General features: G+C 37.0%; 2 protein-coding genes across 2 annotated transcripts in view; one reads left to right on the forward strand and one right to left on the reverse strand.

The window, feature by feature from the left end:
- Positions 1 to 22,400: 22,400 nt before the first annotated feature.
- On the reverse strand, positions 22,401 to 40,737 carry LOC145780227 (uncharacterized). Its single transcript, XM_082591933.1, has 3 exons — positions 40,583 to 40,737; positions 37,432 to 37,558; positions 22,401 to 23,417 (listed from the first exon to the last, which is right to left on the reverse strand). The coding sequence occupies exons 1-3, from the start codon at positions 40,683 to 40,685 to the stop codon at positions 23,294 to 23,296; spliced, it is 354 nt and encodes a 117-aa protein (XP_082448059.1). The 5' UTR covers positions 40,686 to 40,737; the 3' UTR covers positions 22,401 to 23,293.
- A 27,314-nt stretch (positions 40,738 to 68,051) lies between these two features.
- The window catches only part of LOC145770622 (solute carrier family 35 member F4-like), a 16,124-nt gene continuing 12,086 nt past the window's right edge, over positions 68,052 to 72,089 (forward strand). Inside the window, exons 1-2 of the mRNA XM_082582316.1 lie at positions 68,052 to 68,173; positions 70,947 to 71,036. Of these exons, the coding sequence (XP_082438442.1) occupies positions 68,092 to 68,173; positions 70,947 to 71,036 (172 nt within the window). The 5' untranslated portion in view covers positions 68,052 to 68,091. The remainder of the gene's footprint in view (positions 68,174 to 70,946; positions 71,037 to 72,089) is intronic.

The following is a 72,089-nucleotide window of genomic DNA, read 5'->3' on the forward strand; positions in this document are numbered from 1 at the left end:
CAGTGCTGCTGTTGCAAGACTGCTCTCCCTTGGAAAGGATATTTTGGAGCCAAAGCAAGCTGGACTTAGCGATCAACATTAATTTTGAAAAAGATCTTTCTGAAAAGAAATTGATGTTGTGACTCTTCGTTCATTTTAGATACCCGTATAAAAATATTGACACGCTCTATTGCTTATCACGGAGTGTCCTGTGCATGTCGTTTTTTTCAATTTTTTATTGTTTTCAATTCGGTTGACGGACGTTTTGGTTTTAGATTATGGATTCTTAGAAGCATTATAGTATGTGGACAGCTAGCAGAGTGGTCGCTGTTTTGCAGTTAGGCAACAGCTACGAACAAAGTATCATCTTGCCCTTTATCATGTATTTTTTATCTTGTACTTCATAGAAAGAAGAATAGTTCTAGATCAGTACTCATATACATCCATTTTCTTTGAAAAGTAACTGTAACTAGTAACTGTAACTAGTTACTTTTTAAAAAACGGTAACTGTAACTGAAACTAGTTACTTTTTGAGCGAAGTAACTGTAACTGTAACTCAGTTACTTTCAAAGTAACTAGTGCCCACCACTGTGCAGCACCTACAAAAGAAATATTTTTTGTGCCAGAAAATACTAAAAGTATGCTAAAGTTAAAGTATCGTATTTGAAGTGTGGTTGTTTATGTCTTTTGAATTACATGAAAAATGGAATAAGAATTTGATCTCCAATAAAATGAGGATCCATTTGTTCCACAACACGTTTTAACTTACCAAGTTGAAGATAATATTGTTTGAAAAGACCTAACCCTAACCGTACACTTCTGCAACGCCATTGTTGCATCATGACGTATCCATCAAGTTTGTTGACATGTGGCTAATTAGATGAGCTTTACAGAATGCCGACGTTGAATCAATGTAAAAGTGATAGATTTTGCTGTCTGATGAAAAAGATTTTACTAAGGAAGATTGTGTGTTTTTTTTTTTTTTTTGCCAGATTGTGTGATAGACGAACATGCACGCCACAGATTAAATTTACCTCAGTTATAGAGTTTGGCTAAGATCAGAGCCTTGTGAAAACCCTAATGCAATGAAACAAGGTTCATGAAAATACAGGCAACCTCAAAACAAATGTCTGGAACTGGCAGTCTTCAAAGGATTCGTTTAGAACTTTAGATTCTAATATTTCTTGTTGGTATTGTTTCTTCATGTCTTTACTACGTACAATGGTTAGCTACTTCAGAGTCTATGCATGGACTTCTAAATAATAGCATCTGGACTGGAAACTCAGTGGGCAACATGAGGCCAAACAGTTGGTACAACAGTTGGCCAACAGTGGGCCAACTGTTGTACCAACTGTTTGGCCTCATGTTGCCCACTGAGTTTCCAGTCCAGATGCTACTATTTAGAAGTCCATGGTCTATGACACGGTTCTGTTCTCGGAAACAATGTTTAATTAACGCAATACCGCGGGCCTCTCTTAAATATTAGCTTGAAAAATCACCATAAAAGTAACTTTGGATGTTACCAAGTACAACAATTTTTAAACAGTACAATATGAAATCGTCAATTCGAAAGGGATCTTGTAGCCTACTTTTGATATAAACAGTGTACAAGAAGGGTATGCACATTGCACAGAAAATAAGCTGCCACTGTAAAACAACAAGTTATTCTTCAACAGAATGAGACAGAGTGTAGCCTGGTGCCGATTTGAGCCATTTTCAGTGATATTCTTTTTGTACAGAGAGCACTAGCACATTGTGATTGATGGGGACTTGGAGGTAAAATAAAATTTGCGATCGTTTATGACTAAAACTTCTCAATAGTTTTCCGATCGTGGAAATGGTTATGCGATTGCATTAGCATAGATTAGAACTTCTACTGAGACAAAACATGACATGTCTGCTGTGCGCGTGAGTTCACTGACCAGTCACCAGTGATTGTCGGTTTCATCAAATCAAGAGCAGACAACACAATTCATGTTTAAAATGTTTGCATACTGCCCCGCCCAAATATGGATTGATTCACCAGTGTGGAGAACATTTGGATGCGAAAGAGAAGTCATTGTGGTATGGCATGATTTGCTTATAAATATAAATGTGCAATTAAATCGATCATTTGGTGATGCAATTTTGTAAATAATTGTATGCTAGGCTAAAATGTAAAAAAAGGTCAGTGGTCATACGTCATTAGCATAGAAAATAATGAATTCATCAACCTTAATTACGTCACAAACGTGCACCTCGAAACAAAGACTCTGTTTGAAAGCGAATTGTCAACGGTTTGATTCTGTATCCAACTACCAGCAGGTAGAACGTTGACGGTACGCATATCAGACATCAAGCTTTGAGAGCCATCACTAAGACAAACCAACGACCTTAGCGAAAGAATAACCTAACCAAGAAATGTAACGAAAAATGATGGTTTAATGATTAATCTTTAATACTCACTTTAGCCTACACTCAACTCATCTCACAAACTCAATTTATTGTCTAAAAAGAGGTAGAGATAGCAAAACACCTTCTTCGAGAAAAACGATCGCAACTTGTAAAAGTTTCTCGTGAATGAAAATCGATATTCGTGTCCATTGTAAGTGCCCTGCCAAAGGCTCAGCCGCATGCTCTCGAGGCGCCCTTTCTAGTGCCGAACCAGGCTTCTTACTACTCGGCTATGCAGCCGACACTCATCACAGTTAAAGTTGTAGCAAGTTTAGCAAACAAACTTACCCAGACAGCAAAATTAGTCGTTTTTACATTGATTCAACGTCTATGACTGATTTTGCTGTCTGAGTAGTGCTTGCGGGAAGGATCACGTGGAGAAACTATTTTCATTTTTAGTTCAAGTTATGCTAGTCCCTAAACACTTTACCCATAATCGCCCGAAAAGATCACTTTCATGCTCCACCGCGCAAAATCAACCCAATTCATCAAATTAAATTGATGAACTATTTTAAACGTGTGTTTATTAATATAGTCTGTGTATTGTGAGTTCATACCAATTGAAAATAATTGCTTTTGTGTGACTGCAGTTAATGTTGCACGACTGCAGTAGTTGTCTAATCTGCAGTGTGTATTTGCTTGCTTTCGACATCTGGAGTAATAAACAAAAGCAAAATATAAAATACAACTTGCAAGTCAACAAATGTTTGAGTTTGTTGAATTTACAAAAATTTAAATGGTAATCTCTCTGAAACCAACGTTGAATACAAATAAACAAAATACCAAACAAGTAATCATGAATTATTTAATACTGATTGATTCATGAACATAATTTGCAATGCTCATGGCAGAGAAAAAAAAATTATTTTCCAGTTTGTGTATGTTTATTTTAATTTTTAGGTCCAGGTTACAAAGAATTGCCTATTTCCTGCACAATTCTTCTCACCAGAGTGATATAGTTAGAAGAACTGAACCGATTATCTTGTTTGTGGATTATTTTTGTTATGCGGACTCAGTAGAAATGACAGACCAACCGCAACAAGGAAAATGTGTTGTTTTCCAAGTATTGATATCCAGCTACCAACAACTCAGTCGATTGTGAAGAAGGAAGCGTTCTTCCTGGCTATCAGCACAAGGCTGAAAACCAAGAAGCCAACAAAACCAACAAGCGCCATGGAAGAAGTTCCCTTCTTTAAAATGTCTTCCCCTGGCGCTTGCTGATTTTGTTGGCTCTTTTCTTTTCATAAAGATAAGAGTTAAGGTGAGTCCCATACTTGAATCTAAGAACCGGGGTATGAGAAGATAATGTTCTCATTATACTAAGCCATCCGCACTAACGAGAGTAGGGTGGCCAGTTCCTTTCTCTCTGCCGTCTTTACTTCAGCAACTACGCCCACCCAATTTATTACACCCTGGGTAGAGGTGGGCGGTGTGTTGTCAACAACCAGCATAAGCTGGGAGTCGAACCAGGATTGCATGATTGGAAAGCCAGCGCCTTACCCGCTGCGCCATCCCACCGCGTTAAACATTACAGAGTTAAACCGACGTCATTCATTCATAGCTTGCCACGCCAGTGTCGGAGCCAGATAAGAGCATTGTTTGTGATGTTTTTGAGGTCGTTGTCATCACAAGAAGGGCTGAGGGGGCAGTTGGTGAGGATGTGCTTCATCGTCTGATTGTCTAGGCCGCAATCACACGTTGGGTCAGGAGTCATCTTCCATCGGAAAAGATTGCTTTTATTTCTCCCGACTCCGCAGCGGGTTCTGACTGGTAAAACCGACGGTCGAATATTCTTGTGGCATGAATTAATGGTGTGATACTGACGAGCCCAGCCTCATGGGCAAAACACTTGCCAGTCATTCTTCTGTACAGCAAGAAATTAGGCATTGTACCTACGTATGGAGAATGTGTTCCGTCGATACGTGATGCAGATACTTGGTTGCTTTGCACATTCTAATTTGGGGTTATAAGAACTAAGAAGTTTCATTGCCCTCTAGCGCTGGAAACTCTAACTACATCACTGTCCGCATGGAATCAAAACGTGACAAAGCCACAAAAGATTTAAAATGTGAATATTTATTTTCCTTTAACCAAAATTCGTTTTTACAAAATCTTCGGTTAGTTCCTATTATAATTAATTGGTGTGGTATGAAAACGTTTTTTTCTTGATGGAAACAAATGTTTTCACTAATATTTTAATTCGAAATAAAACAAAACCGAGTCAACAAACTTGTGTCGAAATGAACTAAGCAATCAACTCACCTCACCTAATCAACTTTGCTGCACATATTTATCTTTGTTGTATGAATATTGTGCAAATAGATTGTCTTTTACCCATTATAACTATTTAGCCGCTGTTTTGGGAAAACACGTTATTACAATGAGCGCTAACATCCAAAATGTGAACTCGAGTTAGATATAGTCAGGCTCGTTGAGAAGATAATTTGGGCAATGTATAATTTGGGCAATGCATAATTTGGGCAATGTGATAAGATGTGATAAGACGGGCAATGTGACAATGTGAGAAGATAATTTGGGCCCTGTGACAATGGGATTCTCGGGACCACAAATAAAGACACTTCAGTTATAATATAGTGTTTAGGGACTAGCATAACTTGAACTAAAAATGAAAATAGTTTCTCCACGTGATCCTTCCCGCAAGCACTACTCAGACAGCAAAATCAGTCATAGACGTTGAATCAATGTAAAAACGACTAATTTTGCTGTCTGGGTAAGTTTGTTTGCTAAACTTGCTACAACTTTAACTGTGATGAGTGTCGGCTGCATAGCCGAGTAGAGTAGTAAGTAAATGTTAGTTTCAACAAGTAAATGTAGTGACGCTAAGTAGTGACACCACAAGCACATTTGATTTTGTACCACATTTATATAGTTATGAATATGAATGGACTTGTAAATGTAATAACCTAAAGTAGTGACGCACATTTGATTTTATGTGAGAAAGGTGAATCGCAAAAGTGCAAAGTCCGAAAGTGCTAAGTCCGAATTATGTGCAACAAGCAGCGATATAATTGTGAACCAGCTTCATAATTCTCACGATAGGATATTGATAAAAAGGCATTATGAAATAATGAATTGAAAAATGAATCTTTCCTAGCAAAAACATAAGATGCAATCAACAGACATACGTCATCCAAGCATCAAAAAGTGGTAACGCTAAGTGGTGACGCTATATCAAATGTAGTGACGCTAAATGGTGACGGTTAACTCCTCACTAATTTTCTAAATTATAAAACAAAAATGTCTTATAACGAGCCTAAAATAATGCATAGGCTACATAAGATTCACTTACATAACCTACACAGAATTACATTGCTAAACCTGATTGTAACCATTTTTTTTGTAAACCTTTATTACATCATTTTTTTAAACGCTTTACCAGGGAAACAACCTACAGTATGTTTGCGGTTATTTAACGTTACAGGATTGCTTTGTGTCATCGCTTTTGTTTCATGATGCTGCGCATTGAATGTATTAATTGCGAAATCGTTTTAATTTCGTAGGCTTTCATAATTACCTTGCTTTAATTTCTTTCATTACAATTACACTACATACATTACATAAAGAGCTTGTAAATGATGTGATTTTAACTATTTTTTATCTTCGCTTCGAAGTACTGCCATAATTGTTATTACAATACAATGCCTAAACACACCTAAAGCATATACTTGAAGATCATAAAAGTTTATTAACGTTATTTGTATAATGTTTCTTGCTCAACCAACATAAAAATAGCAATCTCACAAAATAACTAATGTAGTGTTGTTGATTTAAATTGTAGATCTTTTGGTTCTAGGCATATAGAACATCACGATTTGAAATACCAACGCAAAATATATCAAAATCATGAACACAGTTATATTGCCAACATTAACAGACGGAGCAGAAACATAGTCATTCACAAAACAACAAACAAGAAACCTGGCCGCGGCGCAAAGGAACATGGAAAGAATAATATTAAACATAAATAGGAAAGACAAGATTAGAAATGAAGTCATCACAAACAAAACTTGTATTAAAGATGTTATAGAAACAACAACAAACCTAAAGTGGCAACCACAGAATGGACACGAAGATATGCAAGAAGAGCTAGAGGGAGACCAAAAAGAAGATGGCGAGATGCCATGGAAGAAAAGGTTGGCATCACCTGGATGAGAACAGCAAAAGACAGAATGGTGTGGAAACATATGTGGAGGCCATCTGCCAGCAGTGGCATGACCGGTTGATGTTGATGATATATCAACGCATGTTTGTTCTTCTTCCCGTACAACACGTAGTGCGGGCCGATCGCGTTGAAGTTAGCAAACTGTCTGTATGCGTATGGACCTAAAAATTATAGATCGGTTAATATGTAGGATTTAATTAAGATGATTTCATAAAAGTTTTGTTAACTTTTTATCGGTTTGGTTGTAGCCATGTTTTTTCGTAAAGTTGTTTGCTTGCAGGAATAGAGTTTTCACTGTTGATTTTGATGGATAGATCTATTGGTTCGATTCCAGAGCTTTCCAAATGCTGGGTTTTGTTCTTGCTGAATGTGTTATTTTGGTAAATCAATGAGGTTTCACTATTTTTTGGCTTGTATGGGTTAGTTAATTTCGTTATACTTTAATTCTTTTATTCAGTGGTTTGCTTTTAGTTTAATGTAAAGTAATTAGTCAAAGGGGTGCTTAGTCGCTTATTAGTTAGTTATATGTATTATAATCTATGACTGGTCCAAAAGCTTAATAATAATAATGCATTTTTGCATCTCCATTTCGATTAATCTTCGTTTCGCTTTATGTTGGTTTCGTTAAACCTTTATTTCTTTAGGTCTACGTTTCGCTAAAACAGTGGTTTCAGCTAAACCTTCATATAGTAACGTTTGAAAAATCTAACTAACCTGGAAATTAAAGTTGTTGGTATGATGTCACTTAAAGCTTATAAGAATAATAGCTTTTTCAAAACAACGTTACTCTAACATTGTTATTGTTTTTTTGTACGAATAAATTTTTATTTTAGATGATGCTAATTCCAGCTAAACAATCAACATTCCTTTTATGCATTAAGAACACCCAAATGAACAGCTATAGAACAAATTGTTGCAACATATACTTCTGCAATCTGACAACTAGAAAAAAAAAATCAACATCACAAATTGTTACCTTAACTTAAGACAAGCATGAAAAAATACAAAGCTCTAACAGAATGCGAGCACAAATTTTGCAACACGTAATGACACCTGATGATAAAAACACACAAACAAATCTTCAAACACAAATTTTAACGTTACAAATTATGCAAAAGAAACTTGTGATATTTTATTGTATTTTCTTAAGCTTGTAAAAATAAAATTGCAATTTGTTGAAAATATTTTTTAAGTTTGTAAAAGAAAATTTAAGTTTGTAACTTAAAATAATTTTTCATGTGTATGTTTTCAGAGATAAACTTTCAGATTACAATTTGTTGAAACTACTTTTTTTATTTTCAGTTTGTAAGTTATGGAACTTAAAAGGTTGCAGCTGGTCAGTTAATTTTTGTTTTGATTTGTCAATCATACAACTTAAAAGTTTATAGTTTGTTAAAAAAAAATATTTTTAGTTGTTGGTTTTTACAAGGAAAGCTTTGTGATTTATTAAAATTATTTATTTTCATTTTTGCAAGTAACAGAACTAACATTTTCAATTTCTTAAAATAATTTTAGAGTAAAAACTTTCAGTTTACAGTTTGTTGAAATAATTCTTTTATTTCTTTCAAGGATAATACATCTGCTTATTTATTTATTTGTTTAATTTTTATATGTTACACAATTCAGTTTGTAATGTTTTAGCATAGAAAATCAAGATGAGGTATTTCCAGCAACTTAAAGCACGCTTATGATTTTATATATTTATGAATATGAATGGACTTGTAAATGTATTAATCCTAAGTGATGAAGCACATTTGATTTTATGTGAGAAAGGTAAATCGCAAAGTACAAAGTCCGAATTAAGTGAAGCGACATAATTGTGTAACCGGGTTCGCTTCATAATTCTCACGATAGGATATTGATGAAAAGGCACCTTATTATGAAATAATTAAAAAATGCTCATAACATATATAAAGTATAAAAAGAGTGGAATGAATGTTTTTTTTTATGTGATAGTTTGGAAAACATGGAGAAACAAATCTCACCAATCTATGCGCCACAACCGTATGAATATAAACCATTGTATGAGGCTGAACAAGGCTTAGCTAACGAATCAAAACTTAAACGTGCTTCAGAAAAAGTTGTTGACATCGCCAGTACTTTCAATGTGAAGCATGAAATTGAATTTAATCCTCACTTAAGACGAGCTTCATTATCTGTTTGCGTCGGAAGAAAAGCGTTTCATCTTGAACAACTTTGCAAAGTCGCGAAAAAGCTAATTGTGAAACAACCGTTTTTTGCTTTTCCCTCCACGAAAAATATCTTACCAATTTTATACTGGAGCAAAGAAGAAGATTTAAATTATTGTTCTCATAGTCAGCATATCCAGCGTGTGAAAGAGGAGCTCCTACCTCAACAAATTGATTTGAATTTTACCAATGGGAAAGTTTACGCGCCAGCTGCCTATCTCTCGTATATTATCGATGGGAAAGTGAATGTGAAGGTTTATCATGAAGCGTGTCCCTTGCCAACTCCAGAAGATCAACACCAATTACAAGAAATCCTCAAATATTTAAAAGTCCTAAAGGATCAAACACCCAGCGCTTTTCGACCTCAAAAACGTATTAAATTAGATTCGATTCTGTGATTGTTTTGAACCATTTGTCAATAAAATATGATTGAAACTGTGCTGTCTTGTTTCTTTTGTCAGTCAGCACATAAGTTTTATTAAACAACAAGATTTCCAATAAAAAACACAGCAAAAATTAGTCGTAAAGCACATAGACACATACACAAATTATATTGATAATGGCAAAGTAGTGACAGCATCAGAACAGACGATACGTTTCACATAAAAATACGCCAATCCTTTTTTAGTTTGATGATATGTGTAAATTTTGTTTCTACATTCTGACAATTAGAAAAAAAATCAAAAAACCTAACGCAAACTACATCACTAATTGTTGCCTAAACTTAAGACAAGCATGAAAAAATACAAATTCTAGCAGAATGCGAGCACAAATTTTGCAACACGTAATGACACCTGATGATAAAAACACACAAACAAATCTCCAAACACAGATTTTAACGTTAGAAATTATGCAACAGAAACTTGCGATATTTTGTTGTAGTTTCTTAAGCTTGTAAAAATAAAATTGTAATTTGCTGAAAATATTTTTAGTTCGTAAAAGAAAATTTAAGTTTGTGACTTGAAATAATTTTTCATGTGCATGTTTTCAGAGCTAAACTTTCAGATTAAAATTTGTTGAAACTATTTTTTTTTTATTTTCAGTTTGTAAGTTATGGAACTTATCAGTTTGTTAAATATTTTAGTTTTTGGTTTTTGCAATGAAAACTTTGTGATTTGTTAAAATTATTGTTCAGTATGTAAACGAAAATTTAAGTTGTGATTTAAAATAATTTTTCGTGTGTATGCTATTAGAATATTTTTTTTTAGTTTTCAATTTGTCAAAACTACTTTATTAGTTTGTACTGTAAAACAAAACTTAACTATTCTTTTTATTTAAAATAATTTTTCGTGTGTATTTTCTTTGAGCAAAACTTTCATCATGTTTCCTTATTTCACATTTATTAACTTTACAAAATTAAATGTGAATAATTATATATAATGTAAACTTGATATTTGATTTAACTTATAAATTAATTAAGATAATAATAACTCAAATTGATAGTTTTCTTGTACATAGTTTTGTTTGAAGCAAAAAATATTATGATAATGTTTAGTTTACAATAACTTATTACTACTTATTGCGAATTAATGTGAGTTACTCTTAGATTGATATTTTGTTTTCTTATTTCTAAAAAAAATAATACATCGGCTTATCTATTTTTTATATGTTACACAATTCAGTTTGTAAAGTTTTTAGAGTAAAAAAAATCAAGATAAAGTACTCCAGCAACCATATCGGGGTGCTTGAACGCATAAGATGTGGCTACTCAAAGTGCACTTATAATTTGCAAACTCTTCAAACACTTTCGATGTGTCACATTAAACTTTTAAATGGCAACACCATGTACTTAAGGTTTCACCTCCATTCTGTTCTGAAGTTTTTATTATTGAGCTGTTGATTCTCTGATCGATCCCATGCTTCCATTTGTAAGAAGTATTAGTTGTCTTGTTAATACTGGGGTCACAAGTGTTTTTTTTTCACATTTTCAACCCTCCTGTTAGTTTTGTTAAAAACAAGCATGGTTTACTTTGTAAATACTAAAACTTTTATGCTGGTAGTTTTATCAAGCATATTAGGATATATTACAATTCATCTGGAAAGATAATGATTACCTAAAACTTGTTGTTTTAAAGTAACAACAAAATATTCCATCTGACTCTTCCTTGTTTCTTCTCCATCTAAATTTGTTGTCTTATTATAAATCTCATGTACAAAATCGTGCCCAATAGACATCTATCAATGTCATCATACTTCTTCCACTAAATTTGTTCTATTGGCATGTATATCGTACTTGTGATTGATGTTACACAAGCGACAATTTATCAATCACCAAGCCAAGGTAGTCAACAAACCGGTAGTCAACAACAAAATTTTCATTTTTAGTTCAAGTTATGCTAGTCCCTAAACACTTTACCCATAATCGCCCGAAAAGATCACTTTCATGCTCCACCGCGCAAAATCAACCCAATTCATCAAATTAAATTGATGAACTATTTTAAACGTGTGTTTATTAATATAGTCTGTGTATTGTGAGTTCATACCAATTGAAAATAATTGCTTTTGTGTGACTGCAGTTAATGTTGCACGACTGCAGTAGTTGTCTAATCTGCAGTGTGTATTTGCTTGCTTTCGACATCTGGAGTAATAAACAAAAGCAAAATATAAAATACAACTTGCAAGTCAACAAATGTTTGAGTTTGTTGAATTTACAAAAATTTAAATGGTAATCTCTCTGAAACCAACGTTGAATACAAATAAACAAAATACCAAACAAGTAATCATGAATTATTTAATACTGATTGATTCATGAACATAATTTGCAATGCTCATGGCAGAGAAAAAAAAATTATTTTCCAGTTTGTGTATGTTTATTTTAATTTTTAGGTCCAGGTTACAAAGAATTGCCTATTTCCTGCACAATTCTTCTCACCAGAGTGATATAGTTAGAAGAACTGAACCGATTATCTTGTTTGTGGATTATTTTTGTTATGCGGACTCAGTAGAAATGACAGACCAACCGCAACAAGGAAAATGTGTTGTTTTCCAAGTATTGATATCCAGCTACCAACAACTCAGTCGATTGTGAAGAAGGAAGCGTTCTTCCTGGCTATCAGCACAAGGCTGAAAACCAAGAAGCCAACAAAACCAACAAGCGCCATGGAAGAAGTTCCCTTCTTTAAAATGTCTTCCCCTGGCGCTTGCTGATTTTGTTGGCTCTTTTCTTTTCATAAAGATAAGAGTTAAGGTGAGTCCCATACTTGAATCTAAGAACCGGGGTATGAGAAGATAATGTTCTCATTATACTAAGCCATCCGCACTAACGAGAGTAGGGTGGCCAGTTCCTTTCTCTCTGCCGTCTTTACTTCAGCAACTACGCCCACCCAATTTATTACACCCTGGGTAGAGGTGGGCGGTGTGTTGTCAACAACCAGCATAAGCTGGGAGTCGAACCAGGATTGCATGATTGGAAAGCCAGCGCCTTACCCGCTGCGCCATCCCACCGCGTTAAACATTACAGAGTTAAACCGACGTCATTCATTCATAGCTTGCCACGCCAGTGTCGGAGCCAGATAAGAGCATTGTTTGTGATGTTTTTGAGGTCGTTGTCATCACAAGAAGGGCTGAGGGGGCAGTTGGTGAGGATGTGCTTCATCGTCTGGTTGTCTAGGCCGCAATCACACGTTGGGTCAGGAGTCATCTTCCATCGGAAAAGATTGCTTTTATTTCTCCCGACTCCGCAGCGGGTTCTGACTGGTAAAACCGACGGTCGAATATTCTTGTGGCATGAATTAATGGTGTGATACTGACGAGCCCAGCCTCATGGGCAAAACACTTGCCAGTCATTCTTCTGTACAGCAAGAAATTAGGCATTGTACCTACGTATGGAGAATGTGTTCCGTCGATACGTGATGCAGATACTTGGTTGCTTTGCACATTCTAATTTGGGGTTATAAGAACTAAGAAGTTTCATTGCCCTCTAGCGCTGGAAACTCTAACTACATCACTGTCCGCATGGAATCAAAACGTGACAAAGCCACAAAAGATTTAAAATGTGAATATTTATTTTCCTTTAACCAAAATTCGTTTTTACAAAATCTTCGGTTAGTTCCTATTATAATTAATTGGTGTGGTATGAAAACGTTTTTTTCTTGATGGAAACAAATGTTTTCACTAATATTTTAATTCGAAATAAAACAAAACCGAGTCAACAAACTTGTGTCGAAATGAACTAAGCAATCAACTCACCTCACCTAATCAACTTTGCTGCACATATTTATCTTTGTTGTATGAATATTGTGCAAATAGATTGTCTTTTACCCATTATAACTATTTAGCCGCTGTTTTGGGAAAACACGTTATTACAATGAGCGCTAACATCCAAAATGTGAACTCGAGTTAGATATAGTCAGGCTCGTTGAGAAGATAATTTGGGCAATGTATAATTTGGGCAATGCATAATTTGGGCAATGTGATAAGATGTGATAAGACGGGCAATGTGACAATGTGAGAAGATAATTTGGGCCCTGTGACAATGGGATTCTCGGGACCACAAATAAAGACACTTCATAGAAACAAGCGCTATATTCAAAGAGTACGAGGTGTTTTTTTTTTCAAGTTTCCCCGCCCCTTGAAAAGATTGCTCCCTAAAATCATCTCCGGCGGGTATAAACGTAGCCTCTGGAGCCCCTTGTATACGCTACTGGATATAGTAGCAGAATTCTAATGTATAACTGCAAAAAACATCGACTCAAATGCAGCACCGGAAATTGTGTTGTGACTTTTTATTTTTGAACAATTGCTAACAAATCTGGTTTTCAAAAAAGAACCTGATTACGTTGGTTCAACATCCGCAAGCACAAAGTCAATGTAGAATGTTATGATTCTGTAAGTATGCGATCGTAGAATGTTTCAGCAAGGCTGAAGAAAATGAGGACACAGTCAGAAAATCAGCTTTTTGAATTAGTTCAACGTCTGCAGATGTTGAATTAATGTAAAAAGAGATTCATTTTCTGTGGAAGAAAAATGGCTGCAAAATTTTATTCACTCAGGGCTTGCCGCACCCGCGTGACAAGCAACCGCAGAGAGGTAAGTAGAAATGAAATTTTAAACAAAACAATTTTAACTTTGAAAACTTAATATTTCTTGGTGCAAATTTCACCAAATCTGAAAAGATTATTTCATCAACAAAATGAAACTTCCAACTTCTATCTTGGACCACCGGCCTGTATTAGCGGTTCTAAACCGTAATTAGAGGATGAGTGTTAGTTTTATCAATCGTTTGACTTACTTAGTAGTTTTGAACAGTAGATATCTGCACGCGGCGAGTCTTGTTCGAACGATATACCGTAGTTGTTATTGTCAATCGTAGGTATATGATTAACTTAAATGATTGGACCAAGTCTTACATTGAAAGAGTTTCGAAAACAAAGTGAGAGTTTCCAATTGTTTATAAACATTGGATGAGCCTTTAAACTTACATGGATTTTTTCATAGATATTTGTGACATAGATGACTCGCTTAACATTTCACAATTTTTCCTCGTCAATTGATTTATATTTCAAATCTAACTACAGTTTACGGTTAGTTTTCACAACTTTTACTAACATTGAAGCGATTAATATCACAAGTGGAAGTTCCCTTTGCTTTGGCGCCTGAAAAGTTCTCGAAAAAATTATTATTCTGTATTTTTGCAAAAGTTTGAGGAACATTTCCAGTTTCTTCCTAAAACTTGGCTACTAAAGCTTCACCAAGATGAAACAATGGTTATATGTTTTAGCCGTTAAAAAACTAAAAGAACAAATTTGCTAAGCTTGCAATTTTTTTCATTTGTTAATCACCACGTGAGAAAACAGTTTTGTTAAAGATATTACAATAACAATTCAGTGCTTTATGCTGAAAGGATTGCTCGAAAAAAACATTGTTTGCGTAATAGGCCTATGATGAATTTGTTTATGCTCAACAGAGTTGTTCGCATAAGAAATATGCGTGGGATACAAAATCACCATCATATATGACACATTTTATTTGGCGCTGTTATGAAAAAAGTAAAATAAATAAATAAATAAAACGAAATTGTAGCAGGCTACATCTCATATACAATATAAAACTAGAGATATAACACTGTATAATGTATAATTAACAATAGGCTACAATACGATGATGCATTATCAAGGGAGTTTTTTAATATATGTTCAATCTGTATTTTATACTTTTTAAACATTACATTCTAAATTAATATTTTTTCGAGTTTGAAAAAGTTGTTTGCTTTTAAGTTTTTTTAAACTCTTTTCAAGGTTTTTTTAAACCTATTCGTGAAATATTCTATATATCAACTAACTAAGGTAAGAATTATTCCTGTTTTTAACAAAAAAAAAAATTGCGTAGGCCTATTATAAGAAGCGGGAGATTGTGAACTACATTATTCTCCTCGTGGTGTTCGAACATTTTTAACTCCAATTTTTCTTCACGTATGAAGCTAACAGTTAGTAGGCTACATTCATCAAACACGGCGAATATAGTAGGCTATAAGTAGGCCATTTTGATTTCGCCTCTACGAAAGTTGATGTTTCAGCGACAGTGAGCCCGGCCGTTTCTAAGTTGCATTATATTATTTTAGTTTAGATTTTAAGTTTGATATAGATTTTACATTTCAAACAAAATACACTAAAATCACAAAAAGTGAGAAAATAAATGGAATTACAGCAAACTATGAGGGTTCTCTGAGCTCTAGAGTGGGAACATCTTTCAATAAGTTAGTGATTGCGCAAGCCAGTAGTCTCTCCCTGTACATTGGTCGTTCTATATCAGACTGTCTATAGCAGCAAAACCATTTTAAAACCTACTCGTGGCGACAATTACTACCCCGGACAATTACAGTACAACAAATTATTGAGGAATGTGTTGTTAGCAAAGTACAAAAAGAAGTAAGGATTGATAATGCAAGAACAGGAAGGCGCGTTTAAGTGTTGGTTAAAATTAAATAACTATATAAAATGGAAGCGTTACTGCAAAAAAAATGAACTACCCTAATTATTAGGGGATAATGTCCAGACCCTTGCCGGCAAATGGAACGAAGAAATAAATTGAACGAGCGTTGCAGTTTTTACAGTCATATTCCAAACTTTGCAAGAAAAATCTAATTGGTAAGAAAAAGTACGTAGGCTACAGCTATTCTCTACATATTATATTCTAAAATTTAAACTGTTGAGTAGAAAACTAATTTATTTACCAAACGTTTATTCAACAAGGAATGTAAACAAATTTTCTCTACGAAAATTATTTGTTTGGATGTATAATAATGTCAGAGAGAAAATAAACATGTACCAACTAGGAATGTAGATCATATGTAAACAACAACAAAGTGCACATTTTATCGTATAGCCATCAAACAAAACCAGTTTAAGTTACCAGACGGCTTCCAGTGATATTTTTACTATTTTTTTACCAGACGGCTCTGGGCTCTCCTCTTAAAAAATTGTCTTCAATGAAGACGATTAATAACAATATGCTATATTATGTGAACCTTGGGTGACTTACGCAAAGGCAATTAGCAAATAGATTTGTTAAAGTATTTTTTTGTCATTTTGAGTACAGCTTATCAAGTAGGGAACAGCCTTGATATTATTATTTTGATAAGGAAGAACTCATTAGTTATTGTAAACGATGGCCCACTTTAACAAAATTACAAAGACCACTGTAAGGTGGCAAAAAAATGTGAATTAAATAATTGGACTTGCTTTCATCCGACAATTCAACCATTCTGCTATATCTTAAACTGTTCTTTTTTTTTGTACACTACAAGTTACTTCTTGGACACCCTGGAAAAACAAACGCAAACGAGGGAAGACAAAAATGAGATGGAGAGACGAGATTGACAAAGAATGTGGAACAGTAAACTGGTACATCTTAACACACGATCGACTGGATTGGCAAGAAAAGGGGAAGACCATCGCTCAGCAGTGGACCACCACAGACTAAAAATGATGATGGTGATAGGCTACTTCTACGAATCTACGTTATAGGCCTCCCTCTATTTTTTGTACCCTCTAGGCTACTTCTATGCTTCTACGCTATAGACCTACTTCTATATTTTTTACGCTAAAATAAGTCCTGAATGCAAAATCAAAATATGGAATGTACCTGTCTCTTGTAAGGTCTCTGTAACTTCCATCAGGGTTGTTGGGAGGATAATTTGGGACCGGTATCAATGAGATCCTCGGACCTCAAATTAAGACACTTCTGAGAAAAACGCACTAATCCAAAAAATACGCGGCGTTTCTTCGTTACCGGGCGCCTAAAATCACCCCGGACCTGGGTCCACAGGTACCCCTGGACTCCTTTTGTCAACGCTATTGGGTTCCATAGACCCTTCGAATGGCCGATGATGGGGTGATGTTAGATCAAGTCAAATCATAATAGCGCAATCTAAGGAAGTCTTCATAAAATTAACCAGCCACTCATAATGCTGAATAAACAGCTTCTAAAATATCGAAACCAATCAACAAAGCAAAAATGCGACAGCACAGAAACAACGACAAAATTGGATATAAAAATGAAGAGAGTATTATTATAAACTAAAGCTTGATATAGTTTTCAGTTTGCTGTAGTTTACTGTAGGCTAATCCAATATTAATGAATGCTTAATATTTAAAAGCGCTTTCAAATAACTGCAAAGTTGTTTGCAGTTATTTTATTATTTCTCTTTTGTCAACTTACAATATCTTTTGCGAAAAAGGTTTTTTGTTATCGAAACACATGCCTTAAAATTACCACAACAACCTAAACATCAAAATTATTTTCAAGCTAATTTGAATTTCAGACCACCAATATCTTATGGTTAGGAAAAAATCAAATGCTGAAGTTTGTTGACAGTATAAGATACTGGATAACTGTTTTGTGCGGTTTGCGTTGATCATTTCACCTCTTGAACTTTTAATTTCTTAACTAAATCTTGTTTCTTTTTTACAGTGAAGTAGCGCTAGATTACGCTTCAACACTGCGGTGAAGTCATAAAGATACTGTTTACACGTAGCCTACATACAATAAAATTTACAGTACATGTCTGCATGGTTGAACCAGGCACAATTCCATGAGGAATGTGTTATTTAGTTTTCACCTAATTAGCATTTAATAATATTTCGTAGATTTTTAGTCATTCGGTTTTCGATTTCTGTTTCAAGAAATTTAATTAAACAGAAAACTATTTTCGAAAAATACGCGTGGACATCTTTAAGCTTAACCACAGTTTAACACCATGAAAAAAAACACAACCCGTGTGCTGCAAGAACTGCTCATTGAAGTGAATGCACTTGAAAGCTTAGGAAAACTGCTACTCATTTAGGCTATAACATATTTCACACTGAACCACAACCTTTAAGTGTCTTTTGCTTTCAATCAGTGTAAGTCATTTTTTTAAAAATATTTAATGTAAAAATAAATTTAGCAAAAAAAATGTTTTTTGTGTTAAATATTCTTATTAGAAAAAACACAATAAAATTATTTGGTACTTGCAAAATGCACCAAAAAGTTGCGACAATGTTTGAGGTAAGATTTTGAAATAAAAACTTATAAATTAATATCAGCCACAACTAATACATGACAAATTCACCTTGCTTGTACTCTGCAGATTATGTTTTTTTTTCGGTTTACAAGAAGAAAGCGGATCGATTGAGTTTGATTTAGCTCATCACAGACAACACTGTATACAGTGATGTACGCGCATACAAAAAATATTGACGCCGTCAGCGTAAACGCAAACGTTTGAAAAACCATACGCCGTATGCGTCAACGTAACTTGTAAAAAAAGTTGGCGGCGTCAGTGCATACACTAGCGTAAACTCATTTTGTTTGCTAGGTGACAAACATTCACACGGTACAAACCACTCGAAACAAACAAGTTTTATTTTGAATTTTCACGAAGAAACAGAAGCATTTGAAAGTGTTCATCTTACATTTTGCTGTGTTTTGGTTCCAATACGTCTTTGCCAATTGAAAACATTCTTTCAACTGCAGCGCTGGAAAGTATTGGCGCAGTAGCGTAACCAGGAATTTTGAAAGGGGGGGGGGTTTTGACCACCCAACGGCGGGGGGTCTGGGGGGCCTCCCCCAGAAAATTTTGAAAAATTACTTTGAATTTAGTGCATTCTGAGAGCATTTTCAACAAAAATGTGGGTACGAATATTCCTGCAAAATGGTGCTGTCCGGTAGCATAGCAAAAGGATAAGATCATGTTTTCTTCGGCACTTTTCGGAAATAAAGCTAAGTCTCTGTGTTTTCTTGTTGCTAATTCCTGGCTGAGATGTTTGAATGTTTGGTATTGGCAAAACTCGCTCTTTTAATGCAATTTTGTTTAAAACTAGGCAATTTTTTTTTAGACTGAAAGCATCATTCTCAATATCGTGACGTCACACACGTGCCAAAGGGGGGGTTGTGACCCCCAAAATCCCCCCCTTGGCTACGCCACTGTATTGGCGTGTTGTAGCGAAAAAAATACATTAAAAAGTATGCGTTGACGCTATGCGCTGAAAAACCGCGAACGGTGTAGCCTCAAGCGACAACTATCCAAAAAAAATGTGGCCGCAAGCGTTAGCGTAAACAAAAAGTCTACGCCGCATGTCTGCGGCGTATACGTACATCTCTGACTGTATAGGCCACATGGTTTAGTGAATTTCAAAACCTTGATTGTTCTCGTACATTTGTAGATCCCTGCATTTAGTTTTAAAACGAAAAAGTTATAGACCTGCCGTGCCAGTTATTCAATGCGATATTTTATATTAGGAGTTGATTCATTTTTCTATTTTTGCTTCCCGACCATCAAATTAATCCTTTATTACAGATGTTGAATGAATACAAAAAAAAGGACTGGTTTGCTCGTTGGATTGTGGCTTATTCTCGCCATCAAATAAGCTCCGAAAAACTTTGTGTTACAAAGAAACAACAAACTGGTTCAATGTTAGCCTACCTGAAGTATTCTATTAGGATTTACTCTTTTATCTTTCCGGATCATGAATTGCAATTGGACTGGTGACTGGACGAGGTCGCAAAAACAGTCATTTTGCTTGCGTTCGATTGCAAGAAGCGTTTGTGTTAAAAGTTAACAAGCTACCTTTGAGTTGAAAATCAAAAGCATGATTAGTTGATTACTCAACACTGTAGCTAGCAATAACAAAGTAGTCATTCATGGATAGCGCAAGTTTGACGTCATCAACTGATCACCAATAAGAGGTTTAACTTTTTACAAATTAATGAGGAGGTTTCAAATTTAACATGGATAACAAATCAAAAGTAACTAAAAGTTGCCATAGGTAAATGTCCAGACCTAAGAATACCTTTTGTTATGTACAGGTTGTACACGCTTTTTAAACATTTCATACTAAAGATTTAAGCAAACATAAAAGAAAAAACCATTCCAATGTCCCACGTCGGTCATAAAGTCTGACCAAAAACACCAGAGTCAGTATCCAACATGTTACAAAAACTGAATCCGACAAAATTCTTCCTACTCCACAGGCAAACTCTTGTCTAATTTTTTATTTTCAGATTAGAATTCATGCTTATTCCTCCTATTCTTAAACTTAAAAGCTTAAACGCTTTGCTATGTTGATGTTAATTCGTGAAAAACTCACTTTGTTGGTTGGAATAAAGGATTGAAGGGTCGTAGCCTACATTTCGGAAATCAGATAGCCTAATTAGTTCAGCACGGTATTTTAGAGCATCCGATTCCGGGATATGCACCAGATAATAAAACAATAGCAAACATAATACCTCATTTTCTACGCTTTTATGTCTCTTAAAATCACTACCCGAGTAGGCAATGCAACTAGAAACATAAACCAACTTATTGTTTGAGGTACGGTAGCCTTAGCCTTTAGGCCTATTACATAGAAAACTAGTTAGGCACATCATAGATAGGCTATATGCTATCTGACATCCGGGCAACAAATAATATTCATACAGTAAACCTATAACATAAAGCCTTAAAGGCTAGCTTTAGTTTCAGTAGCGTAGCCAGGAATTTTGAAAGGGGGGGTTTTGACTACCCAGCGGCGGGGGGTCTGGGGGGCCTCCCCCAGAGAATTTTGAAAAATTACTTTGAATTTGGTGCATTCTGAGAGCATTTTCAACAAAAATATGGGTACGAATATTCCTGTAAAATGGTGCTGTCTGGTAGCATAGCAAAAGGATAAGATCATGTTTTCTTCGGCATTTTTCGGAAATAAAGCTAAGTCTCTGTGTTTTCTTGTTGCTAATTCCTGGCTGAGATGTTTGAATGTTTGGTATGGGCAAAACTCGCTCTTTTAATGCAATTTTGTTTAAAACTAGGCAATTTTTTATTAGACTGAAAGCATCATTCTCAATATCGTGACGTCACACGCGTGCCAAAGGGGGGGTTGTAACCCCCCCCTCCCCCCCTTGGCTACGCCACTGCTCGTAATTAACATGGGAATGACGGAAAGTTAACCCGATGCAATTCGTTTAGTACTTTTCAAGGGTTCATAACTTGATTCAACGAGTTTCTCTTTCATTTGCCCGTTCTGACAGACTTCATTTAACTACCGTACCGCTAGGTAACTAGGCAATCGTCGGCTAACTACCGCCTCCAACTTTTGTGATCGAAGATACCATCCGCACCAAATGAATGTGTTGGACTAATTCATAAGCAACAACACTTGAGCAAATAGAAACTTCGCTCCAAAGTGAAAACTCTTTTTTTCTTCCTTTGCACGTATCTAAAACTATCAACATAAAGCTTCCAATGACCAAAGGAGCCTTCTCATTCAGTATTCAGATTTCCACAATTGAACATGAGTTGCAGTGGCGCTACGATGTCGTGGACAAGTTAAGCTAAACTTTCCGCCAAGGTGCGCTGCGAAGGCGTTTAGTTGAGTGCAACGACTGTTTGGCGGATAAGACTTCATTCTGTCGGATTGTTTCAAAGCAAGGTGGCAGCAATAGGCCTACCAACAAAATCATGTGCACTTGCGGTTGGTTCAAGTTCTTACAAATTTCTTTTTTTACATGCAAAAATAAAAATTATCTTAAAAATGCAACAATTTCGGAACAACTGGCCATGTTTATATTGTGAGCTATCCTGTCAATGCTTTCGGTTTCTTATATTAAAAACCTCAGGGTAAATTTTAATTTTGAATTGTTTAGTACCGTACTACGTTCTACGTCACGTTGTTTAACTGTTAAAATAGATCAAATTAAACAATGCAACCATGCTGTACCGATGTGGCAGACACTTCATATTTCCTTAAAATGTCATTTTTCATAAACCAACGGAGAAGGGAAAACTGCTTAGCTACTCGCCCAGTAAATAATAACTTATTGGTGGATAATGCTGATTGCGTCGATGAAAATGTCACCCAACATTTATACTTACAGTACCCTAGGCTACCCATTGACAATGTTGGCAAATGTTTGTATTAAAAACTCAAAATGATCAAGGCCATGAAGACCCCATCAAATATTTTTCAAAGCTGTTTAGAAATATTATCGAATATTAATAGTATTAATAAATATTAAATAAAGGTTTTGACAAGATAGGAAATCAATATTTCTAAAGTCGACTTTTTTTAGTAGTCCACGGATATGCTGCCGTTGCTGCGTAGCCTCAAACCATGAGTAAACTAGTTAAGTAAGCATCACTACATACATACTGCCTACACCGCAAACCAAGAAATTTTATTACGGCAACAGTAACGTGTTGATAAACATAAAGATTAAAAAAAAGTTTTTGAAAGCAAATGCAATCGATTGACGTTTTTGTTGGCACATAGCTCACCTTATCGCGGCAAAGTTTCACCGTTAGATGCCGCAAAAGATCTACAGTCCGTTTTAAAGCCTAAAAGTTCAGTTCAGTTTGTTTTTATTTCTGTCCATCACAACAAAAAACAATATATGACAAACATAGCAGAGGTCTAGAAAAAGGTAGAAGCGACAAAACGCGTACGTTATAGCGTGCATGATACCAAAGCAGGACAAACAGTTTAAAATATGGCACGGTCGCAACACCTTAGCTATCAGCTAAAAGCTGTCACGGTGAGATGTGAAGCTAAATTCTCGCAACACAAATCACTGCGATCTCTTTCAATCATCCGCTGCAACGTTCATACGCAAAAGCAAAGACTGGTACAAAAGGTAAAAAAAGCAGCGCAAAGAGTTTGGCGCAATGTAATGGTAAAAAACAAATGTGGAATCAAATATGTCAATGCCAGTTGAAAATGGGTGCAGGCTGCGGAGAAATACAACAACAATATTTTTAAATTTCCGTTAAATAGCATATAGCCTTACAGTCATCTTAATTGTCACACCTTCAAATGATGAAGCAAATTTCTGCTATCAAGCTATCTGAGTTATGATATACTTTTTATGATACTTGGTTTGATAAAACTTATAAACTTAATGAAGATACTTTTTTATGAAAAAAGTAGTTTCCTTGTAATCATAGATTTCACAACTCAGAAGTAGGCTAGCTGCTGACTGCTGTCTTTCCTCGCAATGTCTCGACACATCAAGTTTATCTTCATAACTAAAAAATGGATCATTGTCAAAGTGAACCGACTCAAGATTCGCACGATACAACACAATACAACTTTCCGTCCGTATTAACTGTACTTTCTGTGAGTGGTGATCCGGGACAATATTGGTGATTTGACATGAACAGTTTTCTCCGGCTCTGTTTTAATCTAAAAAAGCAACATCAGCAATTTATTACTTTTATAAATTTTTATGCAGCTGCTAAAATTAGTTTTGACTGGTATGTGCAAACAAAGCGTGGTTAAACAAAGGTATATGATAAAATAAATTAATCAGCTTAAATATAACCTAATAGAGAGAAGGCATTGTATGCGCCCTAAATGTTTAAACAGTTTGGTTTACCAGAATCCACCATTGTCTTTCCGTAGTACCTTCTGTTTAAATAACAGAAGAATCAGTGGTAAAACTAAACCACCTTATATGGACGTATTTTAAAATCCGCTGCGATATCAAGCTGAGCTGGATGCACCATTGGTGGATCTTGTAAGCAGCCGACCAAACTATTTGTCTAATAAGATAATCTACGATCAGTTGAGTTTTTCGATAAGTGTCGAAGTGACGTCAATTTGAGCATTGTGCAGGAATGGAGGTTCTCACACCACTCGGCCATGTAGCCGATGGGTGAGTGTTTGATTGACAAATGAAGTGTAATCATATAAAGCCTTATAGGCAGAGTTGCCATACCGTCCTTATTTCTAAGATTTGTCCTTATTTTAAAGGGCAACGTCTTAGAAAAAATTAATTGTCCTTTTTTCTAAGAAATGTCCTTGTTTTTGACTTGAATCCTTATTTTTTCTTATTTTTAGCAATTACAAATCTTCTATCTATTTTTGAGAATATATCAATTAATGGTATCACTTTGTCTGACTTTGATAAGCATCCAACATTCCAACACACATCAACTGGACCCTGCTAAGAGATCAAACAATTGAGTATGAGAAAGTTAAGAGGTAAGCGAAGCAAATTGCTCCACCAATGGTAATGAAGCATGAGTTGTTCGGTGAGGTCTCGGCTGTCATTGCTCTGCTCAAGAATATTCCAGATGTTGTGTTCCGTAAGAATGAACCTGAGGACAAGTGGATAAAGATCTTTACTAGAGACAAATCTTTGCCGTTGCTCTACAAGCTGGTTAGCGTCATCGTCTCTCTCCCGGTCAGTAATGCGTTTGTGGAGCAGGTGTTCTCCCTTGTTTCGGCTCAGTGAACCAAAAAAAGAAACATACTTAGTGAAATCTCTGCTACAAGTAAAGGTAAGCCTAGATGCACGCGAGCTGTCATGAGATGCAGGAAGTATTTTCTACGAAGAAGAAATGGATGGAACAGATTGTTTTTGGCAAAAACTATGGCATACAGTGGCGTATCCTGGTGGGTTGAGCAAGGGAAGCAATAAAACTCGTGGGGGAATAGAGCGTGCCGAAGGCACGTGTTTTCTAGGGGGTCCGGGGGCATGCTCCCCCGGAAAATTTTTGCAAAATTACACTCAAATAATGAATTATACTGCTTTCTGGAAACACTTTTAGGGTAATTTTTGTATGAAATTTATTAGCAGATAAACAGCTATTAACTTATTAAAGGTAGCTCTTACACACGAACGGGCAAAGGGCAGAAATGCGACTATAATTAGAGAACACCAAAAACTCAGCTACAAAGTCAAGTATAGCTTAGACCTCACATATCCTGTCTTATTCCAAAGTCTATCCAGCCAGGATAACAGTGTAAAGCCAACATTTGGCTCCCCGGCAACAAGACTTCAACAATCGGAAACTTCACTCCGTCAATCTCGGTGACCGGACCTGCGTCAGTGATTCAAAGCCTCTACAAGTATGCGAAACTGCCAGGATTAAGCTCTGCAAGAAGCTTTCCCAGTCCGAGGATAAAGATTCAATCAACCAATCTTACAAGGCCGATATTATAACCATAACAGTGCCCTAGATTTTCTCATTACATAGCTCACTGGCACAACATCCAACAGAGCAGAGTTGCCAGACTATGAAAAAGTCTTAAAGCCAAAATAATACAAAGAAAAGGCCAAAACAAGGAAAATATCAGACAAAAAAGGCCAAATGGATATATTTACCTGTTTCTATTAAAAATAATAAAATTTACATATATATTTTATAACTTGTAGTGAATTTTAACAAATTGTAGCAAAAATAATTCTGAAGGTAGCCCAAAAAATAGCAAGTTAGCCTATAAAAGTAGCGGATGAGTTTTGATCCGCCACATTACGAGTATTTGGTCACAGCGGTAAACCATAATCTTTTCGTGGGAAAATTTTAACATAAAGTTCCCGAATCCGTTCGTCTGTATATAATGACCGAAGAAACACACACTTGAACTTCTTTTCAAACAGTGTATTTCTGTAAAATTAGCCCGCGGCTATCGAAATGGGGTGCAACGCGATACACCTCTAAAACTGTCACTACGATACAGATTACTTGGATAAAAGACGGAGAATTTGTCCAGCTAGCAAGCACCAAATAAACCAGTTAAATGTGCGACCGACTTCCAACAAACAACTTCGAGAATGAATCAGAAAAATTTGTGATAACTCAAAGGCACGCCAGCAGTAGCGCGACGCAACATTTCATGTCCAAACAGGTTTCAACTGAAACAGGTTTAAACAGGCATGACACGAGTCTTACGGACGATGGTGCAATTTTGGCTTATGTTTTAGGAATTTCCATGACGTAAGATTCAGTAGACTTGAACGGTTTTTATATGACGTTTGACCAGGCGAACAACCGTCTGGAACATAGCGACCCCTAGTTATGACAGTCTGACATGGCATAACTAAAAAAGAATTGACGACAATTGTGAGCCAATGAATAAAAACACATGATACACAAATTGTTTGAATCACTCACGTTTAAGTTAATACGCAAATACAAAGGGCATGCAAAGAATGAACAGCAATAAGAATAAACACGACGATACATGACCATAGGTAGTAGGTACACGCAAAAAATGACGCTATCTACAATGGTTGCGATAATAACCGACTGTTCTGGGCTCAGACAAGTGTCGGCCACCGCAGACAAAACCAGGCTCAAACCCTAACACTTAGGTGTTCTTTACGGGGGCGAGGCACGAAATATCCCTCAACACATAGTCTACTTTCACTTTCCCCGTACTCTCATCATAGTTGCAGACGGCAACTTTAGCTCTACGAACCACAGGCTTCCCTTTCCTAATTTGTGGAACTACCTCATGCACCCTCCCAAGTTGATACTTCCCACGTTTACCAATGTCCTGGAGAGAACCTACCACTACAAGTTGACCAGGCTCCATATTTTCGGCCATTTTTTCCGGCCCTGAAGACCTGGCAAGTAAAAATCGATCCATTTACTCCAAAACTGCTGAGAAAGTGACAAATTGAACCGATAATCCCTTCTTAGTTGGTCACGATCATGTGGTTGCCCAACAGCACAGTATGGGTCTAAGTATGGGGTCAAAAGTGAGGCAGGGGTGATGACAGTAAAATCCCTAGGGTCGTCACTCAAAGGTACCAAAGGGCGTTCGTTCACGATCCGAACGGCACTACTGGTGTACGTAAGCAGTTCAATAAAATTGGACTTACGAATTGAAGAGTCCAAAATGTGAAAAAATGCGATTTTAAATTGTTTTACCATTGCCTCCCAGGCGCCACCTTGATTCGAAGCATCACTAAACCCATGCAATTGATATGAAACAATAGCATCCGGACTGCACACACCAGAGTTTGCAAAATACCATCTCGGTAACGAAAAATCCTTAAGCAGGTCCAAAGAGCGAAGCCACGACTCCCACTCTTTAACAAAGCTATCAGGGACCTCGGTGTCCCAATCAAACTTGTCTATCGCCAATTGCTGAAGTATAAGGCGTGCTTTTAGAAAAAATGGCGCTCCAAAGCCTAGCGGATCAAAATTTTGTCCAAGCTGACTGAGCATACTTCGGCGCGTGTGTTTAGCTAAGGGCTTTAAGGAACATGCGATACGCATCTCGTCAGACTCGGTTTGCCACACACAACCCAATGTCTTCGCTGATGGCAAAGTCATATTTTCAGTCTGAAAGTCAATGTCACGAATCAAAGGTGAAAGCATCTCATTATCCAAATTTGACAAGACAATCATAGCCTCCTTGTTAGCACTCCACTTACCAAGTTTAAACCCACGGCTATCAAACAAAGCAATTGATTCATGAGTGATTTGCTGAGCTTCCTCTAAGCTATCAGCCGAAAATATAAAATCATCCATGTACATATTAGTTGCAATATTGCAGAGAGTCAATTCACCAGCACTGCTGGGATTCTGCTCGATCATTTTCTTTATAGCCAAGCAAGCGATATACGGGCTACTCTTTATTCCCCAAGGGTGTACACAAAAACGAAATGGTACCATCCTACCATTTTCAAGGTCATCATCTTCAAACCACAATATACGAAACAAATCCCTTTGCGACTCAGGTAACTTTATTTGAAAGAAGCATTTAGTCACATCAGCCATGAGACCAAATCTACCAAGCCGAAATCTAGCCAAGACATCTACCAGAGGGTTTAACAAGTCAGGACCCGAAAACATTACATCATTAACACAAGTTCCTCGAAATTCAGACTTGCCATCGTAAACAATGCGCTTTTTTAATTGTGACGTAACAAAGTATGGTAAATACCATTCAAATCCCTTGACATTTCCTGCTTCACCAGTACGCTCAATATAGCCATTTGATTTAAGATCTTTCATGGTGTCAGTAAGGAAATCACGAAGTTCAGGTTGTTTTAAAGCCTTCTTCCTTAAAGCAGCAACTCTATCTGACGCCAACACAAAATTGTTAGGTAGATCAATATCTTCCTTCAACGGAACAGGTATCTCAAATCGACCATCTTTCAACTCAATATTCGGTTCAACAAGTTCTCTAGCCAACTTATCATTGCGAGACAATTCACAGGTTTCATTTTGCAACGTCAAATCCTGAATGACTTTATTCAGGTCTGCTATTTCCATATCACGAGACTCAATTTTACGCTGAAAGCCAGAGATGACATCCGACTCTGAAGACGTCTGCACTCTGCACACTTTAGCAACGCTTTCTTCTAAGGGTGACTTACCACCACAAGCCAACCAACCGAGAGGAGTGAGTAAAGCATGCGGTTCACTACGATTTTCACCAACACGTTCTTCTTTTGCCCACATCAAATAAGCGTTGTCGTTGCCAATCAGTACATCTACAGTACTACAATCAAGCCCGCAACCAGGGGGGGGCATTGGGGGCATTTGCCCCCCCGAAATTTTTTGAAAAAATTTTCAGCGTTCTATGCAGTATGAAATGTAGCCTACTATGAATAGACGTACGTCGTACACGTACAGCCATACTGTAGAGTGTAGACCATAGGTGTAGCCAGGGGGGGGCGAAAGGGGCCATGGCCCCCCCAAAATTTTTAAAGCTTGAATTCCGAAGTTGAGCGCTTTGTTGAAAATATAACAAAATTTGTAGAAATTTATAACGTTTTTCAAGACATCTGGCTATGAACACCACAAGGACTTGTTTTAGACCAGTGGTTCTCAACCTTTTTTCTTTCGTGGCCCATTTTTGTTTGCATAAAAGTTCTGTGGCCCATTCAGTTTTTATGTAAGAAAAAAATTACAAAACAGGTTTATAAACAAAAGCAGCAGAACATTGCCTTTAGAATGTTGCTGGAATCCCCTTGTTGAATCCAGGCGCTGACGCTTCACAGTATCTTCTTTTCATTAAAAAAAATTCACATCTTCATCCTTCTCCTTGTAATTTGGATGACTAAGAACCTTACAACATAATACGCATTGTCCTTTTTCTTCCCTGTTATCAAAAATTGATGTAGGCTGCATACTGAATGTAATTTTTATCAAACTTAAAGCTTCAAATACTGTATTGTCAATTTCTCCCCAAAATAATCCACAAAACAAAATGCTGCACGTACTAAAAACGCGGATCTGCAGAAGTTCAACAAGGCTACCGCTTATAAAGATGGCTTAATTGTAACCACAAAGTAGTAGTCTATTACATCATACAGTGTTGTAAAAACTGAGTTGATGTAAAACTGTACTGTATGTTGCAATAATTAGATAGAATGATGATTGCCACTTTGTAGCTAAAAACAGCAGCATCATTCATTGTAACTAAACAAACACACAAGTGTAAAATTGACTATAATGACAAAATGAAACAAAATGTTTCAATAAATCTTTCAATTTTTAAAATATGTCTGTGGCCCACATCAAAATGCTTCTATGGCCCACCAGTGAGCCATGGCCCACTGGTTGAGAACCGCTGTTTTAGACACACAGAAAGACACCAATAAATTTTGCAAATCGTAAATCGCGCAAAATTTACTCGATTTACGTTTCTTTTAACTAATTTGTGGAAGCAATTTCAGAATGGCTTACTCTGTTGGGTTTTTGTGTAGCTAAGTTTTTGGTGTTCTCTAATTTTATCCGCAGATTTTGCCCGTTCGTGTGTAAGAGCTACCTTTAATAAGTTAATAGCTGTTTATCTGCTAATAAATTTCATACAAATATTATCCTAAAAGTGTTTCCAGAAAGCGCTATATTACATTATTTGAGTGTAATTTTGCAAAAAATTTCCGTGGGAGCATGCCCCCGGACGCCCCTAGAATACGCGTGCGTTCGGCACGCTCTCACCCCCACCAGTTTCATTGCTTCCCCTTGCTTAACCCACCAGGATACGCCACTGCACATCAGGTGGCGATGTCTTAAATCAAACACTTTGTCGTTCTCTTCAATTCATCAAATATTTGGCCCCTCCAATTTTTTTTTCCTGGCTACGCCACTGGTGTAGACTATCGAAACCGAAAGTAGGCTACGCTGGTTGGAAGCCATGCTAACGATTTTGTTTGTGGACATTAACATAAAAATGTCACAATGCATCATTTTAATGTTTGTTCTTTGATAAAAATTAAATGCCCCCCCCGAAAATATTTGCTGGTTGCGGGCCTGACTACAATCATTCAAATGAAACATATTCACGTCATGAAAATGACGGAAACCATTTAAATCTTGTTTATGCGGTAAAGTTTTAACATCGTCAGCCCAAGCTGGGTTAACCACCGAAGTTATATCACAAAACAGTTCATCTGTCTCTAACGACTGGATGTTGAGTTTGACAAGGTCAGCACAAGTAGCTTTCTGACCAGCCAGGGTATCCATTTTAAACGACGCTTTATCGTACGGTTTAAGATCAAGTTCACACACCAAATCACTCGAAACAAACGTCAACTGCGAACCAGGATCATGCTGACAATACACCAACTTCGATTTGCCAGTCATTGGATTCAAAACACGAGCAGCAGTAACGCGGTTAAAAGCTGCTTTAACATTTCCAATCTTAACATTACGCACAGGAACTCTGGCACGAGCATCATCTTTCCCAACAGAATCCAGAGAATCATGTGACGTCACATAAAAATCATGCAGAAGAAAATAGTGTTTCCTATCGTTGTTAGGCCCACACTTACGACAGTTATTTGCATGAAGGCAATCCTTAACCATATGCTGGCGCAAACAATTCAAGCATTTGCCAGCTTTCACAATGACATCTCTCCGATCTTTAGGTGTCAAGCGCAAAAATTCTTTACAATTAGACAAAAAATGATATTCAACTTGACCACGTGACGAACAACAAATGCATGCCGGTAGGTTTTTACGTCTGGCTTCACCACCGCGCGGTGCGCCAACAACAGTCGAGTACTGCGAACTCCCTGACATCACATCATCATGGGGTTTTACGGACGTCTGCCTAACCGGACATGAAGGCAATTTTCCTTTGCCAAACTTTTTAAATTGCTGCGACTCACCAGAATCGCCCATTAGCATAATGCTAAAATCAGTCGACTTACGCGTTTCCTCCCGTACTACAAATTCAAACAAACTCTGAAAAGTAGGCTCATCAGTGCCACCATACTGATCACATAAAAAGTCAAGATAACGCTGCTTAGCGTCAAACGGGAGTCGCTTAGCCAAATCCAAAACAAAACGTCCTTCCAATTTGTCACGCTGACCATAAGCTTGCGCGTAAAGCAAACACTGCGATAATTCATCTTTAAACTCTTTCAGATCACTGGAAGAGGTCGAAGTCAATTTGCTACCATAGCGATACTTTCTAATTTCTGGTTCTGCGAAAAGACCTCCACGAACCCCAAAACGCTGGGACAAGCGAGCTAACGACATTTCTATCTTGGTTCCTCTGACAAGCCAGGGGTGTCAGAAACCAAACTAGCAATCGTTTGCGCAGCTGTCCTAACACAAGCTGCTTGTAACAAAGTCAAACGAGTCCCCTTAAAGGGCGAAGCTGCCATCAAGGCCGTAACACGATTTTTGAAGAAGATAAATGGCATATTATTACTATCGTAACCAATCAAGGCCGCCTTATCGAAAAACGTCCTACTATTTTGGTATTCAAAAAAGCAATCCTGCTGTTGAGAACTCGATTTAGCGGGAGAAGACAAGCTATATCCCTTAAGGGGCTGAGTGGGCTCAGTCACGTGCACAGCCCGATCACGATCCTCACACACGTTAAAATCAGGAGACACGATAGGCTACGCCTCTCACAACCACCCAAATTACGTGTAGCTGGGCAATCAAAACCTAGCGGCGCAGAAAACTGTGAAGGGGGCAAAGCATTACTACTAATGGCGGCCCCGTGACCTGTACGCTCTGGGGGAGGAGTTCGGTTGTAATTCGCAGACCTTGGCTCTACAACATTCGGAAGACCCTTAGCCGCGGCCCCGAGACCTCCTGAAACAGCTGGAAAACATGTGGATTGCCCTGGTCCACTCACAGGTTGAACGGGCGTTTGGAAAAGGTTAGGTAAATTAAACTGCGATTGATGTTCATTTCTGGAATGCCTAGAAGAGCCCTTCTTAGAGCTACGCCGAGAGCCCACCTCTGATCGATATTCAGCTAAAACTACCTCTTTACGTTGTTCAGCCCTCAACTGAGCGTCTTTGAGTGCGAACTCAGCAGCTCTCGCTTCGGCTCTCGCGGCGGCCTCAGCTGCTCTCGCTTCGGCCTCAGCTCTCGCGGCAGCCTCAGCTCGAATGGCCTCAGCAGCTCTCGCGGCAGCCTCAGCAGCTCTCGCTTCGGCCTCAGCTTGTATCTGGAGCTCCTCTCGTCTTAGCTGCAGGTTAATTTGTGCCACTATCCGAGACGAAGTCCTAGACATCCTAGTGCTTACATTTGAGGCGCTATCCTCAGGATGTATGTCAGCATCCAACATATCTGAGAACTCACTTTCTTTTTGTTCAAAGTTATTTTTTAACGAGTTAAATTCGGGATCTACCCTATCACGAAGTTCTGCCAAGATTGCAGAGTTAAAGATTTTAGTCAAAAGAGCATGGAAATGCCGTAATTCCTCTTTTAAAGTAGATAACTTAGATCTAAAAATTAACAGTTCCTGCTTATCACTCAAAGAACCTAGGGCTACAGAAAGTTCCCCAATTTCAGTCAAAATATCCCTTCTGACATGCCGGGCCTCTCGAACTGACTTAGCCTCATCGTTACTGGGCCCCTCCCCAGAATGGCCTGCCCGACCGCAAAGAACATCATCAGGCTTAAACTCAGTCGAGTCTACGGCGGTCGAGTCCTTGTCGCCACCGAGTGTAGACATATTAAATGTTGGGGCTAAATTTACCAATTAAAAAAATTACGTTACACAAGCACACAAAATTATTAGGCTACAGTAGTTATAAAAAACTTAACTGCAAAGACCGTAAAAATACAAAAAAGAATTTAAATGCACGATACCGTAGCTGTACGAGTATGAAGTCCTAAAGTCCACAAAACTTGCTTGGATTCTTCCACTTGAATCTACAAGCACAGATGGATTGTCTTTTAATCTTCTTTCTTGCCAATGAATGTCAAAGTTATTTTTCTTCAGTACCAAACTGAGAAGAAATGTCTTTACTTTTCTTTGCTTCTGTAAGAGTGTAGACTACCAACCAACAAATCTTCTTTTATTATTTCTTGTACTTCTAAGTAGTTCTTCTGCACTAGCTGACAACAAACACATCGTTTATTTTTATGCCTTCAAGTGCTTCTTGGCCTACCAGCTAACAAGAACTCGCCTTTTATTTTTATTTTTTTGCTTTAATTTCTTCTTGACCTACCAACTGACAAGAACTCGTCTTTTATTTTTTATGGTCACAGCGGTAAACCATAATCTCTTCGTGGGAAAATTTTAACATAAAGTTCCCGAATCCGTTCGTCTGTATATAATGACCGAAGAAACACACACTTGAACTTCTTTTCAAACAGTGTATTTCTGTAAAATTAGCTCGCGGCTATCGAAATGGGGTGCAACGCGATACACCTCTAAAACTGTCACTACGATACAGATTACTTGGATAAAAGACGGAGAATTTGTCCAGCTAGCAAGCACCAAATAAACCAGTTAAATGTGCGACCGACTTCCAACAAACAACTTCGAGAATGAATCAGAAAAATTTGTGATAACTCAAAGGCACGCCAGCAGTAGCGCGACGCAACATTTCATGTCCAAACAGGTTTCAACTGAAACAGGTTTAAACAGGTTTGACACGAGTCTTACGGACGATGGTGCAATTTTGGCTCATGTTTTAGGAATTTCCATGACGTAAGATTCAGTAGACTTGAACGGTTTTTATATGACGTTTGACCAGGCGAACAATCGTCTGGAACAGTATTAAACAAGTATAGAACATGTATTGAACAATGTTGAATATGGTTTCATCTGGTAAGGTTACAATATTAGAGAAATATTGATTATTATGCATTTTGAAAAGTTATTTTAAAAAAAACTAATTCGCGGAATTTGGCTAATCTGGCAACCCCGCGACTGGAAGCAATTTTTAAATCGCTTCCAGCGATTAGTTAAAAGAAACGTAAATTGCGAAAACTTTGCGCTGCTTTTTTCCTTTCTTTCAAACTTGTTTCTTCTTATTGCAAAAACGAGAGCAACGGATGCAATACGAATCTTCGCTTCCGTTGGCTTCCAACTTTTTGAAAATTAAAACCGAGTTCAAAATCATACGGGGGGCATGAGTTAAAAACCGTTCTAAATCGCATTTAGGTAAAGAAATTACGAAATCGTTTTACTGAAAAATATCAGCTTCTCTTTTTTTCAATTTTGACAGGGGAAGCAATGCTTCCCTTGCTTCCATTGAGGATACGCCCCTGGCATATGATATATCATAGCTCGTATAAGTGCAAAGATTTGCTCAAAAACGTTTGTTTCGTTTCGTATGAAAATTTTAATTTTTGGGTCGTCCTTATTTTGGGCTCCATGTCGATGGCAATCCTGCTTATAGGCCTTAGGCAAGGTTGCCATATCGTCCTTATTTCTAAGATTTGTCCTTATTTTAAAGACAATATCTTAGAAAAATTAATTGTCCTTATTTCTAAGAAATGTCCTTGTTTTTGACTTGAGCCCTTATTTTGTCTTATTTTTAACAATTACAAATCTTCTATATTTTTTTGGGAATATATCAATGAATGGTATCGATTTGAGAAGCATCCAACATTCCAACACACACCAACTGGACCCTGCTAAGAGATCAAACAATTGAGTATGAGAAAGTTCAGAGGTTAGCGAAACAAATTGATCCGCCAATGGCAATGAAGCTTGAGTTCTTTGATGGGGTCTCGGCTGTCATTGCTCTGTTCAAGAAGACTCCAGATGTTGTGTTCCGCAAGGATGAACCTGAGGACAAGTGGATGAAGATCTTCTCTAGAGAAGAATTTTTTCTGTTGCTCTACATTCTACAAGCTGGTTAGCGTCATCTTCTCTCTTCCGGTCAGTAATGCGTTTGTGGAGCAGGTGTTCTCCCTTGTTTCGGCTCAGTGAACCAAGAAAAGAAACAGACGTAGTGAAATGACAGTTAAATATCCGCTACATGTAAAGGTAAGCCTAGACTTGATCTGTCATGAGATGCAGGAAGTTTCTACAAACAAGGAGTTGCTGGAACAAATCGTTTCTGTCAAAAAACTATCGCCTTTGATATATCATAGCTCGTATAAGTGCAAAGATTTGTTTAAAAACGTTTGTTTCGTATGAAAATTTATTTTTTAGGTTGTTCTTATTTTGGGGTCAATGTCGATGGCAACTTTGGCCTTAGGCCTTTATATGGCCTTATAGGCCTTAAATAGGGTAAAATATATTTCTATTTGCAGCTCTTTGCGTTGTTTAAAACAAAAATAATTTGAAAATATTTTGAATGTTAGAACTATTTTTTAGATACAAAATTTCTTGCCTTTGTTTTTTTACATTTTGAATTAGGTATTTTGGTGAAGAACTTTGTTTTACAAAAAGAAAGCCACTTTCTTTACCGTATGTTGTAAACTGAAAACGGAAACGAAACCAACAACAATTTCCGAACCCATAAAACAGAAAATGTGAGAGATGTTGGACAACAGCAGCTGTCGAAGAATTACGATAGCCTACAAAGTATTCAGACTTCAGTTAGCTACACGAAATCCTTGACGATCTCTCATGTGCAAACAGATAGATGTATCTGAATCTCAACACGTACCCAGACTTGAACATAAACTAGCAACGTAAACGCCCACATGGCTGCGGCACTAAAACGATGGAACTTACTATTACAATTAGAGTTGAAATGCCGCAACGCTGTCAAGAAAGCGTATTTAACCAACGCGATTTAACAGCGGCCAATTAAAAGGTAATGGAAAGCACGTAAGGCAAATGCGAAACACAAGGTACAAACTGAATGGGTAAGTTCTCAAACAATTAAAAGTTTAAAGGGTACGTTGCCAACACTACAAGCCTGTGTGAAATAGAAACATCTTGAAAAAGTTAGGGAATTTTGGAATTTTTATTTCGAGACAAAATTCCTTTGCCGTCATCCAGTGGCGTACGCAGGATTTTCTCAAAAAGGAAGCATTCGAAATATTTTTCGTATTGAAACTAAAACGAATTAAAAAAATGCCGATTTGCTAGTAAGTCAGATTGTGTAAGATTAGCCTACCATATTCAGCTTGTATTGACGATATTTTTTTAATTTGCAGATTAGTTTTGGCTGCTCGTTTGGATAGATTTTGTATTGAAAAAAAAGTCATATTAACACTCTTGACTTGACGTCGCATAAAATGTTTTACGCAGACGACGTAGTTAGCTGACTCAACCCATTGAACCACGAATATAGAAGGTAGGCCTATACGTTCAGTGGCATACGCAGGATTTTCTTACTGGAAGAGGAGAGCCTTCGATGTAATTTGACATTTTTTTTATCAAGAGTAGCCTAATGCTACTTTACAGTATAGTCTGACCAAAGTTTAAGGTAGCCGAGGCATACCTTACTTTAAATAAAATTATCGCACTCCGAACATAGTATCAATAATTAATAGAATACCGATGGATGCATCCTAAGCTATAAAATATACAGAGATGTGAACCCCCTAACCGGGATTTTGGAAGCGGTAAATAGGGCCTTGTGTAATAGGGCCTAGCCTCATTTCAAATGTCAAAAAACATTAAGCAAACTGAAATGAATGATAAAGCTTTGGTAGAGAGTTTTCTTTGTTGAACCATAGAGAAATAAAACTGAGTAACCTTAGCAGGTTTAACACACTTTTTGCACACAAAAGTATAACATAATTAAAGTAAACTCAAACGTTTTCGAGACGTACGTGTGTCCTCATCAAGAATTAAATCTGCAATATACATAACGATTTTTCATTTTATGTATATTGCAGATTTAATTCCTGATGAGGACACACGTACGTGTCGAAACGTTTGAGTTTATTTTAATTATGTTATATTTTTGTGTGCAAAAAAGTATGTTAAACCCGCTAAGGTTACTCTGTTTTATTTCTCTATGAAATGAATGAGCTACTAAACAGCCGTGATCCCCCCCTCCCGGGTGTATGAGAGACGGTTTATACGGCCTCGCTACCTAAGACCACTCAAATAATAACATGTTTGTACTACACAACCACAACAACGCTAAAAGTCAACATGTTTAAGAAGGGGAAGGATCGTGAGCCCCCTGCGTACCCCGTTACCGTCATCTCGTTTGGAGATTTTTCTTGTGATGAGTTTCGTTTTTTTTTAATTCGTTTCAAAACATTTTGTTTCGAACCGCTTTAAACTAGTTCTTTTGAAGAAGTATTGTAAAACTAGCATACTTAGTACTTACCTTTGAGCTAGTTTCTTGTATACTTTTGATGAAACGCAAGGGGTCTGCAAAAGTACATTCGCACGGCAAACAACCCACAAGAGGTAGCATAATGTAAGTGCAACAAAAACCGCAATGAAAATCAGCACTGAAATAAAATAACGAGTTGTTGGTTGGGGATATAACTTCCATTAAACATATTGTACGATAATAAAATATTGAAAAAATGATAATTAGAGACATAATGATATAATTAGTAAATTTTTGCTAAATTTACTACTACGCAACTAAATATATCCATTTGAATTTGTAAGGGAGTTTATCAGTGCCACGCAAGCTGAGTGCACTTTATATATATTGTACATCCAGGGCTGTTAAGAGGCTATTTTGGGCTTGATACAACTGACAATATCTGGCCCCAAAGCAAGCCATGGACACCTCTTAGAAAACGCCTCAGGATGGGGAATACTAGTAAAATTGTTGAGAACTTGAGTAGTTTTCTCCCAGCTGGATTTGTTTTCAAACCTTGATCAATACGCATTATAGCAAAAAATGAAAGCGTTCTGGGTTTGAATTTAAAATGTCACGTTTGACCCTTTGTTAATGCTTCGGCATGCAATATTATACGGTATATACCTTCATGCAATTACGGCCGTTTGCAAATAGATTCTGCTGTATCTGTTGTGAGTGAGCACACTAATTGAAACAAATTTATTCATCTTTTTCTTTGGTTCAAGGTTTTACTTAAAATTAAAGCCAGGGACTTGAAGCAAAGTAAAGTCTAGACAAGTGTCTTACTTACAGAACAGTAACTATGACACAAAGTTAAAAGAAATGGATTTTGAACCACCAATCGTTCATTGTTTTAAGCAGTATGGACTTCAAAGCAGAAGAGAATCTCATAATTTGACGTACATCAATGTTATTAAAACAAAGCATGCAAAGGGAAAGGTTGCTGAATCAATTTCAAAGAAAGCAATAACTTATCTTCTTCAAACAACCATGTAATTAACTGAAATATTATCGTCTTCAACTCAATCTTAACATGACTAAATAATGAAGAATAAACGGAGTTTGTATTTGCTGTTTCGTGTTGGAGCTGAAATATGTTTGCAACAGACCACGATATAAATATTAACAACGTTAGAACTGAGCACCATGCTGTTGATGCAATGAATGTATCTAACTTTTCGTAGAGGTTTAAACCACGACCACCATCATATTTAGACTGTCTTTCGCAGTGCGTTACTTTTGAAAATAACGGTATGATTTCTTCGACCGAAAGCAGAACACGACGAAGGTTTACATCAACGATACGATTCCCTGAGTTGTTCTCTAACCATCAAAACTTATTTTAATCGACAAGCTTAGATTTGATTCAGTCTTTTATCAAGTGCAATCTTCTTGTAAGGAGTCCATTGGAAAGGATGTAGGCCTATATTCTTTGATAAGCTAAAGTTGCTATTATTACTCCCAAATCAATTCTGAGTAATTATAGTAGGAGATTTGATTGTTGACAAATGCCAAATTCGCAGAACTACCTTCTTGTAAAATGGCCATTCTCCAAAAGACAAGTTATTGGTGGGAGTTACTTTGAAGTTGCTGATGGCCAACAAAACTCGCCATGAATCTACTAACATATCCCAAGATGGGAAATTCCTTTTTGATAAAACTTTCGTTCAATAAAACCCAATCAAAAACCGTCAAGTTAACAAAACTGAAGTAGAACAGTGCAAACAAATAAAGCGGTCGTGTGGCACACAGCACACAGACCACGTCATGTTTTACGACACAAACATTTATGCCCAATATGCTGAGGCTGGCATATGGCAAACAAAGCTGTTGAAAAACAGATAAAAACAAGCAGCATGATCGGACATCCCAAAATAGAACTCCATCAGCACAATTGTATCAAAACTGTCTGGATAAAAGCCAACTTACCGACGACAAATCAAACGATTTTCATGTGTTACATTTAGAGTAGGCTACATCACGTAAACTCAACCTCATCAGTAGGCCTACTGGAGATGGCCACAGAAAACCATCCGTTGTTGTGGGGCTCAATTGCTCATAGCCCAGCCAGCATAAGCGACCTTTTTACATTAATTCAACGTCTTAGTTAGATTAAAGTTAGATTTTTCTAACTGAGAGATGATAGATCACAAACTGAAAGCGACAAGATAAAGCTGAACAAGGCACAAAACTTCACGATTGGAATTACCAATGTAAAAAATAAAGTTTTTCTTATAATATTCCAGGTCATAAAAATCTGCGTTTGTTTTGTGCGGTATGAAATGAACAATACACCAAAAATTGATCAAACCTAGAAACGCCTCAGCAATTTTGCAAATCAAAATTCAAAACATAATCGATCATGGGCAGACAGAAAATTTGCACTAATTTTCGAAGTGGTCCTCAATCGTCCGATCGTTTTGTTTATCTAACTGCGCCAAATTAAAAGTAGCCTCCGGGTACAAAGGCTACAAATTAAACTCAAACTAAACAACCTTTTGATTAAATTGTTACATGTTGTGGTTTTTTTGTATTTTTGCTTTGTTTGTGTCACTATCTCGTGTTGTGCTGCTGTCCATCTTGCGTAATCTGCCAGAGTCCTTCTTCTCTGAACAATTAATTTTACTTCTCAAATACTTGACCCGTTGTGCTACGTAATATTTTTTTGTTTTGTTTTTATAATGTTAAATGTAGTGTTGTTGCTGAGTTATGTCTGTTTATGGTTTAAAAAAGTTACCTCTCTACCCAAATTGTATTACTTTGCACTATAAAACAGCAATGAGGTAGCATCGAATGTACTGAACTCTCTTTTATTCAGTTGGCAAGTGTTAAAAAGCTTTTTGAAGACTTCATCTTTCAATCAATCACCAAGTTGGTTCCCACTTTAACTAAAAAACAAGACTTTTTCGGCCACCAGGTATTTTTAAGAATTTTATGTTGATACTCCTAAGTACAAAGCTTTGTATTTGAAAGGCTGATACGGACACCTCCGCCTTTTACTCTCTGCCTTAAATATTCAACCTGAGCAATGATTTCCGCGTTTTTGAGACATGATTAAATTAAACGCTCTGCACAGAAAACACTCATTCGTTGTGATTAAGCATGCTTAAGTTTCTTCATCTAAATTCTTTTACCAACAAAAACATGCAATTTTGCTTACATAAGAATCCAGCGCTTGGTAATGTTGGGGTGTCAAATGAAGGATTCATTTGAGTAGATCTCCAGGTTTCACCGGCAGGTGAAGTGATTGGTTGATCGGCCATAATTTAGTTGATTGTAGAAGACAACACTTTGGTCTTAGATTTTATTGTATTATATTTTAACTTAACAAAACCCAAAAACACAAATGTTCGTAAAGTCGTAAATTCTTAGCCTAATATTCTTCTAACAAATTTTCTTTTTTATAAATCTTTGAATAAAAATTAAAAAAGCACATCTTCAAAATCGAAATACAGTAGGCCTAAAAGGCACTTCACTAGCGCCATGTCAACTTTAGAACCAAAACAAACAGCTATAAATAAAATCGTAATTTGTAGTCACTGGTGGTTTGAGTTATTTTTGCCAACGCAAGCGCATAGCAACTGAAGACCGGCTGATTTAGCCAACGGTGCCAATTGCTTGAGGAATGTTTCATTTGCTGCAGCAAATTTTTAATATAAAATTTTTTTAAAAGTTTGATCAATTTTTCCTGTCACAAGAAGAAGATATTCATTTGTACAGTTAAAATTCAAATCTCTTCCATTTCCATGCATATGCAATAAAAACAGGCCATTAATATTTCTCTCGATAAGCAATTTCACGACGAGAGACTCTTGAAAAACTTTCTACACCTGTTTTAGATGGCATGTAGGCTAGTAGCTGAGATCTTCAATGAAGTGTTTCTTATATAGCCTACAGTAGAAAAAAAGTGATAGTCACTGGCTTTGCTGGTCAATTATAAAACTCGCAGCAGTGAACTTCAAACAGCGTGGAAGCTCAAGTGAAAATTCACAATGATTACAATTTAATTAAACACGTTTGTTTTTTCGAATCACTACATTTCATGATGAGCTCTAATTCAGCGCTGTGGTGCACAAGAGAAGAAGAAGCACATATTTGACGACATATTGAGACATTCACATTTCTGTATGTATGTTAGCGTGGTGCAGTGGTCCTAATAACAGACCATCATAAAATCTTGACAGCTTTATCTATTCCCTCGCTCCCAATGCAACTACCGGTTTCCGTCTACTTCATGACGCTACAACAAAATGTTCTCGAAACGCTCTGCTCTGCCATTCTGCTGATAACTTGTCTTACTGAACCAGCAACAACAAGGGTTGGTTGGTTTTTAAATCTTTATCTTCGGACTGACAACGCCTTGATAGTTCCTGGACCTGGTAGTTTCGCATAATTGCAGAGGCTTTTTTGACGCAGGTTGAGTTCTATCAACAAGTGCAATAGCAAAAATAACTCACAAAACTACTTTCATTCTGAACTCTTACAAAGTTTGTAGTCAACGTCCATTTGCTTCTGCTGCAATTATTCCTTGTTTTTATAACTGTTTATTTTCGCAGGTGCTATTTTTGCTTTTCACGCTAGCGATCAAAGCAAGCATTGCTATGGTAAAAAAGTTTTGAAAGGTTCTTTACAGGTCACGTTTCTGCTGTTTCGTAATCCGGGCAGTAGGCTACATCAGTGTTTCCATTTGACTGAAACTCGAAACCATTGTAATCAAATACCGCTAAAGACTAACTGTCATTTGCACCAGCACGTGGCAGACAAGCAGCAATCTCAAACATATCCTAACAACTGAGCAGGATGATACCCTATTTGTTCGACAAATAGGGTATGAATTTAACCTTTTTTTCACTTCTTTCAAAAATCTAACGTTTTACGTTTTTGTAATGTACGAGGCTATCAATTTGTGTAGCCTACTTCCACTTGACAGCGTAATTTCTCTCGTGGTTGCTAAATGCCGACCGTAGCACCTTTTGTACTCTATCCAAACATATGCTCGGATTACTCAAACCACAGACGATCACCGGTTTATTTTATGATTTTGTGCGGAGTTGAACTACTTTTACAAAACTTGAACACTAATTTAAGCGCATTATTTCATCAGCAAGTTAATCAAAATAAACAATATTTAGAAGATTTTGATTTATGGTTTTTCAATGTTGAAAAGCAATAAAAATAAATATTGTTACCAGCTAGTTTAAGAGCAAAGAAATGCTGAGTTAGGTTTCAGCGGCTTTAACCAACTTTAACTTGCAAAAGCTTCACTGATCCAAGAACAAGAAAGGATTGAAGAAAAGGCTGATGTTTCATTTATATCTTCGCTAAACCAGACACTATCATCCTGTTTATGGTTGAACGTGGCTGCCTAGAGATTGAATGAATGAAACATGAAAATATTCTGGAAATGCTGAAGTTCTCAAAACTGTAGCTTTCAAATAAAAAAATTATCTAATGACATTGAAATCACCTGATAATTTCTCATAGCCAGATTGTTTCACAGCATTGTTGAAATTGATCGCCGCATAAACGTAATTTGATTGCTTTTTGTGGCTCCTGTTGCTATGCTCAATTATGAACTATTTGTACTGCGTATTTGCAATGCTTGCAAAACGACTGCTTGTACTTTATAAAACGTGCTGACCCGGGACTTACTACCCGTGGACGTGGACTACCGTCTCTATTTAGAACTCTAATCAGTAGCGCAATTTCAGGTTTGTGCCAGCGAAGACAAACCTTCTTAAAAAATAAACAGTCGCGTTTTTGAGGTCAATCACATCACGCAGTTTTGATGTTAGACGCCAAATTAAGCAAAAATAGGGCTTATAATTTCTACATTTTGTTTGTTATTGGAATAGGTTTTCTCTGCCGCTGTCAGTTACGCTTCTGGTGCTAGCGAACAATCTTCAAATTACATAACTTTTCAAAAAGCACTCACAAGTAAAACCATATGTTATTAATTTTCCAGTTCTACTATCTCCATCAGTTGCCAAAAGCCTTCATTGTTTGGGCTGTCAATTACTCATTATTCTCGCTCAGTTTTCTATATAATGCAGGAAAATTTAAAAAGAGTTGAGCAAGTGGCCTACTCTCAGCCACTCAATGAAAGAATACATTCAGTCTTCAAAAGTAGAATGGCGGACGAAGTTACGTGCTGACAGTTGGAGTTGTAAGCTGCTCATGAAACTAGTAGGATTAAATGACTGTTTGCGTATTTTGCCTCATTCTTGCCGCAGTCGAGTGGTAAAGCACGGAAATGTCATTCAAAAAGTTTTCCGAATTTCATTCGTTTATTTTGATTGTAACGTTTGAGCAAATATTATTTGGCTGTCAACTGAGCAAAGCGATTAAATGCGCATGGTTTAGTTTGATGTTAACCACATTACTCAGAAATCCAGCCAACAAACACAAGGCATTCTCTGCTGTCTTCGTTTATTAGCTGTGGTTAATCTGATGCCAGTGACCAAAGAAGCTAAAAAATGGCACTTACTAAAACAACGCCGCAAAGTTGTACTACAAGTGTTAAACTTTCCGATTATTTTTTAATCAATCATCTTTTTAAGCTCATTATGTCTGAACTGATGCCCAGTGAAGCTGATTACATAAGATATTTGATGTTTAGGCCAACCTGATATTTTGATATGTACTCAAAACTCAAAATAAGCTGAATATCAAGTTCTAAATTAAAATTTTATTCTGACAAAATTAAACTTTCTTTTTGTAATCAGACAGCAATTTATGTGATGACCTGCAACTGGTAATATTGCTAACGCTTTGCAATGCTGTTTTGATAAATGTGCCGAGATGACCACGAGCAAAACCAGTTGGCAAAACAGCCACATCTGAGTCACACGCCACAACATAGGCATGCAGCTTGCGGATTGAGGGGCAAAACACAGTCGGATAAACGATGATGAAATAATTGAAAAACGATGAAAAATGATGCCCTGTAATTAACTGCAAAGAAATAATAACTAAGTAAATTAGCATAAACAAATAGGCTACTGAGAAAAAAAAAATTTAAACTGAATACTTTTACGTTCGAACGACGTTAAACGTCAATGTTTTAAATACATGGACTTCACTCAAAAATTAGGACGGCATGTGCCCCTTTGCCTCCCCTCAAGGTTGAAGCTAATCTAAACATGAAAACAGAAGCTGTTGAGATGTATTACTAGTAATTAGTATTTTGAAAAATTTGTCAATCATGAATGAGAGATAGCTTTCTAACCACATCACACTCATATGAGCCATAGTAATTTTGGGCTATCGAAAATGTTTAAATAAATTGTTGCCTGTCTTTCTACATTTGCACACTGCAACTATAGCGAGTTTACAAGGGTATCCGTGCAGTAGCATACAACAGTCTCCCTGAAACTGCTTACAGGATGTCAATGTAGGCTACGTAAAAGTTTGTTTGATAAAGTACGTAGGCTTTTGTTTGCTTTCAGCCTTTCACTCCAATGAAAGATTGCACAAAGTGGCAGTAAAACATTAATCTGTAGTCAAAGTGTGGTTGCGATAGGCGGTGGACATAGCTACATGCAAGCACGCAGCACCAGCGTTGTTGCTTCTTACCATGACGAGTTAAGATTTCTTTCCAGGATTCTACACGATTCTGTGATTTGAATCGGGAAGTTTCAATGAGCCTGAGGCTATTGAAAGATAAAAACGTCTATGATGTATTTCCCGTTTTGCACACGTCACAATAGCAGTAAAGTTCCAAAATTTTCCTGGAATAATTTACTTACTAAACATGTACAATTGTACAAGTAGCATGCTTTTTAATCTTGGTAAAGCAAAGCTGTTAGTAATATTAATGTCTTAAGACTTGAAGGTAAAACCAAATGCGGATCTTTCTTGCGACCAAATAAGTTAACCGTCCGATTAAAGTAATAGAGAATCGGTTTGTGCAAAGTTTATCCGTGGACCAGTAATTGACGACACTAATCAGAGGACTACAGCTAGCTAGTGTAAGAAAAAAATAGTATGCAAAATCTATCTAGTTAATCGGCCGATTTGCTTGCTTGGTGAATGCTTCATTATTGGTGCACCCAACTCGTTTGTAACAAAAGTTTTATTTTTAATGCAGAGTAGAACCACAGTGACGAATTTAAATTTTTGGCTCAAAATGACTGCACGTATATCTTTGCTACTTTGAGCTTTGCAAATGAGCGACCTCCAACAACTAAAAATTACCAAAGATAGAGCACATTCTAATCCTGTAACAAGTTAACTGAATTAGAAAGTGCATAAACAAATTGATTTATATTGATGAGCCTGAGTTTTGTTGCTACATTCGCTGTTGAAATGGTGCTTTAATGGTAAGCTAATACAGAGAAATGTATCATTTCTTTTTGTAGCGATTCGTCATCTAGTTCTAGTTCATCGCCCTTTAACCTTTTTGTCATATCGGAACCTCCGATTTTGCGTTTGTCACGGAATCTACACCAACAAAAATTTAGAAATCAATTTTTTTTGTAAGAAAACCCAATATTTCGTTATGAGGCCTACACTTCAAAAAGTAATGGACACTTTAACAAATCAACAGTTGTTACAGAAGTTACAAAGTCAGAAATTTAATGACCCTTTTGTTCTTTCATTTCTTCATTTAACTGTCATCTTTCTACAGCAACCTTTGGAACAGTTTTGCAACTTGACTAGAATTAAAATTAAGCTCGTTGCAAGCAGACAAGTAACTCACATTTTAAACTTGATGAATTGTTTAAACTGTTTTTTAAACTTACGTTTTTTATACAGCACATTCGGTTTTGAATCAACCAAGAAAAAATTAATGCCAGGCTTTTGCTTTAGAATTGTTGACCAAAAATTCCCAAAGCACAGTCAATCATCGTCTTTAATATGTATCTTGTCAGAGAGCACACTAGCTACATCACTCAGCATGTAGAACATGGAATTTTTATAAAAATAACACCCTGTACATTTACAACATAAAAACCCATATCTCAATTCAAGTTCTTGTCTACGTCACTGGCTCAGTTGGCTTCATATTTTTTCGTGCTTTCACTGTCTCTGGCGCACTTGCATTTGCGCTCCGACTTATCTTTCTTTCAACGACTTGGATGGCAATTTATCTTTAAAAGCGATAATACTTAACATAAAACATCCCGCCAGTTCAATTAAACCTTGTCATTTGCAAAACAGCACTGGCGTGTTTTCCAGCTGTGTTTGTTCCTTGGGCATAGACTTCATTTCATTTATCACTTTAACCTCGAAGTGCTTTCAAACTTATCGTGTTAAATGTTACTGTGGTGCCCATTTTTTATGCTGAAGACAATGTGCAATTTTCCCTATTTCAAAGAAAACACGAACTTGCAAATTCTGTGAAAAAGGGTTTAAATTACTGTACTACGAAAAAAAAACTATTCATGAGCCGCATGCTGTAGTTGTTTTGCTGTAACTTTTGATTGATGCGCCGTGAAAATGAGATACGAATCTAGTTTTTGATTGGTTGGTTGGTTTTGAATCTTTATCCTCGGACTGACAAAGCCTTTGACAGGTTATTTCTGATAGCTTCGCATACTTGTAGACTGTAGACTTTTGACCAGCTTTTGACGCAGGGCCGGTTACCGAGATTGGCAAAGTGAAGTTTCCGTTTGTTGTTGAGGTGTTATTGCCGGACATTATTTCATCCACTAGTTGCCGCTGCAAAAAGAGCAGTCGTGAAATGCGTTGCTCATGCGCACACCTCGAGAAGCGAGAAATAGTTTAGTCAAATAAAAAGTGTAGTCTAAGTTTCTGGAAAAATAACAGAATATTAGAGCACAGAATTCGCAAAAAGCGGCCAAAACAATGCTAACACAATATGGTAGTCCACGCTTATTAAGACAACGGTTAATAGCCCCACCCATATATTAAGCTCAATTTGGCCCTGTCCGAAATTACTCCCATTCATTCCTGTAAACAAAGCAGCTTAAAAAGCTCAAAACCTTGCTAAAGATGCCCAATTTGTTACTACAGTTGCTTGAATTTGTATAAAAAGGCGTCACAATTTACTTTTTTGTCTTGCTTTCGACAATTTCGATTAATGGCGCTGCTAACTCAGTTCCTAATTCAAATGTTTTGTCACAAGCCGTTTAACCTAGATCTCATTTCACTGGGTCGTATAAAACATGGCTCGTTGCAGACATAATTTGCAAAAAACGCAATAGGCGTCATCTTCATAAAAATATGGGTCCACCCAGGTACGGATCAAGCAAGTAGCCTCAGGGATGCATTTTCAACAAATCACAATAGGTGGAGGCTGGGGTGTTGCACACACCCCATAAAATTTTAGTTTTAATGTAACCTTGCTTGACATTCTTTGATTTTGTGTTGATGAATATTGATCATAGGCCTACATACAAAGTTTCCAAAAATTCATCAATGTTTACCCACCCACCCACAAAATCAACTTTTTTGCCACTAGATGACGTTATTTGTAAGTTATATCATTAAAGTAGCTTTTTAAAATATGCCTCTTGTGTTACTGCACCACTTAAAACAGTTTTCCCTGATTGGGACTTTGAGTTCAGAGATATGGACGTATTAGTACTCATATTTAGCTCTTTACTGCCATCAGTGGCGAAAATGTATTTTGCGTTTTCTTAGCAACCACTCAACCAATTTGAACATTACCACAGCCTCCTTTTATGGTGATGGTGTGAGTGAGGGTTTTGCTTCAGGCATGGCTTATTGTAATACTGCCACTAGAAGGCAGTAAAGTATCAATTTAAGTGATTTGATTGTACCATTTTTCTGTAACATAACTAAACTTTCATAATTTCAACAACCAACAAAAAATAACTTATAAAAACACGTTACAAACACTATTCTCAATCAGACTTCTGATGACGTTTTTGCATGTCAAGAATCTTCCGCCACCTGGACACAATTTTGAAGATTTTTTTCATTTTTGGAAGAATGTAAAAAATTGGTCATCAGCTTCACTTCTCTTTCAGTTTGCAAACTCTCAAAGAGTTCATAGGCTAATCGCTCTGCAAACGGCGTTCTTATTTTCTTCCACTGTAATCAGTGTTGGGCGCGATAACTCATTTTTCAGTTAAGCGATAACGATAATCGATAAACGAAAAATGCCTAAAGCGATAACGATAAACGATAAATCAAAAAAAAGTTAAGCGATAACGATAAACGATAAATTATCGCCGATAATGTCCGATAACGATAATTTGTTTTTTTCTTGATTAGCGCTGCCCCATCCCATGCAGCACGAACTGTTTTCATCAACACGACGAAAAATCGAACATAATATAGCCTACTGTAGTGTAAAGAGACAAAACTTTTTGTAAGTTATGCATGAATAAAATCGCAACAGCGGCAGTAGGTATCGAATCTTTCTTCAGGTGTCACTATAGGCGAGTTCTACTGTACTGTATTTAGCATAATTTTACCACGCAACTCGATGCGCCTATTGTCATGCAAAAACTACTACAAGATGCAAAAAGTGTGATGTCGGTCTGCATGTCAAATCAGGGCCCGATTAACCATGAGGCACACGAGGCACAGGCCTCAGGCCCCCTGGTTTTGGAGGCCCCCATTTTTTTTACATTAGTAGGGAAAGTACTATAATTTGGACCATCTAATGAAAAATCTTAATATTTTTAAAAATATCCACAACATTGGGGTGCAACTAACTTTATTTGATTAGTTGCAGGCTAGTTGGTTTGCAAAAATAATTCCAATCAAAAAGACATAACACAAACAAAGAAAACTACATTATTATTTTTTTTATATAGTGGTCCATATTATCAACCCAGTTTCTAAAATGGACCACCTGTTTCATAATATGGACCACCATACTGTAATATGGACCGTAGTCATGTGAAAGTAAATATATTAAGGAAATCAAACTTCAAAGGCATGAAATAGAACACAAACACTCAATAAATAAAAATAGTCTGAAACGTTCATGATAGTCATCTCAAACAAGTTTCAAATCATTGATCGTTGGCACAGTTGTCACAATAGTAAAAATGAGCATTTGATATATCAGCACAACTTTCATGGGCCAATTTCTTGCACTGACAACACTAAATCCAATCCTCATCAGTGGACTCGTCACACACAAGACAAGTGCATGCAGAAGCAGCATTGCTTGGAATAACTCTCTTTTTTGAAGACTTAAAGGTTAAAGCCTTTTCTCACTTGTTTTGCTGGTTTAGCTTTTTCTGTGAACTTGATTTTATGTTTGTGTGGCGTACCTGTCAGCATAGTAGCCTTTGTAGTTTTTCTACGTTTTCTTCCTTTTGTAACTTATTTTGGAAGTGGGCTTATGTCCTCGACAGATACCCTGCATGAAATGCTAACTGAACAAGGTTGTAAGTTCTTAACACTCAATGACGATGGTCCTGGTGCTTGTGAGATTGCTTCATACACTACAGTGCATCAGCTAAAGTTCCAGCATTTAATTCTGTTGACATGATAGATTTTTTTGCCACTTTCTCAATGTTTATCACATCTTGTGACAAAGGTGAAATGTTTCAAGAAATTGCATCTTGAGTAGACATATCTTGATCTTCAATTATCAGCGGTGATACATTGTTTGGAGAGGTGTCTACTTCATGAGGCTTGTCAGTGACTTCAGCTGAGTGAAAATCACTTTCATCAAATATAAGAGGATTAATGGGGTAAATTCCTGCTTTTTTAAATCCATTTACTGCATTTAAATCCAATTTCCATGCTTACCCATGTCGTCAGAATTTAATCAAATTGTTTATAATATCAAAGTGATTATGCAAATTACTGGTAGTAGCTTTTATCACTATAAGAAAGCAAGTTACAAATATATTTTATGATGCACTCTAGAAAGTTTGAAAAAAATGCATAAATCTCATGGAACTTTATTTCTATGCCTGTCTTCATTACTGAGAAACAAATTTCTACCAATTGACCATAACCTGGACCACTGGTCCATATTACCAAACAGTTAGGTGGTCCATATTACAGTTAGCATAATCTTATGTTGCTTGGTGTCATTTAGAATTAAACAGTAGACATTTCTTCAAGATTTTGGCAGATAGTTATTAGTAATGCCTCTCCTGCAGATTACTTTTGTATAATCTTTTGTAACTGTAGCAATATTGGAAAAATTCTCAATAGTTTAGACCAGCAAAATAACATCGCAGACCACCAAAACACAAAACCTCTAGCAACAACAAAGAACCAGCTCAATCCTTTGAATCTGAATTTCTGAAATAGTAAAAACTAGGTCAGTAAGAAAAGTTAATTCAAGCTGTTCACAAACCATGAAATTATTTACTTCATTGACTGATAAAACTTTTCTGTTTTTAGTGAACCACTCAGCAAACTGTCCACTTGAAACGGTTGACTGTCTCTTATCATTAGTCTCGTCCTGTTGCTCAACACAACAAACAGTGTACCAGCCTCATTTTTGTAACCAAATAAATAATTAATTAAATAATTAATAGAGCTTCGGTAGAGAGTTTGTCTTGTTGAACCATAGACATACGAAGCCGAGCAACGTGATCAAGTTTAACATCTTCAAGTTTATTACATTTACATAAACATAAAACTACGCAACAAATTAAGTAAAAAAATTACAATGGTTAACTAAATCTAAAAACAGAAAAAGACAAAACAAAGAAAAAGACAGAAAAAGAGTATAAAACTAAGATCTTGGAAGCCTTGTACATAAAACGTCACAATCCACTTTTGAACAGACAATTGCATGCTTGCGGCTCGTCTTTCTTGCTCTCTGTATTTTAAAATTAGTTTTTCGCACCTTGCCTTTCTACCATATCATGTGATCTGTTTAACACCTTTTGATGCAGTTACCTTTGATTCTCGTGGAGCCTATATCGTTGAGTTTGAGCTAGTCAGAAGTACTGTGCAGTTTTTGTCTTTTTCTGTTTATAGATTTAGTTAACTATTGTAATTTTTTTTCAGATGTAGTTAAGCTGTATGTATATTATTCCTGAAGAGGATATCTTGTGATGTCGAAAACGTTCGATACTTAATTTGTTGCGTAGTTTTATGTTTATGTAAATGTAGTAGGCTAAACTTGAAGATGTTAAACTTGATCACGTTGCTCGGCTTCGTATGCCTATGGTTCAAATAATTAAATAATAAAAATAATCCTGTAAATAAATAAATAATTAAATAAAAAATAATTTGATTACAAAAATGAGGCTGGTACACTGTTTGTTGTGTTGAGCAACAGGACGAGAGATTATTTACTTCAGTCATTGAAAAAACAGCAGTGGTCCAAATTATCAGCCGGTCCACTTTATAGCACTTTCCCCTACCGTAGGCAATAGGTAGTGAAAGTTTTTGTGCCAGTGTGTGCACACTTGTTATTTTTAAGTAACAATTTAAAATTGTGTAACGATTTTGCAGTAACAGTTGAGCACTCCTGCTCTGCATCGAAAGCGTTTGCCAATAGGGGCCCCTAAACTTAGCTGTGCCTCGGGCCCCCGTGAGCCTTAATCAGGCCCTGTGTCAAATGCTTCAAGCAATATCATTTTCTGCAATGACTTGTTTCAGTGATGGTGGCGCGAAAGACCATGTTTCCGATGTAAAAGCGGCCTCGTATTGCGATACTTTCATAAACCACTTGCCAATTTCTTTCGCTTCGCTTCAAAGGAATCTGTACCGCCTGTGCGCTTACATTTTAATTGTAAAATTCACTCGCGATTGCCGATTGCAGCAAAACAACAAGAGACTTGTTGCATGCATTTCATTGCATTGCAATTTGCAACTCTGAAAATTATTGTGTTGTCAGGGCATCGCTGCAGGGGGCGTGCCCCTCCCATGACAACGACCTGTGCACACACACTTCAGGCACTGAAGAAGAACGGGTTTTAATTTTAGTTTCATGAACTAGGTGGCTAGTAAAAACATTACTTTTCATGGTCTCTCCACTTAGGGGAAGGTTTGGTTAGTTGAGCCGGGTAACGGTTGATCCATCCGGTTTTATCGTAACGTCGTGCATGATTAGTCAACCGTTTCATAACGAAAATATGGAAAAACTTGAAGTCCATCAGCACATGTAGTTTTAGGGATTTTGTACAAGCAGAAAAATTGTGAAGCAGTTAAATGTAAAATGGTAGGTAAAAGTAGTTTTGAGAAAAATAAGAAATGTGTTATTTTTTCCTAGGATGTTTCATCGTTGTCTTAATGGAAATACTGGGATAGGTGAGGGTAACTTACTCTTTGTTTTAGTAGTTCTCGTTGCTTGATTAGCCAGTTGGTTCTTGGCAATTTTTCATGAATTTTGAAAATGGCGGCGATGTTAACAGTTGAGCCACTTGCAATGTTCACGGTTGAGCCATGCCTTTATCATAAGGAATGTAGTTTATGAGCCGATGGTCCTTACGTACTGCCCTAATTTTGTTGTACCGTACTGTAATTGATGCGTAGAACTGGTGTCCTAGCCGGGGGCGGTCCACTGCCCCCCTTAAACTTCCATAAGAGTATTTTTTCTGTAATGCGCCAGTTTGAGGGTAATTATTTTAGCACTCTCCCCCTTATATTTTTCTCGATAGCAACGCCACTGGTAGCTAATGTTCATTTTCTTCACAAACCTCGCGAAATCGTTTCAGAAAGGTAAAAGCACCTTCGTGCAAAGTTTCCTATTCAATGATTCTCAGTGTTTTCAGAAATATAAATTTCTGTTCGTTCAGTGTTCACTGTTCTTTCATTTTAAGACACTAGACACAATACACAGTTTAAACTTTTTTTGATTGTTTATTTGCAAGATGTTTAAGAGAAGAGTTTATTGTGTTTAATGCAGATTGAGCTCTGTTTTGGGATATCTTTTGGAAGTGAAATAATGGTGGATCAACCGTGAACAACGGGTGGCTCAACCGTGAAATTTAGGGTAAGCTTATCATTTGAGCCGGCTAAATTTCAATTTTAAAATGCCGATAAATGATATAAATCGGGGTCAGTCGCTAACACAAACATGTTCACAAGAACCGCATAAGACTGAAATTTATCATGATGGATTCGGATTTTTGGTAAAGTTTGTCGTTAAATTTTTATTGCAGAAAAATCGACTTCTGGCTCAACTAACTAGACCTTCCCCTATGTGTCGATCCAACATAAAATTTATCGGCGATTAATTATCGGCGATAATCAAATATTGCCTTTGGCGATAACGATAAACGATAACTGAAAAAATAATTAAGCGATAACGATAAGCGATAAAAATTTATCGCCGATAATTATCGCCGATAATTATCGCCGATAAATTATCGCCGATAATGCCCATCACTGACTGTAATGCAAGCTTTTTAAGAAAAACATTGAGGATTACAAAATCCGAAAAAATGGTTTGCTATCAAACGTAACCAAATTGTGTCAAAGAAAGCCTTTACCTAGTTTTGATATCAGGTAGTTTTGGCTAGCCAAATCCTGCATCAAACCTTCTCGTAATGGATTCATTTTTCAGAGGCTACTATTAAAAACAAACATACAAAGTCCACAAATCTTGTAATATTTTGTAGACCTAGTTGGTAGTTTAAAGCGATTGCTGGTGAGATATACTCTTACAGCACAGGGCGTGATTTCCTACCCGACGTCGATCCCCACCCTCCGGGAATGTCCCTCGCAAGACTTGCGTGGGTCCGGCTTAATCGCCTACGAACCGGCGTCGGTCGCTTTCGTTCAGACATGTGCAGATGGGGCCTGGCTCCCTCACCGGGATGCGAGTGTGGCGCCACAGACCAGACAGTAGACCATGTCGTCCATGACTGCCCAATCCATCAACCACCACATGGAACGCTTGGACTGAAGGCCCTGAATGACGAGACTGTCCAGTGGCTGATGACCTCATGCCCAAACACATAGTCCGGAAGAACAGCTCATACGACGAAGAAGCACAGGGCCGTTGAGAGCATCTTTTGGGCCCGGTACCAATGAGGTCCTTGGGTCCCAAATCAGGACAGTTATAAGAAAAGGTAGGCTACTATATTTAAAGAATATGTTTTCTTCATGTTTCCGGGCTGCAAAAGTATCCCTGACCCGGGTCCAAAAAGACCCTCTGGACCCTCCTGGCAACGCTACTGGTGCAGCATGAACACTTTGTAGCAATAAAGTTACTTTCCCATCCATCTTGCTTCATGGAAAACGTCCCACTTCAAAAACTTAAACAGGCCTTTAACCTATTGCTTCATATGTGGTCTTCCATCAAATTCAATAGTCCCTTGTAATTTCCTTTTGAGTAAGCCTGAGTTTCCAGGATGAAATCTATTAACACCTCAAGCTTTTCTGATTGTGCAATGGAAAAACTCCACAGTTCTTTTGGGTATCTTGTGCGCAGTGAAGACTATACACTGTACGCAGGGGGGAAGAGGCATTGAACCATGGATTTAGTAATAATTTGCTTAGTCTATGGCAACATTGTTAATTACTTTGACAGCATTATCCAAAACATACATCGTGCCATACTATACTTTGTTAAATTACTAAAATATTTAAAAAAAAAAAAGGAGCACAGCCCAATGCCCCATTGCATAACTTACGCCACTGGGTGTAGAACATTAATCGGATTTTGCAAATGCATCGTGAATTAAATTACTTTTCTATGTTTTAAGGGGGGCGATTACCCCAATTGCACTTCTCCTGGATACGTCACTGCCTCACTGGGCACCTCCTGTGGATTTGAGAAGAGGTGCGAGATGGTGTTCGCAGGCACTATGACTGCAGTAGAGTAATGTGTCGCAAAGAGAGCGTGGTTGATCAGTGGTCACGCGTCGTCTGACAACCCAGACAGCAAAGTTCGTTTTTTTTTCTTCTTCAATGTGGACTTTTAATCTATTCAGCGTCTGCAGACGTTGAATCAATGTAAAAATGAATGACCGATTTTGCTGTCTGGAAAGAAGCGTAGTTTGTACAGTTGGTTCAAACAATAAAACGACTTTGTGGACTTTGCTCTCTGAACGGAAGTAACCTTTTGGAGTTTCTTGACAGTGACTCGGCAGATTGACCTGACCGCATCATTTGGTTTTGCTTTGTCTAACTAATGCCATTGCCCATTGATTGTATAAACTAAATGATTTTTGTGAAGGTTTTTTTGGCTAAGTAGATTTTTAGACTTCTTTGCAGGTAGCGTTTTTGTTCTAGTTTAGGGGTGTCCAAAATTGGGCCCGCGATAAGTTTTTGGATGGCCGCGCCTGTTGTTGCACAATGTGTTATTTTTGGCCCACACCCCACACACACACAAAAATCATACAAATTTAACTTGTTTTTTTTTTTTAATTAATGAAGACAGCATTTTCTTACAGACAAAGCCTGGCGAGAAAAGTTTAGCTTCATTGTTGAGCCATAATTGCAAACTGAATACTGAAAAGTTTGGGTGTTCATCAGGACAATTATCGTTTCTAACCATAATTGCAAAATCAACTATTTTTACCTAGAGAGTATATAGACTACAGCACAGTAAGCAGTAACAGTCGAGCATTGATTCATTTTTGTGCTAGCAAATTCAGCAACCGCTTTTGAGATTTTGTCGCAATTGTAAAATATTATTGCTATTTGCTTCTTTCTGCTTGAATCCTAAGTTATAATTTACAAAGTTTTGGATATATGTTAATTTCTGATGCAAAAGTAGATAACTTAATTATACAGCATAATTTATCATAAAATATTTAAATATGCATATTGCTTTGTTGTAAGAAAATGACATTAATTTAAACTATACAACATTAGTAGGCCTATAAGTATATATCAAGACGGACTATATAGAGGCCATGACAACGTACAATGGGATTGGTAAAACTGAGGGCAGATAGTGACGTCATAGTGCAATCGTCTTCAATGAAATTTCTCTACAGATGCTTCCATTTTGCAGTGCGTTTAGTTCAGGGTAGTCAGGAATTATTTTACTTTAATGAATACCGGTACAGTAGCCTACTTAAGTTACAACTCTAAACTTGGTAGGAATGTGATTTATCGGTGTCCTATATCAGCATAAGGATGAGATAGATCGATATTTGAAACAGAAATAGCCTACTTCGATTGGTTTTGGTATTTCAAAATATGTTTTTTTAATCGTTTCGAAATCCAAGCAATTTCATTTGGTTGTGCGTTTGAAACGATAGTGAAAAAACTGGAGAATCTCAGAACGTAGGCTTAATAATCTGCCGGACTAAATTTGACCCAACACGTCTGACGCCTACAAGAGAATGAGAGAGTCTCCTACAAGTCAGCAGTTCTTGAGATCACCAGCTGAGTGTATGAAACTGCCATACAAAACTACTAGACTAGGCTACTAGTTTGAGAATCTCAAATAGGCCTGTCAGTTTCTGTGAGGTAGAAAACGAATAATTTACTCTTGCCTTTTCCGGAGTGTTTTGTTTTCATCATTTTGATTTGAAGCAAATTATACTTTTCTTGGCTTCCCCTTAATCCATATTTCGGAAATTTTTACAATAAACAGATCGAAATCATCAGTCAAAAAGTTTTCCAACCCCCAGTGCTATTGCATGGTAAGCTGCTTTTTCGGTTGTAATACAATGATTGTTTTTACGTTCATGGATGATTTGATTCGAAACAGCAAAGCTTAATTGAATTGCTGGTCGTCATTTGAGCTATTAGGGCGGAGGGTCTACCCGCAACCCGGTAACCTTACTAGTAATGAGTCAGGATGCACCGTAAGTAGGCTACCCGTATTTCGAAATATGTTTGTTTCGAACAGTCTTGATGGATAGGTTATTTAACGTCCTAATACGTCTATATTTGATTCAATCTTATATTTGATTTGTTTTACGTTGTGAAGCATTGTTTAGGATATATTAGTACTCTTGTTAGTATGGTAAGAAGTGCTGCGTCTTTAATTGCAATGGAAATTATACTGAAGAAAATAAAGTTGCAGTGTTTAGACTGCCTAAAGGCCAACCGGAACGTGGTAGATGGCTTGCCACTATCCCAAGGGATAGGCTAATATTCCCGATTCAAAGGACACCGTCGTTTGTGAACGCCATTGGCCAGAAAAACACTATCAAGTATGGGAAAGTAAGACCTTTTGTATCCACCATCTGTGTTTACCTGTGTCCCTTTGAGTTTAGTTCCTTCACCACCATTTCTTCCTAGAAATACTCAAAGGGCGTTAAGTGGAACTCGCAATCAGCCTGTTGATGAATTACCAAGTTTTGACAAAAGTGACATTATTGTGAGCTTTGAAAATCTCCGGCTAATGCTTTTAGTGTCCAATTTCCTTTTTTATCAGGTGATGATGTTGTTGTATTTCGGGCTCATCAGAATCTTGTTTTTCAATGCAAGAAATTTATGCAAGATTTGGGCATACCCAAGTTTGTGTTAAGAATTGATGACAATCTGAGCTTTGAAGCATTTCATTCTGGACTGAAATGCTCTATAATGTCTTTATCAGCAAGTAAATGTTCCAGATGGTCACAAATTCAAGAAGCTGTGAGATTCTTGCATTATATGGAATTATCTCATCAACAAAGTATTCTTTTGCAATAGATGAAATCTATGAATTTTATGCCGGCTATAGAAAAGAAATACAACGTGGAAACAATCGTTAGGTCCAGTGGCGTAGCCAAGGGGGGGGGGGGGGGGGTGGGGGTTGGGGTTACAACCTCCCCTTTGGCACCCGTGTGACGTCACGATATTGAGAATGATGCTTTCAGCCTAAAAAAAATTGCCTAATTTTAAACAAAATTGCATTAAAAGAGCGAGTTTTGCCAATACCAAACATTCAAACATCTCAACCAGGAATTACCAACAAGAAAACATAGAGACATAGCTTTATTTCCGAAAAATGCCAATAAAAACATGATCTTATCCTTTTGCTATGCCACCGGACAGCACCATTTTGCAGGAATATTCGTACCCACATTTTTGTTGAAAATGCTCTCAGAATGCACCAAATTCAAAGTCATTTTTCAAAATTTTCTGGGGGAGGCCCCCGCCGCTGAGTCGTCAAAACCCCCCCCCTTTCAAAATTTTTGGCTACGCTACTGGTTAGGTCCTTCGAATATTTTTCTTTGTCCAGAAGCTCATACAACCGACTGAGACGGGATTTCAAGTTGCCCAGTACTAGAACACTTACAAGACTTACAATTCTCAAGCTTGGGAATTAATTATCATAGACTAGTTAACGTTAGTTTATGAGCTTTTCTGGATATTTATCTTTATTTTTCTTGAGTGTTCTCATTAATACTACTATAAGTCGGGTTAGCATATTAGTCAAATTATATACTAAAGATGATGCGTATCAGCCGTATCTCAATATTGATTTGTTTATAAGGCTAAGTAGTGATTGATGCCTTACTTTTTACACGTTACCAGTTAATCTTTTAACTAAGCGAGTCTAGGCTACGAGTAGCTGGTGCATTGTTTTTTTCAGATACTTTTTGCTAGTGATGTTACCACTTTTTTAAATATCTCAGTGTTATCATGGCTGATCCATCGCAGTTTTCAAGGCTGGTGTGGTACAATATCAGTATAACGAACGATTTAATTGTATTTTTCCTTTTACAAGTTTGTGGTGGGCCCGTTTGATCCAAGATTAAAAAATATATAAATTGTTTACAAGACGAGTAGCGTAGCCTACTTGGCGATTTATTTCAACTTTCAGTAGGCGACCGCTCTGTAACAACATATTAATTTTTTAAAGCTGCCACAGCTTTCGTTTCAGTGTTATAAATATTAACGTTCAATGTCGGTTCAACGGAAGACAATGGCACTATGACGTCACTATCTGCCCCCACTTTTAACAATCCCATTGTACGTTGTCATGGCCTCTATATAGTCCGTCTTGGTATATATGCATCTTTCTTTACGCATAACAAGATTGTCAGAGGGTGTTGAGCCGCGGGCACTTCGGCAAAATCAAGTCTGGCTCGCCTGGGAAAAAGTTTGGACGCCCCTGTACCAGTATACTTGAAAGCGTTATATGACCCGAAGTAACCGGATTGAAAAAAAGCATGTTTAGATCAGAGTTGCCAAACTGTCAGATAGTTGTTCGAGAAATAATTTCAAGCTGAAAAAGTTGCCTGAGAGATGTTATTAGTGTCATACAGAAATTGATTCAAATTTTTAGTCTTGGGTACAATCAGATGACAATTTTATTGGTTTTGGGAATTTATTTTCGAATTGAAAAACTTTTGTTTGAAAGCTTAATCCTGGTAGTTTCGAAATTCGAATACTGGTAGCGACTCATAAATGCTTTGAACCACTGGTACTGACGCAATTTGGGAATACAGAAATTGGCAAAGTGAAGTGTCCGGTTGTCCCTGGGACGTAGCCACGAGATTTTTTGGAAGGAGCAATGGCTACCCCTCCCCAAAATTTCATCTTTCCTGTTTCCACCCAAAAAATAGATTTTTCATGATTAGGCTACTAAGGCTAGGTACATTTTGAATGACTTTTCATAAATGTTTTTGTGCATTCAGAAGTTATATTTTTGAACAAATTCTTTATTGAAATATTAAAATGTTTGCCCCCCAACAGCTGTTTTTGTCCCCCAAAAATGTTCTTTCTAACTACGTCGCTGGGTTGTCGTTGAAGTATTGCTGTTTATAGATTTATTCACCAACTGGGTGGCCGATAAATAGACAGCTGTTCTTGATTTGTGTTGCACAAGCGCACACTCCACGAGTTCTCTATCAAAATGGCGAAGTTAGATGAAATTTTACAAAAATAGAACAAATCTTCCATAACAAGAAAACTTTATATGACAATTATAAGGCCAATGTCTACAACTATAACTGACTTCAGTATTTTTATGTGAGTTTCAATTTATATTGAAAAAATACTTGACATTGAAAACGTTGCAAAGTAAAACTGGCTAAAACAAAGAAAAATTTATTTGACAATTATTAGGCCTATCATTCCTGAAGCCTATGTCTACTCAGTGTAAGCTAACTGACTTCAGTATTTTTATGTGAGTTTAAATTTATATTAAAAAAATACTTGATACTAAAAACGTTGCAAAGTGAAATTGGCTAAAACCAGTGTTGTACGCGTCATTGAAATAATTTGACGGCGTCAGCGTCAGCGCGAATTGCCTAAAAACTTTACGGCGTAAAGGACTGCGTAAGCTCTTAAAGAAATTGACGGCGTCAGCGTCAGCGCTAATTTCTAGCGCTATTTTTTGCCAGCGTTTCATAAAACGGAAATATTTCAACCAAGTTCAGGCTAACAATAGCAGGCTAACAAGAGCAGGTATTATGTTTTGAGACTGTATTGTAATTAGCTGCTCAGCCTATTAGTTATTTCCTTGCAGAAAAACAAGCATTTTAAAACGTTTGTCTGACAATCTGCTGCGTTTGGGACGCCTATTCAGGGGCGCCGGAGCGATTTTTGACTGGATGGGCAGGAATATGAAAAAAGGGCACTTTTGTTGCTAAAAGGCCAATTTTTTTTGTAAGTTTTAAGATAAGATATAGCGATAATGCTCATCTATCAGCTCATTATCGAGTAATGATACAAGTGTCCGCTATACAAAGAACAATGGCACGGAAGGGCATCATGCTATTTTATAATGATGTAATATAACTTACTGTGATGGAGAATTTTGTGAATATTATTTTGAGGCAAAAATAGAACCTTATAATTAGGCTAAAAGCGAATAGCATAAATTGTTATATTGCAAAGTGTGCAGTAGCTTACATGACCTTAAAAGGGCACCATTGCCCCCTCTTCCCTCCCCATCCACAGAAATTTGAGGGCAAGGGGGCATCCGCTCCCCCTGCTCCCCCCCGCTTCCGGCGCCCCTGCGCATATTGTCCTTTCCAAGTGAAAACATGCGTTCCACAGCAGCGCTGGTTGGTATTGGTGTGTTGTATTTCAAAAACAAGTTGAAAACGTTTAGTCGGAAAGGTATCACTGTTCCAAGCGTGCTGTGATAGTTTAGCACGTATAAATCTTTTAACGAGGTCCACTGCACCAACATCGCTCTTTTCAGGGGCATAGAGCTCTTGAAATAAAGTATATTCAACGTCCGCGATGCCATTCATGGATTTTTCGCTTTCTGTCTCTGATCCCTCGTTCTCAATACATGGGTGATCACCATTTGGCGAACTTCTTCCGCATGTATTCCAGGGAGCCATTCCAACCAACGCAAAAGCCGGTAATTCGGATGAGTCGCGCTGGCCAGAATACATTGTGAAACGAGATTTTCCATGAAAACAAAAAATGACGCTTAGCGCTTGACGCTTAAAATCGGCAAAATAGTTGACGGCGCTATCACTTCCGTCAACTAAAAAATAAATTGACGGCGCTAGCCTCAGCGTCAACAAAAAGTTGACGCCGTCAAATGACGCCGTCAAATTGACGGCGTCAACGTACAACACTGGCTAAAACCTAGTAGGCTATCGGTGAGCCCATCAAATAAATATGGCATCAGCATTTCATAACTTAATGTATTTATAATAATATTTATTTGCATCAGACAAAGCTGTCCATATCCAAAACAACGAAATAATACACAAACTGCAAACAACGAACAACAACAACGAAAAACAACAAATAATACACAAACTGCAAATGCACAAAATCTCATTAAATATGCTATCAACTGTTACAAGTTTACAGACAATGGTACGGTAGTCGTAGTGTTACAAGTTAGAAGAACTGAAAGTATTCAGAACGATAAAAACAATCAGATGACATGGCAGCCATCAAAACTAAATAATAGCATACATAGAATTATTATACTGAAGACGGTAATTTGATTTACGATGGCAGTCGGACCTCATCAAGGAGGCAACAATAGAGTTAGACGAAACTTCACATCTTCCAACAAAAGAAAAAACATATTTCCGAAGTAATGCATCAAATGTTATAATGTTGCACAAGACTTGATGTTCACGTACGCTATAGAGAGAAGCGACTTGCTTTATTTGCTGTGAAGTGATTGTTATTTTTGTTGTTATCAAAAATTATACCAGTAGCCTGTAATTAGGCCAATAGAAAATTAGAAAAAATTACACAACTAACACCAACCGACAGTCTGACCTGTTAGCTTAGTGATTACATGCCCGACTCAAAATCAAGCGACGCTGGTTCAGCTCTCGGTGTATGGACTTTAGTAATGCGTCTCAAGGACTGCTCTTCACCAAGTTAGTGACTGGAATTATTTCCGGCAACAACACTTCAACGTGCTTCAACAATCGGAAATTTCTACTCTGCCCATCTCGGTGACCGGGACTGCGCCAAACGTTTCTACAAGTAGGCTATGCTAAACTATCAAGAATAATTATCAAACAGTTATATATAATCATACAATTATCCGCTTCCAATTAGCTTTGTCGTAATGATTACAATCTTATCGCAAAGGTTATTTCAAACGATTTATATTTGGTACTTAAAAAAATTTTTATTTTAAAACTTTTTTTTCTTTTTATAAGCTGTTGTTCCAAATAAGAAAATAATTCTTAAACAATCCAGTCTAGTCAATTTTTTGAATAAATTTACCTTGCAACATCTGGCAACATTAATTATTTTTTCTCAAGTTTGAACATTAAAACCAAGCACCTTGCAGAGATGAGCTTCATTTTGCTCAGTGTCACTGTGTCAGTGGTGCTGGTGCCACCGCTTGTGTTTTAGCACAAGATCTTGTGTTTTTACTTTTGATCTTGTGCTTTCCGATCGATTTTTGGCTAAATCTTGTGTTTTTTTATCAAAGTCAAATTAATCGTTGCTACCATGGTTTGAGTTTGGTAGAGAATTAAGGACTGGAACTAAAAGGTTTTGGTAACTACCAGAGGTTTCTGGTACCGTAGTTGGCATATTGATCATTTTACTCATTGAGTTATCAAGCCTGACAACATCAGCTAAAAACTTGATCTGAAGAGAGTATGGTATGTGCTCGTGGTCAGACTCAAAAGTGGTGTTGCTTGATACTAGATAACAAAAGCAGCAAAAAGAGTACATCAGCATCAAATAATGACAATCATTTACCAAGTCCCAAAACGAAAAAAGTGGTATAAACACTCGAACAGCCTTTTAATCGTCAATGGTTGAATGATCCTGATTTTAAACGTTCAATACAAGAAGGCAAAACTGATCGATATGCAGCCTTTTGTAAGATTTGCGATATTAAATTAAAGACCACAAATCGAAAGAGAACAGTGATTAGTAAGCATGTATCTTCTCTAAACTGTTGATTTCAGAGTCATGTTATTCTTCAAATTGGCACAAAATGGGTCGCAAAGGTTCAATTTTGCAATCTTGTGCTTTTGTATCCAAATCTTGTGCTTTTTTTCTTAAATCTTGTGCTTTTTTTGAATTTGCTGTGGCAGCATTGATTTTGCTTGTTTACAGTTCATACGGAAGTACAACCCAGATAGCAAATCAATGTAAAATACAGTTGATTTGCTATCTGGAGAGTGTCGTAAAGTTGGGTGCAACCTAATTCGTACCATGAACAATTCGTATCGTCAGTTTGTACCTTGAAAATATCGAGAAAAAAAAATTAAAAAAAGCCGAAGTCGCTAATCGCAGTTTTCCCAAACATTTTAAAAGGGTTAGGGTATCGGTATCCGCAAACAAACAAACTGAAAAGATCACGAAAAAAAGTAGAACATCGCTGATTGCAGTTTCCGTTTTTCCGCAGTTTCCGCAAACATTTTAAAATTTCCGGTAATGATCTTAAGAGTTTGCCGAAGTCGCTGATTGCAGTTTCCGCAAACATTTTAAAAGGGTTAGGGTTGATCGGAGTTTTCGCAAACATTTTAAAATAGTTGGGGTGTTTCCGCAAACAAACAAACTGAAAAGATCGAGAGAAAAAAATAGAACATCACTGATCGCAGTTTCTGTTTTTCCGCAAACATTTTAAAATTTCTGGTAATGATGCTAAGAGTTTGCCGAAGTCGCAGATCGCAGTTTCCGCAAACATTTTAAAAGGGTTTGGGTTGATCGGAGTTTCCGCAAACATTTTAAAAGGGTTAGGGTTGATCGGAGTTTCCGCAAACATTTTAAAATTTCTGGTAATGATCCTAAGATTTTTTGTTTGTTTGCGGAAAATTTTAAAAGTGTTGGCGGAAACTGCGATCAACAACTTCGGCTTTTTTTAATTTTTTCTCTCGATCTTTTCAAGGTACGAACTGACGGTACGAATGGTTCATGGTACAAATGGGTGCAATCTAGTTCGTACCTTGAACCATTCGTACAGTCAGTTCGTACCCTGAAAAGATCGAGAAAAAATTTAAAAAAAGCCGAAGTCGCTGATCGCAGTTTAATAGCCCAAAGCCGAAGTCGCTGATCGCAGTTTAATAGCACAAAGCCGAAGTCGCTGATCGGAGTTTCCCCAAACAATTTGAAACAAACTCGAGGGTTAGGGTTAGCAGCAACTGCGGTTAGCGGAAACTGCGATCAGCGAGGGTTAGGGTTAGAGCATAGATTACTCTATGGTTAGAGTTAGGTTAAGCGGAAACAGCGGTTAGCGGAAACTGCGGAAAAACGTTTGCGAAAACTGCGATCAGCGAGGGTTAGAGCAGAGATTACTCTATGGTTAAGGTAAAGGTTAGCGGAAACTGCGGAAAAACTTTGCGAAAAAATGTTTGCGGAAACTGCGATCAGCGAGGGTTAGGGTTAGAGCATAGATTACTCTATGGTTAGAATTAGGGTAAGGACTAAGGGTTAACGGAAACTGCGGAAAAAATTTTGCGAAAACTGCGATCAGCGACGGTTAGGGTTAGAGCATAGATTACTCTATGGTTAGAGATAGCGGAAACTGCGGAAAAATGTTTGCGGAAACTGCGATCAGCAGACTTCGGTTTTGAGCTATTTTTTCTCTCGATCTTTTCAGGGGGAAATTTTAAAATGATTGCGGAAACTGCGATCAGCGACTTCGGCTTTTTTTAAATTTTTTTCTTGATCTTTTCAAGGTACGAACTGACGGTACGAACTGTTCATGGTACGAACTGGGTTGCATCCGGTACAAATTAGGTTGCATCCCGTAAAGTTGCTACACCTATGCTTGTTGCTTAGTTTATCGTTTCCACGCATGAGCGATACAGTCTGCTGTTGTTTCATTTGTGTAGCCTGGAGTTAATTTGTTGCAAACATACCGTACTTGTTAGCGAAATGTCCATAATTCTTATCTAATTTGATGCGTTGATTTAGGTTTAGTTGCAGCTTGAGTTTATAGAGTATACATCCAAACAAAGTATTACCAGTACCTTTCAATTTTGGAGAGATTATTTGTGGGAATCTGTTTATCAAACTGAACAGCATCTTATCCAAGCATAATCCTTAGCCTACAGGTTTGCATACTTGTAGAGACATTGCAGGCGTCTAAGCTTCTTTACTTTTTGGCAGTGGTTATTTGACCAGCTCCGGTCTTTGAATCTGAAACACTATTTGACCGGCCATGACGTTACTATATAGGCACTTTTTTTCTTTTCTCTTTCAAAGCAAAAGACAACAAGAGAAGAAAAAAGTGCCTATATAAGTTCTAAATCCGACAATTTTAATGAACTGGGTCAGTGGCGCGTACGATAGTACTCCGGCTAGTGTTCCAGAGGAAATGGGTTTGATACTATCTGAAAGTGCTTTTTTTTTTTAAATAAATGTGATTGAATCGTTAGGCTGCTGCATTTTTGTGGTCAATTTTTAATTTGAGTAGCCCACAGCCCAATTTTTTATGTCTTTTCAAATATGAGTAATAAATTGAGGGTTTTTTTAATTTGCTGGAATTTGAGAATTTCTATGGGTAATTTTCCGTTTGTCGTAAGAGAGAAGTTCTTTTATTTTGCATCATCAGCACATGTGAAAAAAAACTATACAAGATTACGTAAGAGGATGTGACCGTGTTTGACGAATGACGCATTACATTTTTGCTCTCAACAAGTTAGAAATTCAATAGTTTTGTTCAACTGAATCAGCGGCGCATGCGATGTTTCTCGGGCTGGTATCCCCAAGGGTATGAGTTAGATACTACCCAGAAGCATTTTACTTCAAACTAAATTGCCTGCTAAAAAACACTGCCTAAAAGTAAACTTGACATTGATGAAACCATTTTTTTTTAAGAAGTAGGCTATTGTATAATTATAACTTTTTACCGCCACCAAACTAACTTGTTGAGAGCAAAAATGTAATGCGTCGTTCAGCAAACATGGTCACATCCTCTTATGACAAACTGAAAATTACCCAGAGAGTTTCTCAAATTCCAGCAAATTAAAAATACTCTAACTTTATTATTCATTTAAAAAAATTAGGAAGAAAAAAAGAACGCTTCTAGGTAGTATCGAACTCATTCCCTCTGGAACTGTAGCCGGAGAACTACCGTACGTGCCACTGAGCCAGTTCATTAAACTTGTCGAATTTAGAACTTATATAGGCACTTTTTTCTTCCCTTCTCATCCTTTGCTTCAAAAGAGAAAAAGAAAAAAGTGCCTATATAGTGACGTCATGGCCGGTCAAATAGTGTTTCAGATTCAAAGACCGGAGCCGGTCAAATGGCCACTGCCTTATTTTTTTGGTGATTTAGCATAGCTTATCAGAGTTTCTTCCTGGCATCCAAAGTCTTGCTCTCGGCATCCCGAAAGATTGTGTTTTTAAAAATCTGCTAATTACTATCATGTTTTTGCGTTTACTTAAGATAAAAACAACACAAACAAGGCCCTGAAAAAATTGCCGTTGCATTTAAATGCACTGCTTCTCAAGTGGTGCAGAGCTCCGGTAGTCTTTGAATTTCGATGTTTGAAATGACAAAGACACCTAAAACACATATCAGAAAACATTAATTTTGAAAGCCATTCACAACAGGGTGCAACCTAATTTGTACCATGAACAATTCGTACCGTCAGTTCGTACCTAGAAAAGATCGAGAAAAAAAATTGAAAAAAGCCGAAGTTGCTGATCGCAGTTTTCGCAAACATTTTAAAAGGGTTAGGGTATCGAGAAAAAAAAATAGAACATTGCTGATCGCAGTTTCCGTTTTTCTGCAGTTTCCACAAAAATTTTAAAATTTCTGGTAATGATCCTAAGATTTTGCTGAAGTTGCTGATCGCAGATTCCGCAAACATTTTAAAAGGGTTAGGGTTGATCGGAGTTTCCGCAAACATTTTAAAAGGGTTAGGGTATCGGTATCAGCAAACAAACAAACTGAAAAGATCAAGAAAATAAAATAGAACAAAGCCGAATTCGCTGATCGCAGTTTCCGTTTTTCCGCAGTTTTCGCAAACATTTTAAAAATTCCTGTGATGATCCTAAGAGTTTGTCAAAGTCGCTGATCGTAGTTTCCGCAAACATTTTAAAAGAGTTAGGGTTGATCGGAGTTTCCGCAAACATTTTAAAATTTCTGGTTATGATCCTAAGAGTTTTTGTTTGTTTGCGGAAAATTTTAAAACGTTTGCGGAAACTGCAATCAGCGACTTAGGCTTTTTTAATTTTTTCTCTCGATCTTTTCAAGGTACAAACTGACGGTACAAATTGTTCATGGTACAAATTGTTCATGGTACGAATTAGGTTGCATTCTTCACAACAACAGTTAAAATGTATCACCCGTAAGATATTGATGAAAGCACCAAACATTGTACACCTGGAACTACTTTTCAAAGTTATCGCTTTCTTCACATCTCTGGTATTGTTTATGTAGCCTTTAGATTTGTTGAATTTGCTTTGTCGATAGTAGACTATGACCCTTTTTTGTATGTTCTGATGTATAATATATTCCTAGACATTTTATACATTAATTAGTTAAAACTATTAAATCAAATGGGTGGTGAAAAATGTTGTGTTGATGAAGTTCAGTGTGAAACAGCTTTCAAAGGAACATCTTTTAAGTATGAATCTTCAGGTAATTGATATGCCACTGATATCTTATTTTGCAATTGTGCAGACTATGAGCTGGAAGTATTTTGCTTTACAGGTCATGCTTTTTTTTCGATGTACTGTAGACAGGTTTGAGGTTAATCTATTCCACAAAAAATAGAATTTAGCATATCAGTACTTTTTTTCCAGCAATTCTCAATTTGAGATCCACATTATCCACAATGGAATTTTATAGGATTACAAACCACCTTTCAAAACTTGCAGTTTTCACATTAGGTACAATGTCAAGTGACATCTGTTGCACATATTTTAAGTGGAAATTGGAATACCAACATGTAGTAAGCTACCGTACCGTAATGTGTTACCATTTTAGAATAACCCAAACCCATGCCTATTCTTGAAGTTTTTTTTGTAATTTTAAGTCTCATGAAAAAACTTACAGTAATCTCATTCAACATAAGCTGAAACCAATAAATAATCAAAGTTGCATTCCTTAAGAAAGCAAAGTGAAAAAAGTGCCTATAAAGGCGCAATACATGTTGGAATTGGCGGCTTCAAAGCCGGCCTACTGCACTTAGAACCGCACCATCTATGATATAAAGTGAAGCACTCAGCTGCTGAAATAACTTTGTCTTTTACTGATAAAACATACGTCTTGATTTGCTCTACAAAATGAAATTTGACACAAAATCCTTGTCACAGCCAAGCAAGTACGCTCGTCTTGTTCACAGTGTGTATTGCCTGCAAAAATAATATCAGAATAGGCACTGTTTTGTGTGAGTCTTATCAGTGATTGTGTGGATGGTAAGTATAAAAGCAAAATTGCAAGGAGACTAGGAGCTTGGATCACACATTTCAGAGTGCTTGAGTAAGCTGTTGCATTGCACACTGTTCACTATTTTTGCAGTTTGTGAAAGGTGGGTGAAAGAACCATGTGATCCCCTTGTAGAGACCACATTAGCTATTGCACCTTTGATAGCTACACTTACTTTTCAGTAACATTTTTCAATACCTAGCTTTATCAAGTGTCAAATGAGAATGACTTCATTGAAGGCTATTTGGTCTTTTTAAATGTCAGTTTGTAGTTTACTACTGGCACATTTAATCATAATTATTACAAGGTGAACTTGTTAAACAGCACATCTGCAGTTTGTATTGTTGAACCGTGTTCATCTCCATCAGTTTTTCAATATCATTGCTTTGAACTGTAAGTATTAACATGAAAAAAGTTTTTGTTTAGCATGATTTATACAGATTATTTTGATCTTGAAAGTCTCATTTTATACCATTTCATACTACAGTATTGACTATAACACTGCATGGTAAAACTTCACCTATTGTGTGATGATTCAAATTGCATTAATGAAAGCGTTTATTCACTAACACTTTTAAGTCCTTATTCAATTGTAACATTAATTGCTCAGTACTACCTGTCAAATAAAAAGTACCAAATAATTGGTTTAATGATTAGATTATTGTGTCGATAATAGAATTCCCATTTCAATTTTTTTTATACAACACAAGTCTACAAAACTGTGGTTCCTCATTGCTGACAAAGTATTCTGTATCTTGTGTTGTTTGAAGGTGATTGAGAAATTCAGAAATGTCAATCAAAATATATCAGTGAAATGTCATTAAAGTTTCAAAATACAACCTTGTCACTACACTTTTCATTTAAAATCTTCTTTTAAATTTACAAATAATCCGAAAGAATGGGTAGTGCGACAAAAAACAAAACAAAAAAACAGAGAGTAGGCTACGATACTAAATTGGTAGATTCAAGCGTATTGCACTTGCAGGGCTTCATCCTCACAAGTGTAGCTTCATCAGTAAATATCATTCTTATTAAAGTATAATACTGTACTTTTACTTATATTATGATTAGTTCTCTTTTTATGAGAAATGGTTTCTATTTGAACGGTCATGATATGTACTGAGCACTGCAATGGCTTTTTATTTATGGATTTTTCACCATCTTTATTGAAATAACGTTCATTAATTCTGCTTGACACTTAATTACATTTTTGGTTTCGTATAAATTACCGAAACTTCATTGGCCGTTAACATGGACTTGATTGCGATATTAATGCAGTATTTTTGGCTGGTTTCACTTTTTTGTGAATCTCAGCCCAGCTATTGAATAAGCAAACGTGTTAAAACTCTGCATTACCAAAATCAAACCTGTCTATGCTATGTCATGTGAAAGTAAGGCATATCTGCCAGTTACTTTGCTGATATAAGCGTTTTTGAGTTTTTGCTGATTATTCATGCAAGCTTTCATGATCACACTCGTGCCTGATAAATTTATTAAATGTGTGCTGCTAGCCTCACTGTGTAATGACCAGCTAGATGTGCACACTGCACAGACTTATGTGCCAGCTCAACCTAAACCAGTTTGAATGAAGTAGCAATGTTTTAAACAATATAATGCTTTCTTATGTCGGGGGTGTCTGTTGTGAAAAAATAGTGTAATTTAGAAATGCACTGTGATGCATTACTGTGTTTAGTAAAGTAGAAAATAAAAGTTTGTGAAAGAAACTGCAATGTCTAACTTTTCTAGTACCATTGTTTGCTATTGCCGTTTTACATAATTTGTTTTAGTACATACCTTTATCTTTTCCTGACAGCCGCTTTGTTGTGATGAGAGCTTAAATTTATATATTTATGTATTATAGGCTATACTGACACTGTAACTAATTCACATTTTTGCTGGTTTATTTCATCTATTATTTTGTTAGAGTTTGACATGGTTTAAAAAAGTTATTACGGCTGGTTGAGCTTAATTTCTTTCTGTTTAGAAAAGAAAATGCAGCCCAGCGAACTGCAATCAATAGATGGTGAGGGTGAAAGAAGGTTTGGTTCGGAGTCGACACGAAAAACTCTAATAGGTGCGACTTGCACTCGTTAAACTGTCGTTATTGACAGTCTGCATTGTTGTGAGATGTTTAGAAAAATTGCAATCCATACGTTGGATCAGTGTTGGTCAACCGGGTATACTGTATGTGTATAGTGTAATTAGTGTATGCCATAGTAATCGATATAGACAGGCCTTGCCAGCGCGCAACCGCGCAAACCTACAATATCGACCGGAAGCTGTTGTAATTTTGATTTTGAGCTCTTGGCAAAATGTACTTTTTTTTCTTTGAAAGGATAGTAATGAGAAACCAAATTTCTAAAGTGTCATCGCCATACGCGCCGACTTTTGGGGGGCGGGGGCGTCGCCCCCCGTAAATTTATGGTTGAGGGGCAACAAAAATGGCTCTACAAGTGGTGTTTCAAAGATAAAACATTTCGTGAAAGAGATTTAGATCATTTAAACGGACTTAAAGAATGCCGAAAGCGAAAAACAGCCTACGTTGCTCTTGCCCGCAAAACAGCAGCTGATCGTATGGCTTTCTCTGGAACGTGAATTATTACTGAGATGCGCATGGCACGCAGCCACGCACGCTTACAGTCACACACTGCTTATCTTCGGGAACGTTCAAATATTACGTAACGCCTTCGAGGGAGAGGGGGGGGGTTATGCAAAGCGTTACGTTAGCGTCACATCGGGGGGGAGGGGGTTCAAGCAAAACGTTACGTAACGCTTTCGAGTACGGAATGGTAGTTTTTTGTGCTGAATTCGTAGTGAAAAAGCGTTACATGGGGGAGGGGGATTGAAAAAAGCGTTACGTTGGCGTTACATGGGGGAGGGGGGGTCAAAAATTCGGAAAAAAAGCGTTACGTAATATTTGAACGTTCCCTTCCCGCGCGTGAGGAACAACTTCAATGTCAAAACGCGTGGTAACGAAAAAGCGAATGCGAGGGTGAATGTTTTTTCTCATTTCACGAGTTATCCAAATGTTGTTAGATTTTCTGTGACTTCAAACATGAAATCCATTTTAACAAACTTTATCGAGTTGAAACTACGACACAACGAACAATTACGTGAATACAGCTCA

Source organism: Aplidium turbinatum, chromosome 1 (genome assembly GCF_918807975.1).
Source record: "Aplidium turbinatum chromosome 1, kaAplTurb1.1, whole genome shotgun sequence".
NCBI classification, from domain to species: Eukaryota; Metazoa; Chordata; class Ascidiacea; order Aplousobranchia; family Polyclinidae; genus Aplidium; species Aplidium turbinatum.

Bases quoted from the DNA above. Each gene is read 5' to 3' on its own strand.
- LOC145780227 (XM_082591933.1), bottom strand. From the start codon at position 40,685: ATGGCCGATCAACCAATCACTTCACCTGCCGGTGAAACCTGGAGATCT. The intron at 37,559-40,582 runs GTAAGCAAAATT...ATTTTATTTCAG, and splicing joins ACCAAGCGCTGGATTCTTAT to TGCTGATTTTCATTGCGGTT. The intron at 23,418-37,431 runs GTAAGTACTAAG...TTGCTTTTTTAG, and splicing joins TACAAGAAACTAGCTCAAAG to ATTAAAACAGAGCCGGAGAA.